This window comes from Cajanus cajan, chromosome 10 (assembly GCF_000230855.2).
Source record: "Cajanus cajan strain Asha chromosome 10, NIPB_CcT2T_4, whole genome shotgun sequence".
Taxonomy (NCBI): domain Eukaryota; kingdom Viridiplantae; phylum Streptophyta; class Magnoliopsida; order Fabales; family Fabaceae; genus Cajanus; species Cajanus cajan.
Genome location: NC_138526.1, coordinates 44777186 through 44849274, shown reverse-complemented (window position 1 = coordinate 44849274; position 72089 = coordinate 44777186). Strand labels below are relative to the sequence as shown.

General features: G+C 30.6%; 6 protein-coding genes and 1 pseudogene across 9 annotated transcripts; 3 read left to right on the top strand and 4 right to left on the bottom strand.

Annotated features, from left to right (window-relative positions):
• Nucleotides 1–17156: 17156 nt before the first annotated feature.
• Nucleotides 17157–20331, top strand: LOC109817400 (putative WRKY transcription factor 31). The gene is made up of 5 exons (XM_020382635.3): nt 17157–17705; nt 17887–17985; nt 18096–18677; nt 18769–18882; nt 19446–20331. Exons 1-5 carry the CDS (start codon nt 17286–17288, stop codon nt 20115–20117), a joined length of 1887 nt encoding a protein of 628 aa, XP_020238224.1. The 5' UTR covers nt 17157–17285; the 3' UTR covers nt 20118–20331.
• A 177-nt stretch (nt 20332–20508) lies between these two features.
• LOC109817402 (aspartic proteinase A1) lies at nt 20509–31632 on the top strand. Of its 2 annotated transcripts, none has more exons than XM_029275221.2 (14): nt 20509–20782; nt 25663–25991; nt 26107–26167; nt 26484–26578; nt 26668–26780; nt 26935–27103; nt 27202–27241; nt 27407–27471; nt 27670–27783; nt 27972–28036; nt 28136–28292; nt 28384–28503; nt 28766–28854; nt 29199–31632. In XM_029275221.2, the coding sequence occupies exons 1-14, from the start codon at nt 20674–20676 to the stop codon at nt 29281–29283; spliced, it is 1611 nt and encodes a 536-aa protein (XP_029131054.1). In that variant the 5' UTR covers nt 20509–20673; the 3' UTR covers nt 29284–31632. The 2 variants fall into 2 exon arrangements, with proteins under 2 accessions (XP_029131054.1, XP_020238228.1); XM_020382639.3 differs by lacking the exon at nt 20509–20782 and adding an exon at nt 25384–25466.
• Nucleotides 31633–38828: 7196 nt separating this feature from the next.
• LOC109817405 (mitogen-activated protein kinase kinase kinase 18) lies at nt 38829–40472 on the top strand. Its single transcript, XM_020382643.3, has one exon. It carries the CDS (start codon nt 39252–39254, stop codon nt 40440–40442), a length of 1191 nt encoding a protein of 396 aa, XP_020238232.1. The 5' UTR covers nt 38829–39251; the 3' UTR covers nt 40443–40472.
• Nucleotides 40473–42353: 1881 nt separating this feature from the next.
• LOC109817401 (uncharacterized) lies at nt 42354–44456 on the bottom strand. Its single transcript, XM_020382637.3, has 2 exons — nt 43924–44456; nt 42354–43119 (listed from the first exon to the last, which is right to left on the bottom strand). The coding sequence occupies exons 1-2, from the start codon at nt 44204–44206 to the stop codon at nt 42737–42739; spliced, it is 666 nt and encodes a 221-aa protein (XP_020238226.1). The 5' UTR covers nt 44207–44456; the 3' UTR covers nt 42354–42736.
• Nucleotides 44457–45261: 805 nt separating this feature from the next.
• On the bottom strand, nt 45262–52437 carry LOC109817394 (Helicase protein with RING/U-box domain-containing protein). Of its 2 annotated transcripts, none has more exons than XM_083066058.1 (16): nt 52139–52437; nt 51616–51762; nt 50076–51253; nt 49585–49707; nt 49408–49481; nt 48760–48820; nt 48464–48610; nt 48295–48380; nt 47952–48021; nt 47372–47497; nt 46971–47201; nt 46345–46449; nt 46120–46272; nt 45814–45902; nt 45623–45703; nt 45262–45537 (listed from the first exon to the last, which is right to left on the bottom strand). In XM_083066058.1, the coding sequence occupies exons 1-16, from the start codon at nt 52182–52184 to the stop codon at nt 45465–45467; spliced, it is 2790 nt and encodes a 929-aa protein (XP_082922184.1). In that variant the 5' UTR covers nt 52185–52437; the 3' UTR covers nt 45262–45464. The 2 variants fall into 2 exon arrangements, with proteins under 2 accessions (XP_082922184.1, XP_082922185.1); XM_083066059.1 differs by having other exon boundaries at nt 51616–51759; nt 52139–52434.
• Nucleotides 52438–59126: 6689 nt separating this feature from the next.
• Nucleotides 59127–64205, bottom strand: LOC109817393 (L-ascorbate oxidase homolog). Its single transcript, XM_020382629.3, has 8 exons — nt 63780–64205; nt 63547–63656; nt 61647–61917; nt 61308–61410; nt 60871–61216; nt 60130–60495; nt 59894–59972; nt 59127–59570 (listed from the first exon to the last, which is right to left on the bottom strand). The coding sequence occupies exons 1-8, from the start codon at nt 63903–63905 to the stop codon at nt 59373–59375; spliced, it is 1599 nt and encodes a 532-aa protein (XP_020238218.1). The 5' UTR covers nt 63906–64205; the 3' UTR covers nt 59127–59372.
• Nucleotides 64206–65859: 1654 nt separating this feature from the next.
• On the bottom strand, nt 65860–69816 carry LOC114917122 (uncharacterized; annotated as a pseudogene). Its single transcript, XR_014429965.1, has 5 exons — nt 69774–69816; nt 68704–68840; nt 68308–68408; nt 66796–66976; nt 65860–66513 (listed from the first exon to the last, which is right to left on the bottom strand). The product of XR_014429965.1 is annotated as an uncharacterized LOC114917122 (transcript).
• Nucleotides 69817–72089: the final 2273 nt, after the last annotated feature.

Genomic DNA, 72089 nt, shown 5'->3' with positions numbered 1-72089 from the left:
TGAGTGGGACTTTGAACGAGTCTATGTTCTAAAACATCATTTGCCTTGTTTTCTGCATTTTGTATTCAACTTGAACAAGATTGTTTGTAATTAACAACAAGAACCGTGCTGTGAAGAATCTCAGCTTGATCCTGGCTTTAAAGATCTTATCCCAAAGTAAGATAAAATATAGGCAAAAATCCCGCATCGACTAACAACTCTAAACATTCTATGGTGTTCCTTCTCCAAACCAAGTCTTCTTTTCAAGCCCACTCTGGAGAGCTGGATAAACTGTTTGGTTTTTCATCTGTTGCTGTATGAGACAAAATTTAAATAAGTGAATGAGGGTCAAATTTTGTAAACTCTACATCATGAGTGTAGCAACCTCGGTCGCGACGGGACGGCGAAAAATAAATTGAAAAAGAGGAGTCGCCACCAATGTTATTTTTTACGGAAAAACATTGGAAAAACCATAAAATAGAAAATAGTCTGCGAAAACCAAATTTTTGAGTTCGGGAGTCGATTACGTATGAGGAAGGTATTAGCACCTCACAACGTTCGTCCTAAGACGATTACCTTTAATTAATTAAACTAATTATTTATAATTTATAAAATATTTATCTCACTAAAATTATCAAATATATTTTATTTAACTAATTTAAATTATGCATTGAAAAAAAGGTTAAAATTATTATTATTATATAAAAAGGAGGATAATATATTTTTTATTTTTTTGGCTCGACAAGATTTAGTTCTTGCTCCTACGTATCTTCATGTGTAATGAAGAATCAGAGTCACGTAGTTCTTTTGTAAAAAATATTTGTGTGTTGATATTTTTTAATTTAATTTTATTTTTGTTAAATATAAGATTCTTGAACTGTCTCAGCTCATTCATCTTAAAAATATAAAATTAACTAAGGTGTACACCAAAGTCAATTCAATAAAATTTTAATTATAATTATTGCTAGAGATTGTTATGAGGTTTTAGACGAAATTAAAGATAAATAGAGTAAAGTATAAAGCTTAAAAGGAAATAACAGAGGATAAGAGAAAATAAGGAGGCTCGGCCTTCCATTTAAATATGATTACAATTCATAAATTAATAGGAGGCTCAGCCTTCCATTCAATCAATATTTTGGAATAAAAAAAACTTGAAATTGATTATTAAAAATGTCTTAGATATTTAAATGGAGAGTATGACAAATAGAACTGTACACAAGAGATGATGAACGTGACTTCCACCACGGATCTCCCTCCCTTTCTCTCTATTTCCTCTTTCAGCTACTAGCCTCTGGATAAACAGAAACTTCGGGCAGAACCTCCTCCTCTCTTAGGGATCGGAACTAGGGCAGAACCTCCTCTCTCTTTCTCTTTTTTTTTCTCTCTCTCTCCCTCTCCTTTCTCTTTCTTTTTTCCTTCCGCTCCCTCCTCTATTTATAGGAATTACAAAGTTACTATTCAGGTACTATTCACTCACGAAAATACTATTCATGAACAGTAAAAATACTATTCATGAACAGTAAAAATACTATTCACTCACGGAAATACTATTCACACCGAAATTACTGTTCACATTTTTTTTATTTATTTTATTTATTTTTTTTTTATTTTTATTTTTTAAAAATATACCTTTTTTGCTATATATATATATATATATATATATATATTTTTTTTTTTTTTTTAAAACAAAAATTGACATTTTCCGGACGAAATTGGGTTACTACAGTTGCCCCTCTTTACTTAATTTTACTAGATAATATAAACAAATCTTGTTTCCATATTATCGTAGTAAAATATAAGTAAAGAAAACACCAATTTCGTCCCTGAGCTTGAAACATTAAGAAACATGAGCGCGAGGAACACGAAACATTAAAAAAACATGAGCGCGAGAGCTCAAAACATTAAAAGACATGAGCGCGGGGACTCAAAACATTAAAAGAGTGAGCATGAAGGCTCGAAAATTAAAAGAATGAGCACGGGACTCAAAAGATTGATAGAGTGAGCATAGAGGTTTGAAAATTAAAAGAGTGAGCACAGCGGCTCGAAAGATTGATATGTGAGCATAGAGGCTTGAAAATTTAAAAGAGTGAGCACAGCGGCTCGAAAGATTAAAAGAGTGAGTACGGGGACCCAAAGGATTGATAGAGGCTTGAAAATTAAAAGCATGGGCACGGGGACCCGAAAGATTTATAGAGGCTTGAAAATTAAAAGAGTGAGCACAGCGGCTCGAAAGATTGATATGTGAGCATAGAGGCTTGAAAATTTAAAAGAGTGAGCACAGCGGCTCGAAAGATTAAAAGAGTGAGTACGGGGACCCAAAGGATTGATAGAGGCTTGAAAATTAAAAGCATGGGCACGGGGACCCGAAAGATTTATAGAGGCTTGAAAATTAAAAGAGTGAGCACAGCGGCTCGAAAGATTGATATGTGAGCATAGAGGCTTGAAAATTTAAAAGAGTGAGCACAGCGGCTCGAAAGATTAAAAGAGTGAGTATAGAGGCTTGAAAATTTAAAAGAGTGAGCACAGCGGCTCGAAAGATTAAAAGAGTGAGTACGGGGACCCAAGCATTGATAAAATGAGCACAGGGGCTCGAAAGATTGAGAGTGAGTGCAGGGACTCGAAATATTGATAGAGGCTTGGAACTTTAAAAGAGTGAACATAGAGGCTTAAAAAGTAAAAGAGTGAGCACGGGGACTCAGACGATTGATAGAAGCTTGAAACATTAAAAGCGTGGACATAGAGGCTTGAAAAGTAAAAAAGGTGAACATAGAGGCTTAAAAATTAAAAGAGTGAACATAGAGGCTTGAAAATTAAAAGAGTGGACATAGAGGCTTGAAAATTAATAGAGGCATGAAACATTAAAAGAGTGAGCACGGGGGCTCGAAAGATTGATAACATGGGCGCAGGGACCCGAAACATGAAAGAGTGAGCACGGGGGCTCGAATCATAAAAGAGTGAGCGTGGGGGCTCAAAACATGGGCGCGGGGACCCGAAACATTAAAGAGTGAGAATTTTGAAAGAAACAATGTTGATGCCAAGTAAAATAAACTTCAATGCATGTGTTATGCAAGTACATTACTTGATTACATGTGGATGATAAGTACCGAACTTTGGTACAAATGTTGTGGATGCTAAGCATGTATTAAACTTGAATGCATGAGTTAGGGATGGACCAAACTTTTGGTGATGCAAATGACAAGTATGCATTGGGCTTGAATGAATGTGTTAAACAAAGTATTAGACATTAATGTGAACAATGTGGATGTTGGACAAGTATTGGATTTGAATGGGTGTACCAAACTATGATGTAATGAATGTCAAACATGTGCCAAACTCAAACGTAGATGATATAGATGTTAGACTAGTGCGAGACTTTATATGCAAGTGATGAATTTGAATGCATGTATTAGGAAAATACCAAACTTTGATGCAAACAAAGTGGATGCCAAGTGATGATTGGACATGAACGAACACTTTAAACATATTAATGCAAATGATGTAATGCTTGATTCGGTGTTTGGATTCTTATGAGGTGTCATAGACACATTTCAATTTTTGTTTTTTTTTTTCTTCTTTTTTGTTTGTTTTTTTGTTTATTGACAAATTTCATTTTGTTTCTTTTTTTTTTTTTTAGAAAATCATAAAAATGAATATTTTCTTTAGAGAAAGCAAATCCATGCAAAGCCCTTTTTGTGCCTCAATTATTCACCCTTTTTTTTCATTTTTTCAAATCCATGAAATCATGTTCTTTTCTTCTTTGAAAAATGATCTCACAATTTATCTTTTCAAGCTTATCCCACCTAGAATCAAGTGAGACTCATTTGGCCTAACTTGTCAATCAAGTGATTATCACCACCTTGTCATTCCTTTTGAAACATCATTTAACCAACATGCATAACAATGACAGCTGATTTTTTTTGGAATGCTATTCAAAAAGGATATTTGAACGTGAATTTGTTTTGATGTAGAGAAAATAGAGCAAACGACCCCAAGATATGACAAAAATTGAGAACTTGATGGAAACAAGAGATTGAGCAATTGTCCCAGTTTGATGTCAAATTAAAGGAGTGAAAACTGGAAGGATTTGGACTAACTTGGACTTTGAACAAGTGAGACAAATGATTTACATCACTTTAGACTTTAGTGGATAGAATCAAACAGTGACACATATGGGAAGGATCACCCGTATTTAGAATGGTGGAATATGGATGATACAGGCATTGACTTGATTAAACTTGAGACACATGGATCATGAAAATGTGATGATAGTTGACAACTTGTCCCGGTATAAAAGGAGTACTTTGAGTTGTCCCAATTTATGAAGAAATAGGGAACAAAGTTGGACTAGACAATTATTCCAATTGAAAGTTAAGGTGATGAGATGGCAATGAGATGCTTTGCCCCAGTGTGAAGTGGTTGTCCCAATTTAGTCTTGAAAGGAAGGGGTAGAATAAGAGACAATGATGAATGTGATTGCTTTGTTTTTTGACTCAGGGAAACGACATTGATATATGAATTGATGGAGGAATCAGACATGAAACAAATGTCTCATTTAATTGGGTAGGGGGAATCAAAGGAAGGCATGAATTGTGATTTGTTCCCAATCTAATCTTTTGAATGATTCTCATAATTATTGAGCATAGTAATCAATGAACATTGATGAATAGAAGATTTTGCACTACATGTTTGTTTCTCTCCATGATGTAATGGATGTGCAAGTCTTATGAGCATTTGTATTTTTTTGTTTTTTTTTTGTTTTTTTTTTAAGCAATCGTGTTAACGATGATAGATGAGTTCAATTGTTTTGTCTTAAGACTAAACTTAAAAAAAGAAGCAACCAATTTTTGATCTGTATGGACTTTATCTGATTGTAACACTGGTCGGTGAGATGGATATGAAAGAAAAGATACAAAGGCCCAAATGTGTGTTTGGAGGTTATTCGAAACAAGGATCTTTGCTATAGTGTTGGCTTCAATGCTTTTTCGGTTTCTTTTCTTCGCCCCTCTTTTTTTTCACCCCAGCTTTTGCCTAGGTTTTTCTTTTGGAGTTTGCAGCCTACCAGGTTGCTCTAACTTTTGCCTAGGCCGCCTCTTTGAGGTTTTCAGCCTAGCGAGCTCTTGTTTCTTTTATTTATTTTCATTTTTTTTAGACCTTAACTTTTGCCTAGACTGCTCTTTTCGAGTTTTTAGCCTAGCAGGTTGCTCTAAATTTTGCCTAAGCTGCCTTTTCAGGTTTTCAGCATAGCGAGCTTTTTATTTTTGTTATTATTTTGCATAGAATTTATTGGCTGCATTAGAGTTTATTGGGTTCAATAGATCTTCCCGTCAACTTCCCTCTATAATCTTTTTGAGGTGGTAAGATCTTCAATACCACATCTCTTTCTAGAAACTCTTGCAGGCAAACCTTTTTGGCAAAAGCTCTCTTGATCCTTTTTTGATATCATTGACCATGATACAAGACATTCAATCTCTTCTCTTCAATTAGGTTCAACTGATCATAGCGAGCCTAAACTCATTATGCTTCCTCAAGTTTGCTTTCGGCCAATACTCTCAGAGAAGGTATCTCGACCTCAATAGAAAGGACTGCTTCCATACCATAAACCAGAGAATACGGAGTTGCCCCAGTAGAGGTGCGAACAAAAATGTGATATCCGTGCAGAGCAAAAAAGAGCATTTCATGCTAAATCCTGTAGGCGACCACCATCTTCTGAATAATCTCCTTTATATTCTTATTTGCCGCTTCTACTGCCCCATTCATCTTAGGATAATATGGTGAATGATTGTGATGTTGAATTTTGATGAACTTAACCACCACATTGCTTGTCACACGGATAAAACAATGGCCTTTTGATGCTTTTGGTTCATTTCTCTTCTTTTTCATTTTCATTGTTTTGATGGTATCATAAACAAGCTAAATTAAATGGGACCATTGTGTTGTTCCTGTTTTGAGGGTGAGCCTTGTTTGAGGTAATTTTTGAGGTAATTGAAGAAAATTTTCACTTTTAGGCTCAAATTTGGGTAGCAAGTGGTATATTTTTGGAGATAGAGAAACATAGTCATACATCATTTCAAATCTCAATTGCTTATTTTTAAAGGTTAATCCTAAGACAAAACTTAATGAACTCCATGTTGCTCCTTTTCTTTTTTTCTTTTTTTTTATTGTCCTAACTTTTGCTTAGATCGCCCTTTCGGGTTTTCAGTCTAACGGACTTTACATTTTTTCACTCTTTTTATTTTTTATTTTTTGCTCATAAGACTTATCACCATTAAATGTGGTAGATGGTCGGACAAATACTCATAAAATGATAAATTTGCCCCGATAAGAAATCTTCAAATTTCTATTGCCAAACTTTCTAATTGAGAATCATCCAACAGATTTGACTTTTTATGAGGACAAGCTCTTCATTTTTGGAAGAATAATGAGAAAACTATGAGATGTAATGGGACAAAGACAATTTATGACAATGAAGATAAAAACACAACTTGTTATGCAAGTTAATGAAATGAATACTTCAAAAGGTTAAAAATGGATTTAAAACCACGTCAATTGACAAGTTAAATGGTCAAAGAAGCTCATCTTCTCGATTGAGAATTAAATGTAAGTGAGAACAATAATTTCATGTTATTCCTTATTTCTTTGTTTCCTGCTTTTTTCTTTTTCTTTTGAGACATTGCATAAATTTGTTGCTTGACATTCTCTTTAAAAGAAAATAATCAAATTAGATAGTTGTTATGTTTTTTTTTTTAAAAATGACATGAATGAGCAATCAATTAGACCTTTATTTTACTATGAAATGCATGTATAAAAGAAAAATGTTGGAGTGAAGAATTTGAAATGAAAAAAAATGTTTTTTTTGTTTTTCTTTTTGTTTTTTTTTTTTGTTTTTTAGAGAAACAAATGCATTTGATTCGGGATGATGAAATGAGAATGAATGCAATTATGGAGAATGATAAGAAAAGACGATGGATATGTTGATGAATATACCTAACATGATTACTTAATATAAATAATGCTTATGCGTGAATGTCATGTGAGATTATGAAAATATTGAATGTTATGAGATACATTTTAGACTAAATGCTCAAATGGAATAATGATCTTACTTTGAATTATGCAAGAGAGAACTGTATTCATTTTTTAGAAACAAGTGTCAACACAATTGCAATCTTTTAAAGTTGTATGCATGATTTCATAAAAAAAATTTATGCAAAGATGTAAAATATATGTCATGAATGAATTATGAAATGTAGATGAATGCATGCATGCATGAATAGTTTTGTGGTGATGAATGTTATATTGAAGATGTGTGAGATATGATAAAAGTCAAAAAAATGTATGATGTGTATTATGAAATGGAATAAAATTCTCTTCTTTTTTTTTTGCGTCATTCGAACGTAAAGGTAGCATATTGCTCCTGTGATACTTAATAAGGACATCCTTAAGTTGAAAACTCTATGGACTACTAACACGTGTTCCTTTCAAAAGGGTGGGGCTATAGTTCTAAAATAGATTCCTAGAGCCAATAACCCTTCTTAGGATATTAGTCACAATAATAGGTAAACTATTAGAGGTGATAATACCCTTGAAAGGATCAAACTCTAAGTGAGGCCTTCATAATAACCAAACAAGATGTTCATCAAGAAGGTTACTACTACTCAACCTCTTACTATCCTAAGTTGCACTCAAGTCCGGGCATAGGACCCCACTCATAAACGTGTGTGAAATTGTGCAAGTGAAGTGTGTGAAGGGAGCAATCCTATACTATCCAATCTACAAAACACATCACATATGATATAGAAAATAAAATTCTTCTATCCTAAAGTTCAAATTCCACAACACATATTTATATAATTCATGCATATAAGACAAACAACAAATAAGGAACATAAACAAAAAATAAAATAAAATAAAAAGTGAGATAAACATTTAAAAAAAAATTATTAATTAGTTTAACTAATTATTATAGGCTTGACTCTCAAAAATAGTCCCCAGCGGAGTCGCCATCTGTAGCAACCTCGGTCGCGACGGGACGGCGAAAAATAAATTGAAAAAGAGGAGTCGCCACCAATGTTATTTTTTACGGAAAAACATTGGAAAAACCATAAAATAGAAAATAGTCTGCGAAAACCAAATTTTTGAGTTCGGGAGTCGATTACGTATGAGGAAGGTATTAGCACCTCACAACGTTCGTCCTAAGACGATTACCTTTAATTAATTAAACTAATTATTTATAATTTATAAAATATTTATCTCACTAAAATTATCAAATATATTTTATTTAACTAATTTAAATTATGCATTGAAAAAAATGTTAAAATTATTATTATTATATAAAAAGGAGGATAATATATTTTTTATTTTTTTGGCTCGACAAGATTTAGTTCTTGCTCCTACGTATCTTCATGTGTAATGAAGAATCAGAGTCACGTAGTTCTTTTGTAAAAAATATTTGTGTGTTGATATTTTTTAATTTAATTTTATTTTTGTTAAATATAAGATTCTTGAACTGTCTCAGCTCATTCATCTTAAAAATATAAAATTAACTAAGGTGTACACCAAAGTCAATTCAATAAAATTTTAATTATAATTATTGCTAGAGATTGTTATGAGGTTTTAGACGAAATTAAAGATAAATAGAGTAAAGTATAAAGCTTAAAAGGAAATAACAGAGGATAAGAGAAAATAAGGAGGCTCGGCCTTCCATTTAAATATGATTACAATTCATAAATTAATAGGAGGCTCAGCCTTCCATTCAATCAATATTTTGGAATAAAAAAAACTTGAAATTGATTATTAAAAATGTCTTAGATATTTAAATGGAGAGTATGACAAATAGAACTGTACACAAGAGATGATGAACGTGACTTCCACCACGGATCTCCCTCCCTTTCTCTCTATTTCCTCTTTCAGCTACTAGCCTCTGGATAAACAGAAACTTCGGGCAGAACCTCCTCCTCTCTTAGGGATCGGAACTAGGGCAGAACCTCCTCTCTCTTTCTCTTTTTTTTTCTCTCTCTCTCCCTCTCCTTTCTCTTTCTTTTTTCCTTCCGCTCCCTCCTCTATTTATAGGAATTACAAAGTTACTATTCAGGTACTATTCACTCACGAAAATACTATTCATGAACAGTAAAAATACTATTCATGAACAGTAAAAATACTATTCACTCACGGAAATACTATTCACACCGAAATTACTGTTCACATTTTTTTTATTTATTTTATTTATTTTTTTTTTATTTTTTTTTTTTTAAAAATATACCTTTTTTGCTATATATATATATATATATATATATTTTTTTTTTTTTAAAACAAAAATTGACATTTTCCGGACGAAATTGGGTTACTACAATGAGGATTGAGGGTCTTGTGTAAGAGATTTTATAGTCCAATAATACAATCAAAATACTTTATATAAGTGCGAGACAATCTTACTTGAACTAAAGGTTTGAATGAGGTCCAAGCTCAACTTCTAAGAGTTATCATTATTTTCAATATTTTGTTGTTAGTCGAGCTGCACCATCATGAATAAGAAAGGAAGAAGAGATAGCACAAATGTGTACCAAAATGTTTTAATTCAATCCACCGGATATTGTTTGATGTCTCGGGCTGCCTAGGCCTTAGAGGAGAATCTCATGATCTCGCCTAGGCCTTATAGGAGAATCTCTTGATAAGTTTTTCATTTTACAAGAAAATTTTAATATCTTAAGAATCATGTAGTCTTGGATTAGCTAATAATTTCCCATCTAGACATGGATGACCCATTACTTGGGACAAGCTAATTAAACAATTTCTTAGCTCAATTCTGATGCCATATCATATGCTGTGTGCATTCCATATAGTGGTAATAAACAAGCTTGAAGCTCTGGGAATGCTGCTTGTATCACTTTGATTGTTCTCTGAAACTTGGAGATAGCATGGGAATAATTTTGAAACAATTGTGCCTCTTCTTTAATTTTGTTAATTATTTTGCCTAGTGGTGTCGCTGTTCTTGTCACTGACTCTCTTTGTTTAGTCTCCTTTACTCTCCTACCTTTGTGTACACTAACTACATGTTTGTTTCTGCGTTTACAAAAGGTTTTACGCGCATTGATACAAAGCTCAAAGTTATAGCTTCTGCATAATTTACTGATTTTTTTTCTTTAAATTACGTTTTTTCTATTCATAATATTTAAATCTAAAATTTTGTTTAAAAGGATTAAGTCTCGTACCACTCAGAACCAACAGCTTATTAAACCTTAATTTTTATTATCCCAAGATATTTTATTATGTTAACTTTTTATATTATTAATTAATAATTCATAATCTTTTGAGCGCTTTAATTAAATTGGTTCAATTTTGCTACAACTCACAAGCTGATCAAAACTATGACCACAAAAAAGGAAAGAAAAAAAGCAGATAAAAACAGTTGTGCCCAAGTAATGTCCAAATCAGAAACACCCATTTTTCTTGTTGGATAAGGTTGTTGGAATTGAAAATTGAGAGTGAAAGGATGAAGTTTGCAAAGAATCTGTTAGAGTTCACATTGCAGAAAGGAAGGCAGAATCTCAGCCAAATTTGACCATCCAAAACTAGAAGGGTGGTATGGTAGACTCAGGAATTGGCACATTTAGTAGGTATCATTGATGGTTACATTTGTTCACGGACACGAGTGAACGCATTGCCATGGTGTGTATGGACTGAGGAGTTGACGACTTTAATAAGAAGAAGAAAAACAAAAAAGAATCATGTGACAAAATTAGAAAATAAGAATGACTTATTATAAAGTTGCTGCTCCACTTTGACCACCATTTATTTTGCATACCAAACATGAATTCAGCAATTGGACCACACATTTCTAAAAATTTATCAGTTTAAGATTCACATGCCTCACCCTTACATGTTTACTTTCCCCTTATACGAGTCTGCACATATTGCACCTAATAATATGTAGTGATGGGATATTTTGTCACCCCAGAAACTTTTCTCCATTTCAATAAAAACGGAAAATACATTAAGGATATAAATAGCTAATACTATATAGTCTGCCATTTATAAATTTCGAGAAAATCAATGATATTAAATTTCTTCTGCACTACTGCAAATTGGTGTGTGTGGATTCAAATCTCATTATGGGAAGATTTTGTTCGTAGGAAATTTGTAAATATCTGAAGGGTGCTTTAATTCTAATTGGTTTCAGCAGCTTGAATCTCTTAGAAGAAGACCGAAGAGAGGAGTCTGCGTATACAAGTCACAATAAGAATTTAAAATAATATTTAAACTCAACTTATCAATAATAAATATATACAAGAAAAAACTAAAATTATTTTTTCTAACATTATTTGATATTACTTATTATTATTTTTTTTATGAAAATGTTAATCCTTAGTATAACCAAACCGGACAAAAAAAACATACTATAAATTTTCATTTACTATTTTTATGTACTAAATTTTTTAGGGAGAGAGATGTTGCCTTGCCCCTGATTAAGGCAAAAAAAAAAAAACAAGTGGGGACTTGAACTTGCGCCCAGTCAGTTGAGAAAACTTTATTTTATTCCACCTGAGTCCAATATTAAATATTGCAAGTTTGATCATTTACATATTTTATAAAATAAAAATTATCATAAATTATTAAATGATATCAATTCATATATATTAACTTCATATATGTTTTTTTTATTTATTTGAAAGCATATTATAACTTTATTTTTTCATTAATTTTAATTGATTTTTAATCAAATGTTTGATTAAATATTTTTTTTACCATATAAATTGATCACTTAGCTGATTCGACACACTGTTTAAATTCTCATTCACAGTTTTCAGTATGCCAAAGACTTTTAAGTTTTAATGGAGGCAAAGATTAACTTTTACAATTGGAGTGATTACATGTGCGCCAACTTTACCCCAAAAGAACAAAAGAAAGTTTGAATACAAAGCAGTATTATAAGAACATGATTTAAAAGAGTTATGTTATACAGAAAGTCTTATACCCACTTATATTTGTTAATCTAGGACTAGAGTTAAATCTCTGACCTATCACATAATATTTTTGTCCAGAATGAATTTATTTGATAAGAGATAATTATATATTTTAGTTATAATATATATATATATAGATAGATAGATTTTTTGCGTTATGAATAGGGTGTGAAATAATTTTTTTATAATGATATTCGACATCGACTCCAATAATTTATGAGGTTAATGAGTGATTGTGGAAGTACAGGAAAATAGTGGATAGTGATTTAGTTTACTAAGGTGTGAACTATATATGTAGAATATTAGGAATGGTACCTTATTTAAATTTGTTTATCATATATTCAACAAAAGATTAAAGTTTGAAGTTCATTGGGGACAAAAAGAAAAAGGTTCATTTATTCAATTAATTATTAGACTTTGAATCAGTTAACTTATCTGAAGTAATTGATAAAATAGATTTGCTAGGATGAAAGGAGATTGATGAGTATTGGTTAGTTAATATAAGATTGTGTGGTATATATATATATTAAAATATTACTCTTAAGGAGAAGGCATAAGCAACAAAAAGTGAGGGGGCCCTGGGGTCTTTTATTGACTAGAAAGTTAAAAGAACTCGATGTGAAATGAATCACGTTTTTCTTCTAAAAATCTACAACTTTCCATGCAAAAATCATATTCACATCGAACATGATCACCAACTCCTTTTTTGTTTGCCAACTGTATAGACGCATCTTAATTATTTCTAAACTAGGTTTTGCATGTCTTCAACATTAATTCCATTTGCTTTTGCACCATGGTGCCAATGGATGCATGGTTCAATAGGATAAATCATTATATCATGTTCAACTGTTATGATCTCAATTAATATATAAAAATTAAATTTATTATAAATTGAAGAAAAAAAAATAGATGTGTTAAAAGTAAATTGGTCAAGATCATGATCGCATGATAATATTAAATTATATAATAATTTCTTCTCCTTGAATTGGATCCTTCTTTGTCGATCTAGTAACATCTAATTTATCTGTGCAAGCTGACTGTTGACTGCTTCAATTCTAATCATGATTTATTATTTAGCAAAAAGAAAAAATTGAAGTAATTAGTTAACACATAAGTCATGCATGCATTATAATTGTAAACATTGGTGACAAAAAGCTGTTGACAAGCAGCTACTTCATAGTTAAAAGTTCATTTGACAATTTTTCTCTTGTACGCACAAGAGTTTAAAATACACGAGGTCTAATGTACATGATGCAATGCATGTTTAATTTAGCTTATTCTAAAAAACAATAAATTATTATATATATATATATATATATATATGTGTGTTAAAATGCACCGGATCTTAATCACCTGAACTATAATATTGTATAATTTGAAATTTCTATATATAGTTGTGTTTTTTGTAATTAACTGACATTGCCATACAACAAAGAACACCTAATAACCACATATTATTTAAACTTACTAAGTCATTTTAGTGTATACACTAGCTTGATAAAGGTTGTATATTCTTAAAATGTTTGATAAAAATTAATATTAATAAGTGTGGAATAATTATTTATTATAGAATTTAATTAGAATAGATTTACACTTTAAAGCTTTTTTATATACTGTTACTCAAATTGTTATATAACTAAAAAAATTAATTAAGTTGTTCTATAAAAATTAATTAAGTTCAAAATATATCTAAAGTATTTTTAATTTATTGACAATGTAAAAAAAATTTGATAGTGTATAAAAAATAAACTATTTTTTAGTTTTAATGTAACAAAATAATACTTTTTTCTCTTTTAAATAATAAGACAAATATCCCAAAATAATAAAAACAAAGCTTAAATTATACATTTTGTCCTTTATCTTATTTTTTAGATTCATTTTGATCTTTTACTTGTTAAAATGTTCATTTTAATATTTTATCTTTTATATTTTGATCAATTTATACTTTTAAGAAAATTATAATTTTCAATTTAATTTGTGACACGATTTTGAATTAATTTTTTTTATTGATTCAAGATGTGAAACTAATCACATTTATTCACTTACATGAAAACTATAAAATTCAATTGGTATTCAAATCTAAAGGAAATATAATCATAACAAAAATCACATGAAAAATATATCAGGTGAGCAATTAGAAAATAACATAAAATTAGAGTTTTTAAAATTTTCAATTGCTTTTTAGACTTATAATTGAGCGATTCTCACCATATTTATGAAACTTTTTGTTTGAATTTTAGTTACGTTCAATTATTTGCATGTAAATGAATTTAATAAGACAAGTTTCAAATCTTAAATTAGTAAAAAAAAATTAAAATCATGTTTCAAAATTAAAAAATAATCATTATTTGAAAAGGGTCAAATCGATCCAAATTTAAGAAATAAAAACTAAAATAAACATTTTAAAAAATAAAAAATTAAAATAAATCTTAAAAATAAGATAAATAACTAAAAGTATAATTTAACCAAAAATAAAATAAAATTTAGTTGATTAAATTCTAACATTTCTAGCAAGGTCACACATAACAATATTTCTTTTTATTTTTTAGAGTTTAATTTTTCCGCATCGTAAATTAGTAAAAAAATTTAATCAACTAGAAATTATCTTAAATGTAGCTTTTGAATTAATATATATATATATATATATATATATTAAAAAAAATAAAAAAACTTAATTTAATTTTATGTAAAAGGTTTCAAATAGTTTTTTAACTTTACAAAAATTTGTAAACTTGATCCTCACTAAGAATATTTAATTTAACTTTGGATCCTTGAAATTTATTGTATATCATGAATTATTAAGTGAAATAACTTTGTTAAGAATTATTTATTCATATATATATATAATGAAATATATTTTTAAAATATATTAAAATATGAATAATTTTATTACCTTCCTATTATTATTTAAATTTAACAAAATTTGACATATATTTTTAAGATAATGTAAAATTATAATTTAATAGTTAGATGGACCAAATTTATTATTAATATAAAAATTAATAATAAAGTACTAGTTGATAAAAATTAGAGGAGATATCTATCAACAAAACTAATCACAATTATTATCACTGTGATTATTATTATCAAACCATTATTATGGTCACTACTATCATTATTATCATCACATTTATTTATACAAAAGTTTAAATATAATATAACAAACATATATTTATATATAATTTATTATAAATTTTAATTTTATATAATAAATAGTTAACATTTGTAATACACAAATTAAAATGCTGAATAATGTTTAAATCGTTCCAATTCAATAGCCATACATCTCTCGAGCCCATGGATAGAGATAAATTATTATCTTTAACGTCAATTTTCTTAACTAATTTAGAGAAATTGAGGGCAAATTGTTTAAGCAAGTAAGAATTTAGAAGGGTAGGTTTAGAAAATCAAAGAATTTTGATACGTAACTGCATTTATTAATTGAATTTTCACCAGCTACACAACTTTTTAAATTCTTTGTTATTCAATTTAATCAAAATACAAAATTAAAATCTTCATTAATCCTTAATTTTTGAATCTTAATTAAACCTTTGTTAATTAGTGTGGCAATAATTTTGTTATCGTTGTTACAACCTATGACTATGAATTCGAAGCTTTCTACGGATGTCGATGAGATAATAACAAATTTTCCTTGTTAGTCTATTTTAGTTATTCCTTGTTTTTCAACAGTACTTAATTTGGTTATATCATACAAATTAAACACGTTTGACTCATCTAGGTTTTGAATGTTTCAAGGATTGTAATACAATATTTTGACCATTTATTTATAAAAAAAATCATAAAATAAAACATAAGTAATTAATAATGTTCAGAATTTCTTTTATAAAAACGTTGCAAATCTTTCGCTGTTTGAAATTTAATTTTTTAGGGTGTTGAAAAAGTTTCAGTGTGATGGAAGAAGGGAGAAAATGATAACATGAAAAAGTGTGTGTGAGTGTGTATAAATAGTAAAAAGTAAATAGTTAAATAGAAGAATTACAGCAACTTAACAAATATGAACTAATAAAGCATGAAAGAGATCCACTTCACAAGGGTCGACTGGGTCAACTCGTCCCTCTTGATCCGAAATAAAGTATGGACGTGGGAGGATCCCACCTGTGAACTCAGTCAAACTCGTTGACTCTCTTTGCACTTTTTTATCAGACTAAGGCCCCAGCCCAATAGTGCCAATGCATTTTTGGTAGCTCCTATTTTTTAAACTGCTTTATTTACTTTACATGCAACATTTATTTAACCCATTATATTCAATATTTCATTTATAGATATTGAATTTTATATAATATGCATTTTTATATATTTTAAACGCAGTATTTTTATATATTAATATGTAGTTATATGTTATCAAATTCATAAATGTTTTGGGGTCTTACTAAAAGTTCCATTTAGAAAATACTTCTGAGTGACGCACAAGTACGCGCTTTCTGAGCGGCGCACGAAACCGTCTCATATGTTAAATTAAAACAAAAAAAAAATAAAATTTACATTTACATTTACTGCGTAAATCGAATTTAAGTTTATAAAATTATGTGAATATAAATATGTTAGAAATAAAGCTCCACAAAATGTATTGTATATTTATATAAGGTTCTTAAAGTAACAGTGATGCTGCTATTATTTTTCATAATTATTAACAAAGCTCAAAGTAATGTATAGCTATATATACTCATGAATTGTGGTGGGTATTGGTTTATTTGATGCATTACGAGGTTTATTATCTAAGATTTGTTTTCACATGGTGCTATATTTCAGGAATATTTTCTACTAAATAACAGCTGCATCGGCATTCTCTTATTTGTTAACAAAAAATAAATAACACACGCAAAGAGTATTTGACAAACATCACGGACTAATTCGTAGTCAGTTTCTGAGATAGTGTTTCATGAGAATCGGTATTTATTTTTTCTCTTAGAGTCCTTTTGTTATATTTTAATTTTAAATTAAAAAATTAAGAACGTGCAAACTGCACCCGGGCACCAGTCAGAACTGAACTCAGACCAAGCAAATTAAAGTTAGTGTGATTAATGGCATTTCCATTTTATAAAATGAAAAGAAGATATAAAAAGTATTGATTGATGATTGAGGATTCATAATAAACTGCATAATGTATAGTATTTATGTATGTATCTGCATTAAAAAGGGAAATGAAATGGTAGATAGAAGATTATTCAAAGGAAATATAAAGGACACTTTTGGTCTTGTTGTGAAGGCTCAACTCCCCTCTTTTATTGCCGAGTCCAATTGCATCATTTACTATGACTTGTATCTCTCTCTCTCTGCCTCCCTAGTCTCCATCTCTTTCTCTCTCTCTTCATTTCATTGAAATTGATGGCAAGAGGGGGTGGACTCTCCATTGATTCAGATCCAATTGGGAGCTTCTTCCCCCACAAGCCAGTAGTTCTCAACTCTTTCCCTGAAGACAACATCATCACCCCCCAACCAAAGTGGAAACTTGGTCCCAACATGGATGACACAGTTACCACAAACAAGTCTCCATCATCCCCTCCCAACACCACCACCACCACCACCACCACCATCCCCTTCCAAGTCAACCTTGCCTCCGATCAGAAAAGGCCCCACATCGGAGAAATGGATTTCTTTCCTAACAAGACCAACAATGAAAACAACAACAACAACAACAACAACAATTTTGCCTCTGCCTCCACCTCTGCACCTCCCTCACTTGACCACCTTCATCACACACATGATCATTCCTCCACTTCTTCTATCTTGGAATTGAAAGTAAACGTGAGTCATCATCACTCACCCTTAATCCTACTACAACACATGTCTTATCTTCCATGGTTTATTATTATTCTACACAACAAAGCATTTTCATTCATGTTATATTAGTGAAATGAAATCACCGTATATTATGACTTTTTTATGATCTTGATAAGTGCTAATGAATCTGTGATTCTCTTAATAGACCGGTTTGAATCTTCTTACCACCAACACCAGCAGTGATCAATCCATGGTCGAAGATGAGATATCTCCTAATTCAGAAGACAGAAGAGCCAAGAGTGAGGTAAATAAATGTGTATGCAACTTTTGTTTTCTCTCAATATAATTGGAAATCAATCCACGTGTCGTGTGTTTGATTAATATGTGGCATGATGGCATCTAATTATTTTTCAGATGGTTCTTCTTCAAGCTGAGCTTGAGAGAATGAAGGTGGAGAATCATCGGCTGAGGAACATGCTTGATCAGGTTAACAACAATTACAATGCCTTGCAGATGCATGTGGTGAGTTTGATGCAGGAGCAGAAGGGCGAGGAGGAGGATGAGGAACACCAACAAAAACAAGTGTTTGATGGAAAACTAGAAGAGGAGAAACAAATTGGAAATGGTGGAGCCTTGGTGCCAAGGCAGTTCATGGATCTTGGATTGGCTACGAATGCTGATACTGCTGAACCTTCGCTTTCTTCGTCCGTGGGAAGAAGTCAGGATCGGTCAAAGTCACCAACAAATAATATGGAGGTGGCATCCAAAGAATTTGGCACTTGTAGGAAGAATGGGAGTGCTAGTGATGAAGGACCAGTGTTTGAAGACAAGAAGGAACTTAGTAGGGGTATTGAGAGAGAGGATAGTCCCTCAGATCAAGGGGTGCCTGCTAATAACAATGTTCCAAAGTTCAGTCCTCCAAGAAATGCTGATCAAGCTGAGGCCACCATGAGGAAGGCTAGAGTTTCTGTGAGAGCTCGATCAGAGGCACCCATGGTAAGTTTTTTCAATTTGCCAAGGCCTAATTATTTTTTTATGCTATCTTTCATTTATTCTTTTTACTTGACAAAATTGTTTTTTGTTTCAGATCACTGATGGGTGTCAATGGCGAAAGTATGGGCAGAAAATGGCCAAAGGAAACCCATGTCCTCGTGCATACTATAGATGTACCATGGCAGCAGGTTGCCCAGTGAGAAAACAGGTATGTCATGCCCATTCTCAACCTTATTTCTTGCTAATTAAGTTGTGTTGAGCTGGATAGTCACACATATATGTATTTTTACAATAGTAAGATATTATCTATTTTAAGTATAAGTTTTTATAAATTTACTTTTAGTTATCTGTCAAATAAGCTTTTGAGATTGTGTGAGAATATAAACTCATATTCGTTCTTTTGTTGAAATAACGTGAAACTTTGATTGTCTCACAACACACATCTCAACCAAAGTTAGAAGGAACTAGTCTCTCACAGCTTGCTAAAGTAAGGTTTAAATCTTTATTGAGAGAGGTGTTCACATTTTGTAACCGATAATGTCCGAAACAAAATTGCCTTCGAGAAAAGGATAAAATTTGCACTTCTCAAGTTCTTGTACTAAACATTATGATAAGTTTGAGAGAAATTTAACAAGAGTGATAAGTTATAACTAAGCAATAAAATTGAATTAGGGCTCATTTTTCATTTTTCAACACTTAAACAATATTAGGACAAAGTTGGCAAGTGGTTTGCATTGCTTGATATTTGTAACTAAACATATGTGTAATCAGGTGCAAAGGTGTGCTGAAGACCGAGCAATACTAATCACAACATATGAAGGGAATCACAACCACCCTTTGCCTCCAGCGGCTATGGCAATGGCACAAACCACTTCCTCAGCTGCAAGAATGCTTCTCTCAGGGTCAATGTCAAGTGCTGATGGCCTAATGAATGCAAACTTCCTCACAAGAACACTCCTTCCTTGCTCATCTAGCATGGCCACTATCTCAGCATCAGCTCCATTTCCCACTGTTACATTGGACTTGACTCAGTCCCCAAACCCATTACAGTTCCCAAAGCCCCCAAGCCAATTCCAAATCCCCTTCCCCGGTGTGCCTCAGAACTTTGCCAATTCACCAGCCTCATTGCTGCCTCAGATATTTGGTCAGGCACTGTATAACCAATCCAAGTTTTCTGGCCTCCAAATGTCTCAAGATATTGCAGACACTTCCCAATTGAGTAATCAATCTCAACGACCACCACCACACCTTGCAGACACAGTTAGTGCTGCCACTGCTGCCATTGCAGCTGACCCCAACTTCACTGCAGCTTTGGCAGCAGCCATCACTTCCATTATTGGGGGTGCACAGCCAAACAACAACACAAGTACTAATAATAATAATAATGGCTCCACATCGACCAACAACAGCAATGGCAATATTAAACCGAGCAACAACAAATAAAACCAACAATTCCAATTTCTCGGGGAATTGAACTAGTTATAGTTTATAGTTCACATATTCCTTTTTTCCTTTCATTTTTTAGATTAATTTAATTTTTTTCCCCTGTCAACTGGGCTCAAATTAATTTAAGTTGAGCTGAATACTGTTTTTTTGTCTTTTACATTTGTTCGACTCAGGATATATTATTATAAGATGGATAGTTGATATTCCTTTTTTTTTTTTTTTGTATGTGTCTTAGTAATGTGGTCAAAGTTGTATGTCAAAAAGTTGGAAATAATATTACATTTTTACATGCAAAAGAAAGAAGACTAGTTTCCCAAATTTTGTAGGGGTATGGAAATGAATGAAAAAGGTTGTATTGTCTTGTATCTTTTATTAATGATGTTGATGGCCTTTGTACTTTTGTTGGCTATGGAAGAGGCACAATCCCTGAGAGAAAAGAACAAGGAAGAAGATAAAAGAAGGGAGGCAGTAGCTGTTTCGAGCACCAAATGGCACTAGCTCGTAGGGAAGCAAAAAGGGGTCAAGAAAACCGTCTGAGAGTGGTTGAAAGAGGATGTCATTCCTGAGACACGTGAAGAAGAAATTAAGATTGTATGAGGAAAAGATAAGAGACAAGGGGACATCTTCAAGTTGTCTTTTGCCATTCATAGCCCACCTGGCAGGTACCTTAATACACCAAATGCATGATCTCATTCTCCATCTCCATTTTACTTCTTTTTTCTATGTCTAGATTAATACAATAAAGTGATATTAACTTTTATTTTCTTATTATTTAAAAGTTTAATACATCATTTTTATATGATTCTTAAAAATAATTAATTAATTAAAAATATAATTAAATTATTCATCTTTTTATATTTTTGCAATTTAGTCTCAAAATAAAAACTCATTTACAATTCATACAACTTAAGATAATGTTCTTTATATTTTTATATCTTAATAATTATATTAGATTATTATATCATGTTATTGTAATATTCGAATTTAATTTCTACTCATTAGAATTTATTACTAATCCATAATTCTTATGATAAGAAAGATTAAAAAAGATTTCATGTTAGGAATTAAAACTCGGTTCACATAAATGATAAATGATGACATGGAATAATAATTTAATATTTTTATCCATATATGAGAATATAAGAAATATATAAAGATTATAAACAAATATTTAATCTAGAGCCTAAATTAAAAAAATACATTAAAAAAAATAGAGATATTACAAGTTTTTTTTTTTTTTTAATTTAAAGGCCTAATTTGAGTAAATATTATTTAGTTTCATTTTTTACTTTTGCAAATAATTACTCTCTACATAAATCAAAATAATTTTCTACTCTGAAAATATTTCACTCTTCTCGGTTCTTACTCTCTCAAATTCATTATTATTTAAATACTCTTCTTTCATGAAGAGGTGAACTTCATAGTCCTAATATACACATGACAAATATACACGGGACAATGTCTCTTATATTTTTTATATTAAATAAATATCTATTTGTTAGCAAGCAGTAATCAAATATTAAAATATATTTTTATTTTTAAAATTCAAATATTACCCTTCTATATCATTTTTTATATTTAATTTACTATTGTTTTAACCTCTATCTATTTGAATGTATCATTATAATATTTGTTTCAATATTTTTCTTGAAAAAGATTAACAATAGTAAAAAAGAATTGTATCAAAATATAAATTATGTATTATAAGTTTGAAATTAATTTCTGTAAATTAAATACGAATGATTATTTTTATGAGTTATTTTATTAATAGGAATATTTTTATGAACCTTTTATTTAATTCAATTTTTTTCATTTATCATATGAATTAAATTAACTTTCAACTTCTATATATAAAAGACAAATAACTATTGCGCAAAAATATTTTAAGGGGTTATTTGACGAGAATATTTTTATAAATTCTTTTAATTTTTTATTTAATTTATTTTTTTTATTTATCAACTCCTACATATTAAATATGAATGAATATCTTGCATAAAAATATTTTTAAGAGTTATTTTTTGACAAAATTATTTTTAAAAAAAATTTAAATTTTTATCTAATTTAATTTTTTATTTTTCATATTTATTTATGAAGTAAATCAACTTCTATATATTAAAGAAAAATGACCGTTTTACATAAAAGTATTTTTAGAGATTATTCTTTGACAAGAGTGTTTGTAGGTATTCTTTGAAATTCTTATTTAATTCAATTTTTTTATTTATCATATTTATTTATGAATTAACTTTAATATTTTAAAATAAATAATAAATAATTAAAAATAATCTTGTGTTACAATATAAATTATTTATCTTAAATCTAAAATATAATTTATATGTTTAAATATCTACTTATACAAATTTTAAATACAATTTATATATTCAAATATAATTTTAGTTGTAAATACAATTTATTATAAATTTATTTATATATAATAAATATTTAGTTTGTGAAATACAAAAGCTAAAATACTAGTATAATTTATATGTTCAAAATTATTTATTTATAACAAATTTAACAATGACACGGTATATATAATAAAAATATTTATTTATTATAAATCTTAATCATATAAAATAATTAATTATCAAATGCCTTACACATGTAAAATGCTAGTTGCACATTTGTGTTGTATTTTCATTTTCTTAAAAAAAAAAAAAAAAGTTGCATAAGATAGTTAAAACAGCAAATTTGACTAACAAATCATTAGTCTAAGTGGTGTCGAATTTTGTTCTCTTAAGCAAGATCATTCATTAAAGGTGGCTAACCAAGTTCCTCATACTCTATCTGTATTAATAACATGGTTTTAAAAAAATAGTAAAATTCTATTTTAAATATTTTATCATGGGAGCGATCCACTTGCTCAACTTAATAACTCATATTCTACATCAAATTTTAATAATATAACTATTGAATTGAAAGTTTTTAATGTCTAAGTAGTCTACAATTTTTTTAAAATTTTGAAAATCATACGATACTTTATGTTATATATATATATATATATATATATATATATATATATATGTATGTATGTATATATATGTGTATATATATATATATATATTCAAATTAATATATAAAATATTTTATCATTATTTTAATTTAAATTAATAAAATAAAATATCAAAAATTTTAAATTTTTTTAAAAATTTGTAAACTTGATTTATAGATTAAAAATTTTTAATTTTATAATTAAATCATTAAAATTTGATGTAGAACATGAACTATTAAGTAAAGTAAGTTTAACAAGACTTACTCTTAGAATAAGTAGATCTCTCATCATTTTATCAACTAATTTTGAAAATAAAAAATTAAATAAAATGATATTTTTAAATTATTTATAAAAAATTTAAAAAATATATTTCTCTTTCTTATCGGTATTTTTTTCTCCATTAACATCATTCATGCAATGTTTCAAGGCTACCACCAATGACTAATATGTTGTTATTTGAATAAAGGGGGTAAGTTTAATAAATTTTTAGTAGTAAATTTGATTCTCTCTTTAAAAACAAAATTTCTAAGATCGTTTAAATTATTGTCAGAACAAAATGAAACGAAGAGGAATCAAATACAACATATTTAAATGTATAGTTTGACTTACAAAATAAATATGGAATATAATCAAGCCTCAAACTTTTAGCAATGGAATTGGTCCAATTAGGTACCGAAATTCCGGTTACGTACGCAATCATATAAATCGGAATCGTTAAATAAAAAAAAATATTGTATGTAAGTGTGCTTTATTAATATTAAAAATGTGTTTCTTTTAGAGTGTTTTATCGATAATAAAATCTAAATCGTCAGATCTAAATATAATATAATCATTGTGTATCGTCTATCCATCGAGTCAAATATGGGTATTCAATAACTATGAATATGATGGTCTTGTGCTTCATAGATGATCCCTCACAGCAACAAGAAAAACTTAGGAATACATAACAAAATTTGTAAGTTTGAAATGATAGATTATACTTTTGAATGTTTTCAACTTAAATAACTGTTAGAGTTTTTTCAGATGATCATTTTATTTTATTTGCCATTTTTCTTCTTTTCAGCCCTTCCAAATTAACAGGTATGTGATGGGCCATGCATTTTTTCTTTTGTTTAATATAAGTAATGTTATTTATATATACAACAAAAATTTACGATTTATGCACACTAGATAAAGATAAATGATAAGAAAAAGAAATAAAATAAAATTATTGATAATGATATAACGAAACAAAAGTAAATACATAAATATTTTAATGAAAATTATTAATACCTCAAAACATTCTTAAGGTTTACGGTTTATTTGAATAAATTTCTTTAGAAACATTTTTAATAAAGTAAAATAGAAAGAAAAATAAAATAAATTTTTTCATAAGTTAAAATTAACTTATGAATATACTATTTTGTAGAAGTTTCCTTCTATTAATTTCTCTTAAATTTTATTTTTAACTTATGTATAAGTTAGTTTTAATTTATAAAGAAGTTTATTTTGATTTTTTTTCATATTTTTCTCTCTTATAAATGATTTTAGAGAAACTTATCCAAATAGGTCCATAGTAGTAGAATCTATTTTAGGTTGTTAATATACTCTCTTTGGTTTCTCCCCAACCTTACTACTCCTCACTCTTCTCTTGTCAATGCATCTTCTCTGTTAATACTATAAATTTCCGTTCAAATTAGTAGCGTGGAATTAGAAAAGTGGCGCTTCATGCAGTTGCCATGATGGTGGATAGGGGCAAAGCTCCATATATAATTCATCATCCTTTGATTAAAAGTTATGTAATTTAATTATGTTGGAATGTTTTTATTGTTATTTCAGGTGCACAAAGTGTCATTATTTTTCCTATAAAAAAATGTCTCATATTATTTGGTTTTGGCTTTGTATCACGTTTATTGTAATTTTGAACATGCATTGATAAGTATTTCCTATTTCCAGTGCTTTTGAAGCGTTGTTTGTAACTGAAAGGTTGTGGGGTTCATGATTTATGTTTTTTGCATGCCTTCACTGGCAATGTGAAAGGTGAAGTAAGTAGAAGCCACTAGGCTATGAATATGATTCATCAACTTCACTATGACTCATATTGCTCTGCCTCTACCAAATTCCGTGTAATCATCACCATACATTATAATTCTCTGCTGCTGCTGTACATGAGACATGGAGGGCCCAGTTTCAGTTACGGCCAAGATTTGGGCTTAAGTTGGGTAAAAGGAAAAGCCCAAATGATGACTGAATGGTAGCTGGGCCTGTAATTCCACATGAGAATTTGAATGGCAGTTGATAGTGGGAAGAAACGTATTTAGTAGTTGTACTTGTATTTATGAATCTCACATTACTTTCCAGATTACTCTCGCCGCTCAGCTGAGTCACCCAACTTCTTCTTCGCTTCTTTCTTTCATTTTATTCTAATTATTGTATCACCTAAGCATTACGTCCATTAAAGTGGTTTTTAAGCTCCAAAATTTTGGAAAAATGGAAACTTGAAATACATTATGTTCAGCTAAGTATGTGAGAATATTTTTGTTTATTATCTGACTATTGCATGCATTTTCACAGTACACAAAATGAGTTCCAAATATAGTTTGGTTGCGCTTCTCTTGTTACTTCTCCACCCTATGGTTCTCTCGGGACCTTCTAATGGGATAATTAGAGTTGGATTGAAAAGGAACAAAATTGATTCAAAGGAAGGAGCAACATTGAGAGATGTTAGGCCTCTTGGTGGCTATGAAAATTCTGATGACACAAGTGATATTCAGCTAAAGAACTACATGAATGCTCAATATTTTGGTGAGATTGGTATTGGTACTCCTCCTCAAAAATTTACTGTCATATTTGACACTGGAAGTTCCAATCTTTGGGTGCCTTCCGCTAAGTGTTACTTTTCAGTAAGTCTTCATAATTTCTCTCGTTGTTTATATTTGGTGAAAGCTTTCCACAAAATTTAGTTTTTTATTCAGTAGGGTGGAAAGAAGTAAAATTGTGATTCCATGTTGTGTGCAGGTTGCTTGCTATTTGCACTCAAGATACAAGTCAAGCCAATCTAGCACTTACAATAAAAATGGTACAATCTCTCATTCTTGGTTGTTGGTCCATGGAACTTTCTTCTCTGAGATTTCCACTTCAAAATTAACCTTGTGCTTTTTTCTCGCATCACCTTTGTTAATTATATGTAAGTACTAAATAGAAGTTGAAGGCTATCTAATGGATTACCAAATTTTAATTTATGGTCTTCTCAAATGTGCTTAGTTCAGGCTTCATTAATAGTAATAATCATGTTTGACAAGCTCAACAAATTCTTAGACCAGTTTATTGTTTTGCTTACTTCACGTGTCCGTATGATGTTTTGAAATATTTCTTCCTTTGATTTTTTTATGCAGGATCATCAGCTGAGATCCATTATGGAACTGGGCAAATTTCAGGTTTCTTTAGCCAGGATCATGTCAAGGTTGGAGATTTGGTTGTTTATGAACAGGTAAATTTTGCTAACTAGGCACTTTTTTATTCTTTAATCCAATATTGTTCTATGTGTCTGTCTTTATTTAACAATCTATTTGGCTTTAGGATTTTATTGAGGCAACTAGAGAGCCTAGCATCACATTTTTGGCAGCCAAATTTGATGGCATTTTAGGGCTAGGATTTCAAGAGATATCTGTCGGCAATGTTGCTCCTATCTGGTAAGTTTATGGATGCTTGTAGTTATGTAATGGAGAATTTGAATGAAATTTTCAAGTATCATATTAACAACTCAGTTGCAACACTTATCATATTTTCATCTATTTCTCTCAAAATTGAAAATTTTGCTTTATTTGTGATTGATGCTTGTAATAGGTACAATATGCTCAATCAGCAGCTTATATCACAACCAGTTTTTTCATTCTGGTTAAACCGCAATACTGATGAGGAACAAGGCGGTGAGATTGTATTTGGTGGAGTTGATTCTGATCATTACAAGGGTGAGCACACATATGTTCCAATTACTCATAAAGGCTATTGGCAGGTAATCCATGATGAAACTTTAATAATATTTTGCAATAGCATGTTATTACAACTCATTGTTTTTATTCTATCCCTAACTATTTTTCCTTTCAAATGTAGATTGAAATGGGAGACGTACTAATTGATGACAAAACAACTGGTATCCATGATTGCATGACATGAACATACATAGTTGATAATATTCTCGAAATGGGGACATTTCAATTATACTATAGTTTTTCATTGAGAATGGAAACTATTCATTTATACTAGTTTAGCCTAAATTATTGATAAATCTTATAAGATCCATACTATCATTTTTCAGGATTTTGTGCTACCAAGTGCTCTGCAATTGTTGATTCTGGAACCTCTTTATTAGCTGGCCCAACGGTATGAAAAGGAATTCCTTTTAATGTGATAATTATTTATTTCAACAACATACTATAATAGTATTTTGTTGAAATAAATAGTTATCTCATTGATCAGTTTCTGATCAATACATCAATTGCTATATATATATATATATATATTAGCCACTAGTGTGTAATGTGATGAAATTGATTCAACGTTAAACTATTGTTTGTTTAGGCTGTCATCGCTCAAATCAATCATGCAATTGGAGCTGCTGGTGCTGTGAGCCAAGAATGCAAGGCAGTGGTTGCTCAATATGGAAAAACCATACTGGATAAGCTGATAAATGAGGTATTATTATTAATATGCGTTTATTTTCCAGTTTACGGTTTACTTTCTTGTCTCTAATTATTTTTTTGATACATTTCTTATCTCTAATGATTAATACATATCACGAGACTTAAAAATCCTACATTCATGTGTTCCACCCATATATTTCCCTCTTTTAATCAACTTCTGAATTTCCTATTATTTCATAGGCCTTGCCACAACAAATTTGCTCTCAAATTGGTTTATGTACTTTTGATGGCACACAAGGTTTAAGGTATGATCTGATCAACCTATTGTGTTCTGATGAATGTATTTAGACGATCAATTGCGTTTCATTAAAGGGAAATAGTCACAAATTCTCCTATAATTTTAGTATGGGCATCCAAAGTGTGGTTGACGAAAACATAGAGAAGACATCTTATAGTTGGAAAGATGCTGGATGCACAGCTTGTGAGATGGCTGTGGTATGGATAAAAAATCAGCTAAGATTAAATGAGACAGAAGATCAGATCTTAGATTATGCCAATGAGGTAAAACATTCTCCATATTCATGTTTCTGGAAAATAAAAATATTTTGTTTTATCAAGAATCCATACTTTGTAATCTCTATTGCATTTACAGCTCTGTGATCGGCTTCCGAGTCCAAATGGAGAATCAGTTGTTGAATGCAGTACTTTATCTGAACTGCCTAATGTTTCATTCACCATAGGGGGCAAAGTGTTTGATCTTTCCCCAGAGGAGGTATAATCATTTCCAATGTGTAGCATTTGACATCTAATTCAAAATTTCTTTCTTGGTTCCCCTTAGTATCTCAATTAGTTTTATCAAGATGCAAGTAGCTTGCTAAAAAGGCATGTTGTATTTTTTAAGAAATAATCTCCTTAGCCTCCCAAAATCTCACCCTCAAAATTCAAGTTTTCTCTGGCTTGTCCGATCTTCTAGTTGTAAGCCTCACTTATTTAGCACAATTTTTTGTTTAATGAAAGCTTGTTACATGAATCAGTATATTCTTAAAGTGGGAAAAGGAGCCACAGCACAATGTATTAGCGGATTTATAGCTTTAGACATTGCTCCTCCTCGTGGACCTTTATGGTATGTATCCTCTCTTTGTTCTCCTTGTAATATCTTCTAGCTAGTAGCTACTTTGATATAATCATTTGTTTCATTTTTCCCTCCCTCAATTAGTTTGTCCTCTTAATAACAATTTGAAGAATCTCGTCATTTAATCTCAAAACATTCATTGAAGGAACACCAAAAACATGGATGTCTCTAATTAGTATACATGTTTCACACACACTGAAAAGGGCCAAATTTTTTGTAGTAGTTTTGAGAAGAAAAAAAAGGTCCTTATGGAATATACCATGTTTTCTTCAAATTTTAGAAATATTATGCATATATTAACCTTACACTTCATGAATGTTTCTTCTGAAATACAGGATTTTGGGAGACATTTTCATGGGTCGCTATCATACAGTATTCGATTATGGCAATATGAAAGTTGGATTTGCTGAATCAGCGTAAGACACTGCTAACAAAGTTGATAATATGTATTTTAATTTAATTGCTTGCTTGGGAAGAAACTACTGCTAATTTATTTCCCTGGAATATGATTAGTAAGAAAGTTGAGGTAATATATATCGTACAATACTGTCTTGTCCAATCATTGTGCCTTATCCAGACACTACTATAACAAACTCTAAGCTTGTGATAAATGTATGTAAATACTCTTCTGTGATACTATTGTCATATATAAATTAGCAGTAACATTAACACAAATTGCAACTTGAATATAATCAAGTTAATAATTAAACTTGGACAACAAATAATGCTTCTCATGCCTCATAGTTTATTTTTTTTCGTGGAGATTTTTCATTTTGTCACACTAAGTGACCGAATATTTTACGAGGCTCAAGAACAACGATATTTGGTTGAATGCGCAAAATTCATTAAACTTTTGAAAACGTAGAGAAAACATGTAACCAGAGATCGAATATAATTGGCTTTTTATTTATTCATAAAAATTATAATAATGGCAATATAATTTGAACATAAAACTCTATGAATATTATCTAGACTTGCTCGCATCACTAAATTGATCCAAATAATTCTGAATATAATCAACTGATCATGTTTGGAGATCAAATAACTTATGGGTGATTAGGATAATTTTCTATGTTGGATCCAAAAAGATGTTAAATTATTGGGAAAATAAATACATGTCTTACCAAAGAAAATAGTTGAGATGTGCGGAATAGCTAGCACAATAAGAGTAATTATAGACTCTCGCACATTAATTTATATTGCACTTAATTAAGATATGTTTTGCTTGTATAATATTATTTTTATAAATAAAAAAATTATAAATTATTTTTTTATTCATCAAAATTATAATTACAACACCAAAATTTAAGTCTAAAATTTTGTATAGTTTACTCTAACTTTTGTTAGTATACTGACCTTAGTAGTTCTTAAACCACTTGTTTACACAAATGTTTGAGAGACTCAATTTTGATTAGTTGAGCTTGAGCCCATATCTATTAAACGAGTTAATGCCAGAAATAAAAATGATGTGTGTAACTTATCAAGAAAACTTGTGAAGGAGGGTTTCCAAGCTTTGCCAGAAAACTTGTGAATGATGATGGGTTAATGTGAGACTTTGGATGAAGGGAGGAATGTTGTGCCCAAAGTGTGTGAGTATCCTCCAAAGTCCCACATTGGGTAGTTTTGAAGGGAGGAATGTTGTGCCCAAAGTGTGTGGGTATCCTCCAAAGTCCCACATCATGAAGTTTGAAGAAGGGAGTGGTAGACTACTACTAAAAATAAGAGGTGATAGTTAGTGTCTACTCACCACAACAACATAGGTTCCAATGGGTGTATTGGGGACTTGGGTAGTTGTGTGTCATGAGAGGGTTTTCAAGTTTTTCCAGAAAACTTGTGTATGAAGGTTTCCAAGTTTTTCCAGAAAACTTGTGAGTGAGAGGGTTTGCAATTTTGTCCTTGTAAAAATTGTAAGTAGAGAGAAATAAAATGAGTTTGTTTTTGTTTCTCTATTTTTGTGTGTATGCTTCCGCTGTCGCTGTTTGAAGGCTGCTTCTTTTCCCAACAGTGGTATCAGAGCTGATGGTTTGATCGGGTGACTAGCTCGATGGTGGAGCAGTGTACCAGGGAGGAAGAGAAGCAGTGTACCGAGGAGTTCATATGAAGAGATGGGTTTCCAAGTTTCGCCAGAAAACTTGTGGGAAGGGGTTTTCAAGTTTCGCCAGAAAAACTTGTGAAGAAGGGTTTTCAAGTTTTGCCAGAAAAACTTGTGAAGAGAGGGTTTCCAAGTTTTGCCAGAAAAACTTGTGAGAATGGGTTTCCAAGTTTTGCCAGAAAACTTGTGGGAAAGGGTTTTCAAGTTTCGCCAGGAAAACTTGTGAAGGAGGGTTTCCAAGCTTTGCCAGAAAACTTGTGAATGATGATGGGTTAATGTGAGACTTTGGATGAAGGGAGGAATGTTGTGCCCAAAGAGTGGGTATCCTCCAAAGTCCCACATTGGAGAGTCTTGAAGGGAGGAATGTTGTGCCCAAAGTGTGTGGGTATCCTCCAAAGTCCCACATCATGTAGTTTGAAGAAGGGAGTGGTAGACTACTACTATAAATAAGAGGTGATAGTTAGTGTCTACTCACCACAACAACATAGGTTCCAATGGGTGTATTGGGGACTTGGGTAGTTGTGTGTCATGAGAGGGTTTTCAAGTTTTTCCAGAAAACTTGTGTATGAAGGTTTCCAAGTTTTTCCAGAAAACTTGTGAGTGAGAGGGTTTGCAATTTTGTCCTTGTAAAAATTGTAAGTAGAGAGAAATAAAATGAGTTTGTTTTTGTTTCTCTATTTTTGTGTGTATGCTTCCGCTGTCGCTGTTTGAAGGCTGCTTCTTTTCCCAACAACTTAAACATCCATGCCTTTAAGGGTAAAGTACACCATTTCTTGCCTCTGCAGACTACAAAAAATAAAAGCAAAAGCTCATAAAGAATAGAGAATGAAAAGTAAATGAAGAGGAAGTACAGAACAAAAGTGACGCTTGAGGGAGGTAAAGAGAGTGTTCCTTGAAAGAAATGATCAATAGTAACAAAAAATCATTTTTAACAATATTATAATTGATCAATTTTAAATTTAAAATATTTAATAAAAATTAATTTATCAAATTAATGTATGTAACCTTCATGTGATTAAGATTTAACTTGGGCCCTCTCCAGCTAAATAGTAATAACATGACTATACCATGTTATTGAGAGAGAAAACGAATAAATAAAACATGTATAAGTAACTGAATGTCCTACTATAATTGATTACTAGAGAGTAATCACTCTTTATTTTTATTTTTTTATAAAAGCACTAAAACTTGAACTATTTATTAATTTTTCTTTCTGAAATAAAGTATTCAATTATTACAATTTTAAGTAATTTTACTAAAAATATTATAAAAACTAAATAAAATTATTCCTTTTCTTTTAAGTATACAAAATGATATTGATCCAACCAATTAACTCAAAAGTTCTTCGTATGGCATTAGAGTTCCTATGACAATATTTAAAACTAAAATGATGAAGCAAGTTTTGCAAAACTTAATTAAGGAGACAAAAGAAAAATACGACTAAAATGGAATAAAGACTGCACCAAAATGGGTAATTTTTCTACAAGTTGATAAAGATTTGATTCCAACATGAAGTCAACATGAAAAATCCAAATTAACAAGACCTTTAACATTCATGAACTAGAGTGTATGGAGTAACTAGTTTTTTTCTTTGGTGAAATGAATAAAGTTCATTATCTTGTTTTAAATGTAATTGTTTTTTTCTTATTGTGTTTAAATTAGTTTCGGTGACTTTTCAGCTTTTCTAGGATAGATTTTAGTGTTTCCTAAGCCATTGTGATGGTTAATGGGAACTTAATACTGGTGAGAATTTAATGCATAATGAAAATGTCTGTGAAAATTTACTTTTTAGTAGGACTATAGGGAAGCTTAAATATAAATAAAGATTATGTTGTAGTTTTGAAGTAAGTTGAATTGGAATGAAATTTGAGTTTTCTCCTTTTGTGAGAGTTTTTCTTGATTTTTGGGCAAAGAACTCAATCTAAATTTATAAGACAACTTGTGACAATCAATTCTTTGACTTGTCACTCACATTCTCACATTTTTCTTGAGTATAGCATCAATATCATTTTCTAAAGAAAAACTAAAATTAATTTCTAAATTTGAATTCTTCAAAGCAGTAATTCATTTCATTTCATGTTCTTATAACAAAACTAATTCATTGACTCTAGGATTTTCATAGTCCTCATGAGAGAAGAGTGACGTGCTAACATACTTGTAGCAAGTGACAAGATGTTTGAGGTGCTACCTAGTTTGCTAAGCTTCATTTAGGGTAGTTTAAATAAACTTTTCCATAAATCTTTCTAAGAGAAAAAAAAATAGGGAGAAAAAATTTATTAAAAAAAACAAAAGTTAATTTATAGAAGTTTTCTTATATTAACTTATCTAAAAGCTTATTTTATAACTTATGCAAAGTTAGTTTTAACTTATAAAAAAGTATGTTTTATTTTTCCTTCTTATTTTTCTCTCCTTGAAATGTCAATAGAAAAGTTTATCCAAATGGACTTTATCATTTTGGGTTTGTTTAGATAAATGTCTTAAAAAAATACTTATAAAAACACTACAAAAAATATATTGTTTTGTAGTGACATACATCTTATAATAACACAATATTTGTCATCAAAAATTACTTTTACCTATAATTATAGTATCATAATTGTTAAAAGAGTAATATTATACGTATAACAAAAATTGTATAACAACTTGTGCAACAACACTTTTATGTCTATCTCTCTACCTTTAATAATATCTCTCTTCATAATAAATGAAGTGATATAGAAAAATAGATACAAAAGTGATATTGTTCAGGTTGTACAAATTTTGTTATCCATGTAACATTACTCTTGTTAGAAAAATGTAAAAACTATAATAACATATAATATATGATGTTGAATCTCGTTCGAATCAACACTAAAATTTCGTTTGAATATATGTTAAATAGATTTATACATATACATATATTGTGTTTACAATATCATTTTTTTTTGCATGTTACCATCATTTCTCATAGTGAAGAAAAAAACAAAAAAAAAGTTTTTTTTTCATAAACTATAATGTAAAAAAGAAATTCTCCAAATTAACTCATACATTAATTAATTTTAACTTGTAAAGAAATAAATTTATTTATATTTGTTCTCTTTTAAATAAATTATCCAAACATACTTTTTCTTTTTGTATTTAAAAAGGAATAGAGAGAAAGCAATGACGGCAGAGCAAAGGTGATACATTGGTAGTCATTTGAATGATTGGACTTTACTTTGTGAGAAAGAGAGAGAAAGAAGGTCCATGGCCATTGAGAAAGGGCCAAAACAAAAGGATAAATTAATTTATTTTGTTTTGGTTTGGATGTTGTTTAATAAGAGAGAGCACTTGGCACCACCATAGCATAGCATAGCATAACCTAACGTCAAAGCAAACACATGAAGTGTCATTCTATTCGATTCTTCTACTACACATTTTTATTTGTTGCCTAACCAAGTCCATCATTGGAGGACACTAAAGTAGCATACTTTCTTTTTCATCTTCTTCTTTTTGGCCTTTTCTTGAGTCTCACAAACAAAGCAACGTTGTTTAAACTTCAAATCAAAACAATGTCATTATTCTTTTATTTTCTATATTCTAATTTTTCTTTTCTTTTCTTTTTTGCCGGTTAGACTTGTGTAATGTGATTTTGGTGAAAATAAATTCTTTTAATAGGGTCTTTTATTTGGAGAGAGTTTTTCTCTTTTCGGTGAATTTGGTAAAAAAAATTAACATTCTTGGAAAAAGAAAAGTCACATGGAAATAAAAGATTTCTCATTTTTGATAGAAGAAAAAAAAAACTTTTTCAATTAAAAAAATCATAAGCATATTAATTTGTAAATAAATAAGAATAAAATTTTCTCATTTCATATGTAAGAGTAACACTTTTTTTAAAATAATTAAATGCGAAGATATTATTGGATCATGTTTATATATATATATATATAATGTAAAGTTATTAAACTTTTCTATAACAACAATAGATTGTAAATATACAGCTCTTATAAAAAGTTTAATAGCAATTAATATTTTAAAAAAAATCAAGTGATTTTATTCACAACTAATTAGTAATCCCATGAAAGTGATTTAGTTTAAAATGAATGATTATTTGTATCAAAACATTAATTTAAATTAGTTTACTCCCATAAAAGTGATTTAATTTAAAATGAATGATTATTTGTATAAATCATCAATTTAAATTAGTTTACTCAAGTTGACTAAAATTAATTAAGGAGGTGTATATGACCCGGCCTTTATTACTTAGGCTTGAAATAATTTAAGTTAGGACTTTTATATTATTTAATTTAAAATTAAACATTAAAATATTTAAAATTTCTTTTATATCTAACAAGTCAGCCTATTTAAGTAAATATGAATAATTTTATTTTGTTAGTATTATATTTATATTAAATTGGTGATAAAATATTAAAATTTTGTATCAGGTATAATTAGAGAGGCTATAAGTTTCCATTTATTTTTTATTCTTTGTTTTTCTTTTTAAAGTGAAATATAACTTTAAATTCATTTTTTATTGAATCTTCTTAATCAGTTTTTTTTTAAAAAAATATTTAAATGATTGAAAAATAAAAAGATTTGTGTAATTTGGAAAGTAAAAAAGGAGTATTAGGAGAGTAGATAATGGTTTATGCAATGCAGCAAAGACATGGAAGCTTCGTGTGGTGATGTCATGTATAAAACGTGTTGTTTTTGTGCACACGTGTTCTGAAGAATGAAGAAAATAGGAACACGTGACTTGCGTGTGATGTACTCTTTCCTTTCCTCACTTCACTACCTTCCAACTTACGTTACGTCATTCGCATTTCCGCTTCGTTCTTCTTTTCCTATTCATCATCATTTTTCAACAAACTTCCCTCATCTCAATTAATACTTCTTAACGTCTTCATAAATATTTCAATCCATTCTTCCAATTTTTTTCATTAGAGTAGGACCATATACATATCACCTGTAAAAATAGTTTTTATATAAAGTCTTTTAAAAATTGCTTATTCAACAATAAAATATTTTTTTATTATTCTCATTTAGTTGTAGAGTTTACATTAAAGTAAATTAGGAACTCAAGTTAAGTTCTTTAATAAGAACAAAATTTATGAATTTTTAAAAATCTTAAGTGACATTAATTAAGAAACTTACAAAAAGTGGGTTAAAGGTTTTTGTGACATTAATTCATACCCTATTTTATTTATGGTACAATTGTTTTTTTATATTTTTATTGAAAACAGTTAAACGTAGTAAATAGTGAATTTAAGGAAGTTGCAGTGCTCCAACTAAGTGATGTTATTTGAGGTATGGTTAGTTATTAGGCAACTGTAGAGAATTGAATTGGCTCTATGCTTTTGGTTGCTGCGTAATTAAGTAACGCATAAATCCATACTTGTCACTCCAAACTTCCTTCTTTTTTTTTTTTTTTTTTAGTTCGTCCCTGGAGTATCTACCTACGATAGCGCTACGTTTGAGGCACTTCAAAGGGTGAGATAGCTGGCCCCAAGATTTAACGCGGCTGCATACACAAGGCAGGATTCGAACCTCTGACCTTGCTTAAGCGTGGATCAACCTCTACCGCTGAACCACACGCTTAGGGTTCTTTTTCTTCTTTGATTTGCATTTTCAACCTCTAAGCACTTTTTAACAAGTACTTCTTCCTCCTTTACCTTCTATTTCACACCACCTAAACCCCAACTTTAATAATACATACATGCTTAATTAAATAAATACCTCTTAATTTCTTGTTTTACATGTCATGCATGCTGTGAGAGTCAACCTTTATTTCACACCTACGTTTCCACACGTCACTTTCCAAACCATAAAAAGTTCATTCACGTCAAAAATACAAAATGTTAATGGCATTTTTTTGTTTGATGATATTCACGTAAGACTGCCACTCTATGTAAGACTGGTTATCTTTGTGTGTTTGGTCTTCTATTTAATAATATTCATTTATTATATTATTTAATAAGAGTTGCATGAATCTTATCTAAGTTACATTAAAAAGAATGGAGTAAATTAATAAATATACTATTAACATCGCTCGCAATGAACTTTGAGAAATTAAAAGAAGGTTATGAATGTCAAATCCACACCAAACTTGCAATGATTTTTGATTGTTTATGAAATGACACTTTTTGACCATAATTGATTAGTAAAGGGAAATCAGATACATTCATCCAATTCTCTCATGCCACATGATAACTCAAGCTTCAAAACTAAAAAAATAAAATAAAAATTAAGTTATCTAGTGAAAAAATAATAATATTTAGACACCTCATTTTTTTCAAACGTCTCATCAACTACTCTTATTACACTCTATGTATTCTTATCACTTATTAGACTTTTTTTTTCCTTTCCCTTATTAGATGTTAAATAGGATTTTTTTTATATTGTATATTTTAAATAGTTAAGTAACACGATATTTTATTTTATTTTATTATCTTTTTTACTTATCATATTGCATCATCAATCATGTTAATCATTTATTTCTTCTCTTTTTATCTCTCTCAAAGAATTACATTGAGGTGTTTAAATTTTTTTTTTGTTAAATAACATATTTGATTTCTAAAATTATTTAAAAAATATATTTCTAAAATTCAAAGAATTACATTGAGATATTTAAATATATCTCTTTTCATAGTCGTTTTGTCAATTTTTTTTTCATTGTCACTTTGCTAAAATTAATGACTTATTAATTTTATTTTTTATTTTTATCCTTGATAATTAATGTATATTTATTGAACAATGTGTCTATTTATTTTTTAATATATCTATTTCTTTTTTAACCACCTAAAGAATATAATAGAAAAATATATAATAAATACTTTAAACAACTAAAATATTAATTATTATCTTAATTTTTGTGCATTAAGTTTAAAGACAATTAAAAAAAATGGAGAAAGTACTTCATTTTTATGTATGTCACTCTAAAATTATGATGATTGCTTTACTTGGGAGATAATAACCACCCATTACAAGAGTTTGTTTATGGATTAACTAATTCATTCTAGAAGTAAGCGTGGAGTAAAGTGACAGTTGGTACTTTGGAGTTAAATTTTCTAGGCACTACCAATAAAGCTTGATAATTCATAAAGTTTCAACAACTTATTAAAGTACGTTGCACTTTTTTCATGAACAAATTATCATGACAAATGATTGAAATGCCAGTGGTGTGTGTGTTGTTCATTAAAAAAAATGTAGGAAATGGTATTAATTTCACAACATATTGGCCAATCCAAATTCTTCAAGTACCCAACTTTCAATGAGTTTCATACGTGTTGAAACCATATCATTTTTTGAAAGCTGCAAAATATCCACTTCCCAAATCAAAATATCTTCCCCAATCCAACGTCAATGGATTTGCACTTATTACCAATCACATTACGTTGCAGAACAATGTTGTGAAGCTTCTTCATTATACATTTTCAAGTTAGGACTAAAACTAAAAACATTTATAGATAGAGATTAATTTATTCCTGTTGTCAAAATTATCACCTACTCTCTAACTAATTTATAATTGATCGATTTCTGTTATTGGGAAATCAACAAAAAAATATATGAAATTGTAACTCTAAATAGGCGAAATCTCAACAAAAGACTATTGTTACTTGTTTAAGGAAAAAATTGCAACAAAACTCCTAAGGCAAGCAGACCAAAAACATATTTGACATCGAACAGGGTAAAATGAGGAATCTTTATCTGATTTTTGACTTCCAAAAAAAAAACCACACGTATTGACTAATACTATTTCGTCAGTCTATATAATTGTAATTTGTTTGTCAACCTTATATGTTCACACCACTATTATAAAAATAAGGCACCTTCCAAAATACCTATCCAAAAAAAGATAAACTAAATATCAACTACATTGGTGGTTGAACCCACCCCATTCACCTTACCCCTAAAACCTCCCTTGCTCAAATTTTCAAAGTCTAGCTTAAGTATGATCCAAAACAATGAATCCCCTCTAGATTGCCCCTTTGATCTACCTAACTCAAACCCTTAACCTCTCTACTATTTCCCTTACACCAAAATAAATCCAAATCTAAGTATTAATTCAGAACTTGCACACTCAAAGACTTCATGCTAAAACTTGTCCAAGTGCCACAAAAACCACAACCACCCAAATTTGGCCACGTCTATAAACTTCCGTTGAAGGGATACTCACTCTATAAGAGAGAGAGAAAAAAGGGGTTCAACCAATTAAGTAAACCAACCAATAAAATAAACCCTTTAACTCAAACTTAAAAGTGTGTCCATATTTATTATATAAAGGCCGCAATTACAAACCAAAGACTCTGCACTCTGAGACAGAGCCTTCACACAAAACATGGAGATGGAGTGGACTAGAGGCTTCATCATAGGGCGTGGCTCATCAGCCACCGTCTACACTGCCACCTCCTCCTACTCCTCCACTGTCGCCGCCGTCAAGTCGGCAGAGCTATCACCAGCAAACTCAGAACAACTTCAGAGAGAACAGAGGATCCTGTCTTCTCTGTTCTCTCCCCACATAGTTACCTACAAAGGGTGTAACATTACAAGAGAAAACAACAACCTATGGTTCAACCTCTTCATGGAGTACATGCCCTTTGGTACCCTCATGCAGGAAAGTCGCCGGCACGGTGGCCGGCTCACTGAGTCAGCAATCGTGCGGTACACACGACAGGTCCTGCAGGGGCTAGAGTACTTGCACGACAAAGGTGTTGTGCATTGCGATATCAAAGGTAGCAACATTTTGATTGGTAACGATGGGGCCAAGATTGGAGACTTTGGATGTGCCAAGTTTGCAAATGAGTCTCCGGTGGCGATCGGCGGCACACCGATGTTCATGGCACCAGAGGTGGCGCGTGGGGAGGAGCAGGGGTACCCTGCTGATGTGTGGGCACTTGGGTGCACTGTGGTTGAAATGGCCACTGGGTTTGCACCTTGGCCTAATGTGGAAGACCCTGTCACAGTGTTGTACCGTATTGCATATTCCGATGAGTTACCTAACATTCCTTGTTTTCTGTCTGAGGAAGCAAAGGATTTCTTGGGGAAGTGTTTTAAGAGGAATCCTAACGAGAGATGGAGTTGTAGTCAGCTTCTGAAGCATCCGTTTCTTGGGGAATTCAGTTCCAATGATAAGGAAATTCAGGAACCAAATTCATGTTCTCCAACAAGTATTCTTGAGCAGGGCTTTTGGAATTCTATGGAAGAGGCAGAGTCAGAGGTAGAGTGTGTATCTTGCCATTTGGTTCATAAAAATTTTGAGGATTCTCCAAATGGTAGGATCGAAAGGTTAGCTTTGTGTTCAGGGGATCCTCACATTTGGGAATCGGATGGTGAGAATTGGATCACAACTAGGGGCAGTGAAGTAGGGACATTAACTAGTAATGGATTGGATTTGGATGTTAATAATAGAATTAGTGGTTACTTTTGTGATGATCATAAATGTAGGGATGTAAGTGTTGTAGTTGACAGTCTCAATTTTGAGAGAGGCATTTCCAAGATGTTTCTCCCTTCAACATTGGATTTTTTATGATTCAATTATAAGTGAACTTTTTTCCCCACAGTGTTGCATTATATGCCAGCGTTTGCAGTTATTGTCCAATTTTCTTTCACGGCCAAAGACCTAACTCGATTTATGTTTTGTGGACACGTTTGGTTTAATTGTGGAAGCCTTTGCAAAATTGAACTTTCTTAATTTGGTGAAATTTCAATTGTAAAAAAATAAATAAATAAATAAAGCCAGAGAAATAGAACATGCAAGGCAAGGCAGGGCAGGTCCCAAGTTGTGTTGGTTGAAAGAGTTTTAATTCCCAATCTCTCTGATCTTTATTAGTTCTGGTTGAATGAGTGCAATGGAAACGAAACATTGGGAACCAGAGTTAGTGACTGTGCTCTCTTTCTCTCTATCTATTGGTGTTGGTGGCTATGCCAACTGTTTATCTGTCAATGGTGTTTGGTAGGTCCAGAAATAAAATTCCAAAACCCTCACAATTAGTTAGAGGGTTAAACTACCGATCAAATTCCACTCTCCTGTACCAAACCTATATAATATAACAGGTCATAGTTTTAAAAGCAAAACGAATATACTACAAATATTACGTTAGGTGGGTGTGTTAATGTCAAATCCAGTACATCATGATAAATACTAAATTACTAATGCATCAAATACTAATAACACACATGACAAGTTGAAATAGTTTGGAATCACGAAATTTGGTCAATGCCCTCTGCTAGGTTGATTTATCTTGTATGAATATTCAGAGCCCAGAGCCTAGTGCCTCAAATATAAATCATACTTTAATCTTTTATCGTTAGAGAATAGATACAGTAGTAGGTCCCTCCCTAAATTGTAAAATAACTTTGGTCAATTGGTTTCGTTCAAAATTCCAATTCATTAGTATATTACCAAAAAAAAGTTGCACTGCTGTCATAGCCCTATCCACAATTTCCCCTTAAGGGTTCTAATAACATTATTGTGATGCCCTCCTTCCTAAGCATTTATACTTCTTAGGCCTCAAGAGTTCAGAATTATGATTTTTCTGTGCCTCTTTTAAGCCCATCCGCACAAATCATCTCAAGCTTAATTATTTTTTGAACTCGCTTTAGCATTGGTTCTCAAATACTCCAATATGGTTAATTTGATATGGGTATGGGAATTATAGGTCTAGGTGCCCGGTATTGCTAGGTTCTTGAAAGGTTACGCAATATAAAAAGTATAAGAAAAGGGAACGACTTTGAACCACTAGTAGAAAGAGATGGGGAAGAATGAGGTAGAATACGATTTAAGTATTGTCGAACATTGTAGGTTTCTAGCCATAAAAAATACTAACCGTGTATGACAGTAAATAGTTTATTAAAGAAAAGAGTCTATGATTAAGTCTCGTGTATTATATATTTGCATAAAAAAATTAATATTGTGACGGAAATTACATTGAATTGGGTTGGCGTGTCTAGTTGATATGTTTGCATGTAAACAAAACAACTCGCCAAGATGAAGTCTAAGTTTGTTTCCAATTCGGCCCAGTTAGTGAGCTGACAGAAACTAGCATATTTTGGGTCCAAATATTCACCTCAATCAAATACAGTTGTCACTGAACCAATGAAACAACTAGATTATCTCTTATTCATAGGATCTCTACCATTATTTAAAGATAATATCCCTTTTGATAGTTCACTCAATTGCATCCATTAATTTGTTCGCACATCTAAGCATGAACGTTAACCCTTGTGTTCCAAGTTCACTGATTAAGGTGCATGCAACTACGAAAGAAACCTCAAATCCATCTTAAGCTGTGTAAGCTCATTCTTTCTAATGTGTTACTTTGTATAACTCATGTTTTCTGGTCCATGAATGACCCATCCCATCCCCAAAACAAAAAATAAAAGCACACCAATCAGAATTCAAGTTGTATGCTTTACTCAGATTAGCTGTTGTGAAAGAATATAGAGGAGAAAATCCATCTGACATTTATTTTTCACTTTTTTTTCTTGTACATAAGAGGATAACTTTATAAATCATATATTTGTATACACAATCAGTCTATTCATTATATAACACCAAACATTTGATAATATATTTTTTACACTATTATCCCAACCTATTATCTTATCCTCATCATAAGCTCCAAACATGGCCTTAATACTCGTATATATCTATATCAGGTGCTTTAAGTATAATAATCAACTCACTCAATCCGCATAACATCTCTCTCCTCTTATTACACGTACAGTATATCCAATTGTGACCTAGTTGTCTTATGCAAACAGGCACCACTCAGGCAGAAAAAGCTGAATAAAAGAAGAAAATTGCTTTGCATATTTGAACCTTCACGTGCTCTTTTTGTTAAGAGAATGGGAAGAGTTATGATCAATAGCCTGCAACTGACTCCGAAGATTCTGATTATCCGCCAAGAGACGATCATATTCCATAAGGAAACCCTCAGATTGCTTTCTAAGAGCCTCAACCTCAGCTTCCAAGGCCATAGCCTTGCTTGCTTTCACCTCACACTCGGATTCCAAATTCTTAATTTTGGGCTTCAACGTGGCGATTTCTTCCATCAATGCCTTTTGTTCCGCTGCACTGACACTTTTACCGTCCTCAAAACTTCGACTCTGTTTCTTAGCAGCCTCCATGGCCTTTCTCAATAACCGAAGCTCTCTGATGTAATGGTGCAATCTATCTATCATCAGAAACAGGAACAGCACAAACCCTGCCCACATGTGTCAAAAATCAAATTCCTCAACTATTATACAAGACAATGTATTACGAATGAAACAGAAATTACAGCCCAAAAAAAAAACACCCTTCACATCAAATAATTTGGCTCATATGACAAATATTTAATGTGCATTTGGATCAATTTATTTTAGATAAATAATTATATTTTCCTTATAAAAATTGAAGAACTTAACTAAAATAGTAAACTACATTGACAGAGTCATATAATCAAGGATCACCATGGTATATTTGTTGACTTTCATAAATTTTTGTAATAAATATTTTTAAAAAATTCAAAGATGATTTCTTATTAATTTACAAAGATAGTGCAAGATAATTAAACTAAAAAATGAATACATGCTAATGGTAGTTTGTTGATTGAATGAAACAATTTTTATTCTGAGTTTAGTTTTTATGCACGGTTAGTAGACTAAATTTTAGCGTTTAATCGATAAAAAAAAAAAAAAAAAACATTATTATTACGAATTCTAAAATAATTATTATAGTAAAAAAACTTATTATAAAAAATAGATTATTATTGTATGATATATGTGTAAAAACTCTTGACACTATCATATTTTTAATGTTTTCTAAAAATAGAAAGACAGAAAAAAGTCTATTTAGGTAAAAGGAATTTTGATTGTATTTTGTACTAAAAAGTAATAAATAAGCAAATAATCAGAAATTGTAAAATGACGAGGCTAGCCCTAGGGCTAGGGTAGGGTAGGGCAACACAGAAGGATGAATTAATTTTTCCGATGCAATTAAACTGCATTGCATAGATTTGATAGATTACCGAGAAGAGAAGCTTCGAGCATGTGCTTGGAGACGAGGACTTGGTCGGTGGGGTTAACGAGGGCACCTTCGAGGGCACGACGGTGGATCTTGGAAATGCTGTAGAGGGAGGAAGCCAGCAGCACGACCAAGGTGGCGCCGAGGGTCTTAACGACGAGGGGGCCGCGACCTCGCTTGAGGCGATCCAACGTGATGATGACCAGCTTTCTCACCGGAGTTTTGAAGAGGAAGCTGAGGATGACAAACATTTGGCCAAAAATGAGGGCGTAGAGAAGCTGCAACATTTTGGAACGAAAACCCTAGAATGGAGTGGCTGCTATTAAAGTGTGAGATTTGAGCGCGTGGCTTCAGTGTGTGACGGAGAGTCGACATAATGCCGGTAGAGGTGGGTATGGATCAGATGAAGAGGGTATACTCGTCAATTCACCATGCGTTTTTCCTTTTTTCCCTCCCTTTATTGCCTAACGGTCAACATGCAACTTCCTACCTGCCTCTGCCTCTTTCTCTTTCTTCACCCATTTACATTTGCTTCATAAATCATCCACTTTTATTTATTTATTTATTTATTATATATGCATCAATTTGTATCCATTATAAAATTAAGCATCGTTGAATTTTCAACTTAAATTAACGCCATTGAAACATAGATAAGCCAAAGTGAACATGAATATGATAACCAGCTTTTATTTTAAATAAAATAAAATAAAACGCCATAGTACTTTAACACTTTTCCCCAATATTCTGGTTAAATCTCATGTAAGAACTATTAATTTGAAAATAAAATTGACCACATATAAATACATTTTACCCAAACAAACAAATAATAACCGAAATTAACCTATAAAATAACAAAGCAGTATTTAATATAATATTACTATTTAAAATTTTCAAAAATATATAAAATTATACAAATCTCATCCATGGTTTGGTAAAAGTTCTTAAAACATTAACGACTAATTAAGAGCGTCACCTAATGTAATTAGGCAGAATTGAAGATTGTTGCAATTTAAAACGAGGACATCTAAATAAATTCACTCTTAGGCAGCAAGAACGAATCATTTACGAGTCTCAATAAGCTTATATTCATCAACATCTTTATATGGAATGAAGTTTTCTTCAAATTATATCCAAGAAACCATTCGACATCCAACGATTGAAATAGAAAACCCGAAGCGTCAAAATCCCACAAAATTCAACGGTGCAGTGCCGAGTTTGTAGTGCCAATATCCCGACTATTTGCGGTTAATGCATATACTGTTTGCCCCCAACATTAATCAGGGAATGCCACAATAAATAAACCATCAATTTAATCCTAAATCAAATTACCAAGCAGTGAAAATTCATCAATTTAGTCCCAAGGTTGTATATTTAACGAATGTTTGAATGGCTTACTAATATTTGAAACTACTTGACATGATTTCCTTATTCATCACAAAATACATTGCTCTCTCGTTCTCTCGCTATATATATATTTATAAAATAGTTCTGCAAAATGGATGACCGAAGGCATCCAGAAATTTTCTGGTCTAGACAACAACTTGCTTAGGTAACAAATAAAAATCTCAAGTCTGACTCAGTCAATTTCCCCAGAGCATCAGAAGAGCCACCTATAGTCCTGTTAAGTGAAAGGATTAAAAAGTCAATATAGCAATATGTGCAGCATTTTTCAAGTTTCAACCCTATTTATACATCACACTTACCCTTCAAACACTAATTCCTTCTTCTCTTGCAGCTTCAGAATTCTCTCCTCGATTGTGTTCTCAATGACAAACCTCACAATCCTGTGCATGAAAGTGTCAGACAATTAAGAAAAGACCAACCAGCAAGTTTTTACTCTTTTCCATTTTTTTTTTGTTCTAATTTGAAGGTGCTAGAGAACAAGAACCATAACCTTATAGGTTTATATTGCCCTATTCGGTGAATTCTGTCTTGAGCCTGACGCTCCACAGCAGGGTTCCACCAAGGGTCCATAAGGAAGACCTGATCAAGACCCAAAAACAATGCCACAAATATAAAAACCTTAACCTCTAATGAAAAGCTGTGCTCTAATGAACATTGGAGGACAATAACTCGTTAGGAAATAGAAAAACCTTAACCTCTTAAACATTCAGAGATGAAAATTACCAGCATATTTTTCAACGATTTAAAATATAAAACAGCATAATACTATGCGATTGACACAAATTTGATTGCTTACATGTGAAGCTACAGTCAAATTGAGTGCAACACCTCCAGCCTTCAAACTCATGAGAAAAATTTTGCAGTCTGGATCATCAGTGAATCTCCGAATGGCAGCATCCCGAGCAGCCAATGACATGCTTCCATTCAACTGAACACAAGATACTCCAGACTGCAACCAACACATTATATTATCATCCTGATGCCTTTTAGATGTGTAATCAAAAAGTTAACAATTTATTACCTTGTGTAAAGAGTAATTTATAAGATCCAAGAATGATGTGAATTGGCTAAAAACAATCCCTTTGGCAGAACCATCCCTTTCAACCATGATCCTTATTTCTTCTCTCTACACTCATTCAGGTAGAAGTCAAAAGCAAGTTAGTAAAAGGTAAGCATAGCACAAAAGATACTAAAGTAAAGAACAACTAATCATAGCATTATTTTTCTTTGCAGCAATGCTATAAACATTCTTTCAGCTTTCTATTTAGCCAAATGCCAATGTTTTCACAACCTTCCCTTTACTTCCCAAGCAACAACCAAATTTTCAATAACCATTTCCTTTCGATTGCACGATCATTCAGCAAATATGCTATATGAGAATTTTTAAGCTAAAACGCATTTTTACCAACAATTTTTTTCCTTCCAAAAATCCACTAAATTCATCAACATTTTTTAATATTTTGTTATCCAACAATTTGGCATGCCTGTATAATCTTCATCCATCATAATATTCCCATTATCATATCTAGAACTCAAGCTTTAGAAAACTAAAGGAAAAGCATTGACCAAAGAAACAAAAATCTAGAAGTACTCATTATTTAGGCCCAAAAAAGAAAATTTATCATGCAACTACTTTGTGATACCTACCAAAGCCTCTATTTTAGTACTTGTCTGAAAGTTCTCAAGTCGAATTCTATTCAAAATGCTTGAGGATCTGAATCCCTTAATTGTTGTTTTGTAAGCCTGATCCCCAACATCCTTGTTGGACGTTAAATCAACAGTAAGTAATTTAGAGCACGTAGGGCATGATGCTTGCCCCAAGGAAGCAGAGAAGTCTATCAAGCATGCCTTGCAAAATACATGCTCACAAGAGGTAACCTGAAACAATAATGAGAAGTAAATTTGATTAAGGAGAAACTTATAACTAGGTAGAATAAGGAGAAAATGAAATGAAAAACTTATAATTAGGTAGATTAAGGAGAAAATGAAATGAAACAATGAAAATAGAAAACATGTGAAAATTTAAAAAAAAAAAAAAAGAAACTTACTACAACATCTTCTACTGGCTCATGGCAAATGCCGCAAACCTGTTCAACAGTAGCATTACTTTCCATAACTCCATTTCTTGATGCTGCACTTTGAGAATATACCACAAGGTATGGATGATCAACGGCCTGTACATTTTTGCAAGAGTAAAATACAAATCTGCAATGTTTTAGCAAATAAGGGAAACTTCCAAATTCTTACTTCAAGACAAGGTTTGAATTATACCCCATTAAATAAAATTAAAGTCTATCACTATTCCACAACTATACCATCCAGATTATTTAGCTTATCACTATGACATGCAAAAAAAATACTAACAGCGGATAAAAGTGTTTTTATAAGAATTTAACACTGACTGCTTTTGAAATGAATAGGAATTTGAAAAATGATTAGAGATAAGGTCAAGGTTAAAATATTAGGACTTAAGAACTTCAAATTCCATGTATGTATGACCACATATTTCAACACATCCATGATCGTAAAGAAGATCTTCAACATTTATTCAAACTTGAAAGAGAAAAGATGCATTGCAGAGGGAAAAGGCAGAACAAAAAGTTTATTTACAACAGAAAAATTATCCACCTGTCGCAGACGGGTGAGGAGGTCAAATATATGGGCATAATTATTCATCAGAGTATTTGCTTCAACATATCTGTAAATAAGGAAACATATCAATGAAACCAAGCAAGGTATGATAAACCATGCTAAAAAAAAATCTTAGCACACTGTGGCCTAAGAGGTTTCTTTTATCTCATCAAACCACCCTTGTTGACAAAAAAGTATGGCTACATGTTAGTTTTACTTTCATGGTAATTCCATGAATAAAATTATTAACTCCTGCCCATTTACCTATCAATAGCTTTTGTCTATGAAGAAGAATATGCTCTATATTGTTTTCTTTGTAAGAAAAAATAATGTGACATACGTATTAAATTGTGCCTGACTTTCATTATATAACGATTCATAATAGTCTTGCTCTTTAATATCCAGACAGTCCTTTCTCAATGAAACCTGCAAGAAGAAATGTAAATAACATAAGCAAACACTCTTTCAATATTTGAAATTGGAGACAGGCCACAAAGGAAATAACTTACAATTCTAGGCGGAAGCGCAAGATCAGCAGCCCTCCCAATTTTAGTGCGCCTTAATACTATGTTCTTCAAAACTTTATGTTTAAGCAATATCATAGCTCTTCTACCAGAATCACCATTTCCAAAAGATTGAATTGGTGTGGCAACATACTAATCAAGATTAAAAAAATAGTAAAAATTGTGTAACCATATCATCTGAAACACTTTCCACAAAATTTCAGTTTGCAGAGTTGATTTTTCTTTGTATGTCCCTTTAACATGCTGAACACAAAACAGGACTAAGAGACTACAGAACTTACCTTATTCCACCAACAGAAATGCCTCACAGAACTGTGAATGCAGCCTGAACATTCTTTAGAGCTGTAGAAAGGCATCAGCATTATAAACACATAATTAACAATTCTAAGAACACGTCATTTTGAAAATGTATAACAGTATGAGCATGTATGTTATTGCACTGATCACTCCTACACTATATAATAGAGCAACTAACCACTAATTTATCAAGAGAAATTAAAAAGAAATGAGCATATCAAAAACTACACCTTACCTTCCCCCTATAAAGACAAACAACACATTAACATGATGAGAACATTTGAAATCAGTCAACAGAAGAATCCAATGTTATGGAAATCACAAAACCGCTTCAGTGTAAATACATATTCTCCTCAAGAAAATAGCAATTGCTCAATTTCACATTAGAGGCAATCACTAGAGAATAAGCTCTGCATGAATTCGTTGAAACAGTTTACTAATTGACATGAAATAACATGACAAAAGAAGTTGAAATTATGTAATTCCAGAGCAAGTCAAGATGGGTAACATAATGAAAAAAATTAATGACAGAGCCCTGGGTGATAAGTTTAAACATCAACTATCAAGTCCATATGCATGACTAGTTCAAGCTAAAAATTCACACAGCATATTGATATAATGAATTATTATACCTATGATCAAGAATCTTGCAATCACAGTCCTTGCACAAGTAATAGGAATAAGGAATTATTTGCAGGAACCGTATCTGCATACAAGAAGTAGCAATAAAAGTATTTTAAAAGACAAACTGATAAATTAAAAATTTACAGGAAAAAATAACCTAAAGAAAAAAAAAACTGCAAACTTACCAGAGAATACAGCTCTCCAACTCGGTTCTGAAGGGGAGTGCCACTTAACGCCCATTTGTAGGTAGACTCTAAAGCAAGAACTGCTTTAGCGGTGTTACAATGCCTAGATTTTATATAGTGCGCCTAAAATTTCATATATAAAGAAAAATTGGTCAATAAAGAAGAAGAGTTGAGCCTGACCAAATTTAAATTTCAATAAATTACACATGTACAATCATTAAGCCATAATTCAATACCTGGAATAAAATAATAACAAGACATGAAAAAAATAAGTCAAAAGACCTAGTTTGAGAAATAATTCATCCTTTTGTTTATTTATCTTGATTAACAAAGAAAACTCATGTTTATTCAAATACGGAAAGTAGCACTGATAAAAACAATTGAAAGACATAAAATGCTTCTTTTACTTGCTTATTCAGAAATTAAATTCATAAAAAGTTCAAGTATACATGTAGCAAAAGTTCCCACCATAGTCTATTATCACCACTGACCTCATCCAATATAATTCGCTGCCATTTTACAGCATGCAGAAGTGACTTATCTGCACGTACAGGGACAGCCTCTGTATCCTCCATAATCATGTCCGTTTCTTCTTCCTTTTTCTTTTTAGAACCCTTTGACATCTTGTTACCGTCACATACCTTGGTCTTCCCTTTAGTAACTAAACTACACTTTTTCTTAGCTTGCTTTGATTGTTTTTCTGTTCTAATAGCATCAGGTCCACAAAAATAGTTTTGATGATATCTCAACTTACTTGGCAAAAATAATTTTCCACAATATGGGCACCTCTCTTTAGGAGGCATCATATGCTTCCTGTACTCATTCTCAACGACAGAGTATGTAGTGATCACAAAATCATAATCTGCAAACCGATCCCCACTCTTCCATCTATTAGCCCCATGATAAATTAGCACCTTGGTGCTCCCTTTTAAAGTAAAGCGATCAATCTCACTAACCCACTGAGTGACAGCAACCACAGGACATATGACAAGTGTTCCTTTGATCACAGGTAACAATCTGGATGAACTTGGTATGGATTGATCTGGTTCAGAACTCCTTTCTTCAAATTCACGTTTGGCTAGGACAAGGGCAATTGCTTGAATAGTTTTCCCCATTCCCATTTCATCTGCAAGTATTCCGCCTCTACTCTCAGAACTTTCCTGTTTCAAAGCCCAGGCTAACCATTCCTTTTGGTATCTAAGTAAAGGCATAGTCAGATCAGAGGGCGCCTCAGCAGTTTCATTCATTACTTCACCATGATTATCTAAGTCAGCATCTTCTGATATATTCTTATCAATCCATCTTTCTTGTTCCTCTTCCCACGCATTCCACAACAACACTGGCCGAGAATCTCCTTTTTTGCCTCTTCTTGTATATTTCCTCTTCTTAGTTTCCCTCGAAGCAGAGGGAACTGATCGCTGCTGAACCATAGAGTATTCATCATCATCACCATCTTTGTGTTCCACCACTTCAACCACATCACTTGGTTCTCCAATTTCTGGGTTGGGACCTGTTCTTCTCCGTTTGCACCCCCACACATTCTCCCTTTTGGACAAAGGCTTGCCACCATCAGACGAATCAGAAGCATAATCTTCTAAATCATAAACACTAATGCTTGAATATGGTTCTTCATTCAAGTCAGGTAGAACGCACCCACCCAATTCTTCATCTGTGAGGAAATTTATTTAATTTTCAGACACATTGCCGGGACAAAATTCATAGATAAAATCAGCAGTACAATTAAATCTCCAAGTTCTTCCAAAGATGAGAGCAAAGATGATCAATGAGTAATTTTACTCTACTTTCTTCTCACTTGTAGTCCAATAACAATGATTAAACTAAAATCATACATAGCGACACACTAGCTCTTAATTTCTCATCAAGTTAAGTATTCAAATATTTCATGAACACCCATTTTCTTCAATATACAGGAATCAAGAAGCATAAATCCAAAATCTTGCAGCCAAGCCACATTCAACATCATAAAATGAAGATATTCAGAGTTTAAGACCAGAGAGTCCAACAATTTACCTTCGAAGTCAGAACCTGAATCAGGATCAGAAACTATATCCGAATCTGAAGATACAACAGAAACACCTTTATCTTTATTGTTACCGCACCCGCCATTAGTTTCATCTTTCACAACAGCATCATCCTCAGGCTGCTCCTCCTTCCCTGCTTTCCAATTCACACATGAAAATGTTAACACCTTGTTTGGTAAAAAAAAAAAAAAAAAAAGAATCGAAACGTGACCAATAAACCACAACAGTCTGTTGCTTTTACAACACACTAAACCGTTAACACATGGCCTCACTCTTCTTGTTTTCAAAACTTTAACCGCTCAAAAACTCGAAATCGCATTTCGCGTAAACACAAAAATAAAAACTGCAAAGCCGAAACAGTTTCAAGTAACAAACAAGAAAATGACATAAAACAAAATAAAATCGGTCATGAAAAGGCCTGCATCCAAAGCAGAAAGTAAAGAAAATAAAGCATAAAGTTCCGAAACCGTGAAAAAGGAAGTAAAAGAGAAAATCGGAAAGATTAAGACTACCAGAAACTGTAGTATTGGAAAGGCGCCGACGAGAACGAAGCTCCATGGACGCACGTTAACTTAGGTTAGGGTTTCGGATCGAAGCGCGGTTTCAAAGAATCGAGAAAACAGTGTTGTCGCTCACTCTCTTTCTTTCTCTCTCTGTGAAGAAGAAAATGGATTGTGATTTGTGATACGGTTGGGTTTTGTGACTGAAACGGCGGGAATTAAAGCCCTTTTGCACACAGTAGTGAAGCGCCACGCACAAAGTTCAACGTCAGCGGCTGTAATCCTCTGTGCTACTCATCATAACAAGAACCAATGGATACCCACGTTGCCAATTGGGATGAAACAAAGTATATATAATCAACGGTCTACATGTCTCAGCTTATTGTGATGTACATGTACCTTGATATCAACGATGGGGTTGCTCTCGTAACTTTTCTATCGTGACGCGCCGTTTTGGGTACATTAGCGTTTTTTTCTCCACACCAACTCTTTCCTGATTGAAATTTGAATACCGGCATTCAAATAGCGTGACTTGTCCTGTATTCAGTAATCACTGTATTTTACTATTTTCTTCTTTCTCTCCATAGTAAAGTGCTATGCAAGTTTCACTTTTAAAATTAATTCACTAGAAAAAAAATAATTAATATGGAGACAGGATTTCCGAAAAATAAATAATAGTAATAATTATTTTTAAAATTGTAGCAAAGTGAATTAGTAATAAAAAATTAAAGTAATATACAAAAAATCATGTATTTAGACATTATTGTCATCATAATTTTTACTAATAAAAAAAATTAATCAAGTGAAATTCTTTTTTATTTTTATAAAAATTACTTATCATAAAGTTAATATCCCAAACTTGTGGTTATCCTAAACACGGACCGCTAAGACCTCATTGTTGAAAGGGGATAAAAAAATTATATTTAGTCTATATATAATATAAAAAAATTATATAATTAAATTATTTGTGAAAATTTTATCAAAAGAATAAAATTATTTATGAACAATTAATTAATAATTATTTTTCCTAATTATCAATAAAAATCTATTTATAATTTTAAGAAAATAAACAAGTAAAATTATATATAAAGAAGAAAATATAATATTTTTTTTTCTCTCAATGACAACTTTCATTAATGTTAATGTAAAATTATAAATAAAATTTTACTTAACTTTCTCTTTTCTCCAATTATCTTTATTTTCTTTAATTATTTTTCTATTTTTTTAATAACAACTTATTTATTTTGCTAAAATTTCAAAATCTAATAGTGAACATCCACCTTCCTACAATCAACTTGTTTGTGTTGTATTATTATTATTGATGAATTTTTTTTAATGTGTAGTGACTTTAAGATAACTTATAGTTTAGTATAAATGTACTATATATTTAATCATTTTGTTTAACAACTACATTTTTAATTATTCGAATGTTTTATGATTTTGGATTTTGAAACTAAAATCATAAATAGTAGTCAAATAATTATAAATAAAAAAAACATATTTTTCCACCTTGATCAAGAAAAAAAAATTCGAGTTCAATCCACGCCAAAAATAATCTTTTATTATACTAAATTGATTAAACAAAATTTTAAAATTAGTTTGTTTTATCTAAGACTTAAATAAGAATATCACTGATTTTAAAATTAGTTTGTTTTATAATATTTTGAGCATTTATTTATATTAATAAAAAATTTATATTGATGAAATTAAATTTGATCTTTTTAAATAATGTTTTGTATTGAAGTTTTATAAATAAAAAATAATAATTAAAAGAAAAATCAACTAAAATCAGCGAATATTTTATACCAATAATATAATTACTCAAAAATATTATTATTTTAATAATTTAATCTAAAAAATAGTAGGAATGAAATAGGTATTAAATATTTAAATGAAGAAAATATATTACATTTGTCCATCTTTATTGAAAAACCAATTAATAAATAATTTCATAAAAAATAGTTTTATTATTTCAACATAAACGTTTATTGAAAATTAATATTAAATTTTTTTATATTAATTTTTAATTTCAGTAAAAGAATAAATTATTATTTTGTGAATATAATAATTCATTGATTTTTCAAAAAAATAACAAAATTCTCCTTTGACTATATCTCCATTTAAAGTACCTTGAAAAATATTTAATGACAGTATAAGTTAACAGAAAAATGCAAAACATTTATGATAATAAAAAAAACTCCCACTGGAGCTATTTATAAGTAATTAGAGGGGTCAAGAGTCCATGTATCCAACACTTATATAGATAAAATATTAGATGATTGTGATTAATTATTTATAAAGGATGCGGTAAGTTATTTTTTTAATATATAAAAGGTATAATGGTCCATTAAAATATGAAGGCAAAAAATAAATACATATCCTTATGTCCCCTTTATAATAGGTAAATAGATAAAAAAAATGTTTAGATTTTTGGGACTAAAATATAAATAAATATCAATGAAATCAATGATATTTAATGCTCTAATTAAATAAAAAATATTCCTAATACAATAAATGGAGGTACTATCTATTATGTGTGTAGTTAGTTAAAGATATTTTAATAATTTTATTGTATATTTTATGTGAAATAGTAAAAATTAAATATATTTAATTAACTTTGTTAATGTGTATGAAATTATTCTTTTTTGTTTATATATAGGTCAAAAGGGAGTATTATGATAGTCAAATTTTTATGGTATCCCTCAAATTAGAGGTCTAAGTAGTTGTTCTTCACAAAATTTCGCTCATCTTTTTATTAGTCAACATGATCGATCACAACCATGTAGGAGTAGCTTTTCCAAGATATCCCACCACTTTTAGGTTTAATGAATCACTTAACAAATTAATATAAGACTTTTGAACGTGTTTTATTTTCACTTACATACTTTTCAAAAAACTTACAAAAAGATCACTTTGTTTCTAAATTGTTTCAAGTCAAAGACATTTAATTATGAGATATTTAAGTTATAAACTATATAAAAAAAATATATGCATCTTGTTAGTATATATAGTACTAATTAATTATTTTAAATCATCTTTAATTATCTATGAAACCTATATTGATCCCCATATCTTGATAGTAAAATAATAGTAATAATAAATATTACACTTTACATGAAAAGTTAAAAATAAATTTAATAGAAAAAGTTGAAATAAATATTATAATTTTAAGTAAATTAGTAAAATTGTTATAATAGTATAAATAGTGATAATAAAATATTTTTTTAGGTGATCATTGTTAAACAAAGTATCTATTATTAAAATCAATGACTATTTTTTTTAAGGATTGTTATTATATATAAAATGAATATTTTTTTTAATATAATTTATTTCATATATAAGGTTAGAATTTAAATCCTAGATAATTTGATTAGGGAACACAAGTCACTATAACTTATGTGAATTAATGTTAATATAAAATAAATGAAAGTATATAATAATCATAACAATATAATATATATAAAATGATAATAAAATAAATTGTAGTATATAATAATGACAATAAAATTTTCCTTTGATTATGTCTCTATTTAAAGTACTTTTAATTTTTCTCTTTAAGTAAGTTATCACAATTATTATTAACTAATGGAAAAAAATACTTCATGAATCGATTAAGAAAAAGATAGAATTACAAATCACTTTCAGTAGTTTAAACGATTATTAAAGATTATGTGGAGTTACTAGAGGTAAAATGATAAAAAGATAGAAGTGAACATCAAATGAAATTAGGGATGACAAAAATACCCGTACTTGTGGGTATCTGCGGATAAAATCCGCTGCGGATAAAATCCGCTACGGATAATAAATGGATAGACTAATTGGGTACCCGCGGATAATGGGGACGGATAATTTTTTACCCGTTTATAAATGGGGCGGGGCGGGTATGATGATATCCATACCCGCGGGTACTAGTTTAATAATATTTTTTAAATATCATAATTATCCTTGTATCACATAACCCTAAAACTACACTCTCTCATCTTATTTTCTTACAAAAGTGAGGTTGATGAATAAGTTACCAACATATGTTAAACATATTATAGAATTATGTTGGATGTAATTTGATTAATTTTCTAACTTTAATTGAACCAATAAGATTTATGTATTTTAAGTTGTTTACTTTCGTTTGTAATTATGAGATTGAATTATTGTAACTTTGTTATGAGACTTTAACTTACTTATGAGATTGATGTATTTTAAGTTATTGATTATCTTGCATTTTTATTATTATTTCAATAAAATTAACGTTAAATACAAGTTCAAAATTAATATTAAATTTTTATTTTTAATATTTTAATGACATTAAATATAAACTTAAAATTATTTGTAATATAATTTTTTTAATTTCTTAAAAAATTTATAAATATCCATGGATATCCGTGGGTATTCAAGAAATTCATGCATACCCGCTTAATGGATACCCGCGCGGATATGGGGTGGATATGAGACCAATTTTCATATAGTGGGGCGGGGGCAAATTTACTATTACCCGTCTCCACGGGGCCTCATTGTCATCCCTAAATGAAATCATCACCTTTATTATTAGTATAAATATCATTTTTACATTTTAAATATTAACCTTTTTTATTTAACATAATATTATTTTTGTAATTAAAAATAATAATTTTATTAAACCAATATAAGGGTGTGTTTTGAAGAATCGTTAAAATTACATTATTTCAATGATCAATTATTTTTGCAGTCAATTATAACCTAAATCAATTTTTGTTTGAGTAAATATGATGAAAAACAGTTTTAAGATATTTAATTTCGTTTGTGTACAATAAAAAAAAATAGCTTTTATATAATAAATTAATTTCAAATAAAGAAAACTGTTAAAAAATAATCATAAGTTTCAAACTTTCATATTTATAAAATAACTTATTATTTAGGGAAAAAATTATTTATAAAATTAAGTTGATGTTCTAAATAATTAGTTTATATAAAAAATCGTTAACCGATCCAATGATTCTGCAATTATACTTTCTAACTAAGAAAAATTGTTAAAAAAATTTGCTCACAAGATAATCATATTTTATATATAGGAGTTGATAGTTTAAATTGAATGTAATTTTTTTAATTTGATATGAGCTTAACGTGCAAAAATACATTAAACAACCTAAAAATAAAGTTTTCACCTTTTGCCGAATTTAGATTTAATTATTTTATCCATAATTTTTTTTAATAATAATAACAAAATTTGAGCCATATTACTCTAATCCTCCATCACTAAGCCCATCACAATGATTTAAAATTTTAGTATAAACTAGTTGTAACTTTCTTTTATTTAATAATAAAGACATATAATTTCTTCCCATAACCTATATATATTGTTCCAATTTTCAAAATATATTTTATCATTGGAGCACTCAACTCTCTGTCTCTTTCTGTGTGTGTGTGTGCAGTAGTCTTAAGGAAAGGAAAAAACACCAAATGACACTTATCGGTTGACCTTTGAGGTTGATGTTTTACTTGGTTGGTTGCCTAGGTTTTGGATCCCATGGTCAATAAGAGACTTATGAGAGCACCCACCCCCTCAATCTCGAGCCTAAAAAACAAAGAGACTAAAATATGAACAATTTACTCAATTTGTGGATATCATTATTGATTTGATACTAGTTAATGCTTGAATATAGGTTGGAAAAAAACAACACGAAAAATATTGAGGGATGGACATGTGTTGGTTTGAACCCTATGAGGGTAATCGATCAAGGACAAACCTATGAGTTTACAAAAATATAAATGTAAATTTTTGAATTCGACATGAACTTAAAAAAAAATTCAACTCAAACAACTTAAGAAATTGGAGATTTTACCCAATTTAAATTTTATTTTAGAAACTCAAATTAAATTTAAATCTTTTAACTTAATATTTTTTTGTACATATGAGAGAAAGGAAAAAGAAAAAAAGAAAAAAAAAACCTAAACTACCTTCATTGATAATTAACTCTCAACGAACCACTTAGAAACAAATGCTCAATATACATTGGTAATACTTGCATGATTACTAGGTCCCATATTTTAAATCTATAATATAATATAAATATTTTTTATTTATCAATAATTTTTTAATAACATTAAGATTCAACTTAAAATTAAATATAAAAAATAAATTTTAAAATAAGTAAAAAGTTGTGAAGATTCTGTGAACAAATTTTGATTTTGATTCCTATAATTTTTTTTTTATTTCTCTAAAACCTAAAGTTACTATTTTAATTCTTAATGTTCATAGATGAATAATATTTATTTTAAATATTTATAAAAAAAATTTAAAAGTATCGCATGTAACATAATATCAAATGCAATTATAGGTATATTATTACTAGAAAATTTATTTTTAGATAACTATAGTATTAATACGAAATATTTATCCCAAGAAATGACTAATATTCATGGAGACATAAACGTACAAAAGATGAATATTCTTCTACCAACATAATCTATTCCATACTCAAGATTAGGGTTAGAATATTAGACAATTAGTTAAGAGATACTAATAGTTATCACTTGTATCATTATGTGTTGGTAGGGTATTATTAAAGATGATCACTTAACTATATAATAAACACAACCGTTAAAAAGGATTACATAATATTAGGAACTAAAAATAACAATTTTAATTTTAGATGGATAAAAAATAAAAAAATAAATTTGAGAGACCAAAATCAAAACAAAATAAAAATAAGCTCGTTATAAGATATTAAAAACATACTTAAATTTTATTTCCAAGACATAAATTCATATTATTTTAAATTGGTAATATATAATCTTAATAATTTTGAATGTTTTTTCTTTTACTTACATTAAGATTCTATTCAAATCAAAAGTGTATAATTTTTTTAGAAACTTCAAACATAACTTTTTCTTATTAAATATTTTATCTGAATTCAATTTTAAAAGAGCTGCATAATGGACATATCCTGATGTTATACAGTAAAAAGGCATTAGCTAGAATTATAACAATAATATTACACATGCAAAACATAAATGTATTAACGAGTAATAACAAGAGTAAAAGAAATCCATCAACAATATTTTAACATCGTTGTTTCATTTTGCCTTGCGACAAATTCAAAGTGGTTGCTTTGAATGGTAAAACAATAAAACACATTACTCATACCTATAAGTACATATTCTATACTATTATAACGTGCAAATGAAATTGGCTCCAGTTAAGCCATGCATGGAAATGAATGACTCTTGTTGAGCAAAAAACTCATTCTTGGTGGCTTTATGAAAATCAAGTTCAATGGCCTATGGCTTGGCCACACAACAAAGCATTACTTGGTATTGGGTACTCATCTCTCCATGAATTGGCAGGGGAATAAACACGAAGATAAAATTGTTGCCCTAAATACTGACGAGCCCAGTATTCTGATCTCACATTCCACATTCCCACATTGTCCAAAGGCATGTACACTGCAGTCCATGACTTGGGATACACCTGTGTAGGTTTAGTATACATCAAAACACAAGACAATGCATATGATTTTTTTTAATGATAAATATTACATTCAGTACCATAGATGTTATCTAGTACCGGTGTTGTTTCCCAATCAAAATAGAGTTTTACTTCGATAATATATGTGATAAATGATTCTATTAGATGTTAACATGTATTACAGGGATAAAATTCTAATTAGGATAGAAGAACAACACTAAGAATATTATTACGTACTTTGTATAAGTTGTCTATTTTTTATGTCTCAATTTCACTACATGGCAAACTTAAGTTCCTACACCAAAACAATTTATCAACATGGGTACCTGAACTGTGCAACGAGATATTGTGTCTCTCAAATTATAATTTGACCTGCTTGCAACTGACCATTGGCCTCCATCCATTCTGCATATATTACATATCATAAAAATGTTACATTATTATATAGGGGAAAATAAGGTGACAAAACTCTTCATTAGCATCACACATGCTAATATAACATTTTACTGTGAAGAGAAAATCAATGAATTCTATATTTACCTATGGAGTTAGGGGAGCTTACCCAACAACATAGAAATTGTGGCCATCAATGTGCCATGATTGCAGATTGTCTTCAGGGTTCTCAAACACAATCTCAGCGTAGCCTCGGAAATCGGCAGCCACGACAGAAGTCTGGAGGTAACCGCCACTGCCAGTAGGGTTGTCCGGGATACTTCCGAGGCTGAACACTCCTGGGATCTTGAAGTAATCAGCCAGTTTAAGTGGCGTATCAGTAGGGATGAAGGAAACACTATTGACAGCATATCTCTGCTTGCCATTGATAATTGGTGCAGAATTTTGAAGTCTAATTGTTCGGGTTGTGTTTATCAAACCATAATGGTAGGATCCTTGTGGATTAGGCCTCGGTCCACTTGCTGTCAGATTCCGCCTGGTTTAATTTATTACATGTTATAGTAAGTATGAGAGATTAGAAGTTTGTTAAATACAGTGACAGTGTAGATGTTTCTTAAACTGATATTCAATCCTAAATTGCCATGTAATATTGTTGACTTTTATGATCTGTATGATGTAATTGTCACCGGTTGACCATGTAAAATTCTTTACAGTTAATTCATAACAAATAAATTATGCAACACAACCACATTATCTTGTTGTCTTGATATAATGTTCCCCATGGAATTAGATAATTTAGATTTCAAATACAATATCAATGTGATTTGGTGGTGAAGCTAGAGAGAGTTCACAGAGAAGGTTAAAATGTGTATGAAGGAATTTTATGTGAAATGAATAGAAGTAATAATACCTGAGAGAGCGAGCTTGTTCAAGAGACCAATCAATTTGAGTAGTTGGTCCTCCTGGGGGAGGACCAGAAACACTTGTAGCTGAGTTACTGTAATGAAGAATGGAGGTAGCAGTCAACACTTGGGAGGTGAATCGTGTTGAGACCACAATGTAGTAGTCTTGGGGGGGTTGATCAGCAGTTACCAACACAGAGTAACTCTGCCCCAAATGAATGTCAAGGGAATCATATGTGTTTTGGAGAGTATGGATTCCTTCCACCTCAACTAGCAGCATCTTATGCCCTTGGACTCTGAAATTGATGGAAGTTGTGAGCCCAACGTTTGATATCCGGAATCTGTAAGTCTTGCCTGCCAAACAAGCAAGTGCATTGTGATTGACCTTTCCCATTATAGCTTCAGCTTTCAAGTAAACAAAATGCTTGTAGTTGTTGTAGTATACCTTGATCAACCGTGAATGTGTAAGCATTGGAACCACGACCATTGATGATAAGGCCATCAGGGAAAGGAAGGTCACTTCCGCTGTCTAGAATGGCTCTCAGATCCTGCAAGAATCAATACAAATATACTTACTAAATAACATGAGGTTTTGTTACAAATGCAAATGATTCACGAGGGTTGGCCTAGAGACTAGAGCTAAGGATTCCAGATAGTTTACATGAAGTCTTCTTAGGTTCAAATCTTGTTATCACCATTTTGCACAAAAACAGTAGTAACCTTGTTACAACTTACAAAACAAGCCAAAAAAAAAAAAAGAAATTATGCAAAGCAAGGTACTCACAGTGTGGTTTCTGTTGTACCAGTCTCCAGCCAATATGGTGAAATCTGCTGCTGGAGGAGGAAAAGGTACAGGAATCACAGAGCGGCTAGCAATTTTGAATCCACCATAACCCCCTGCCGCCTTGTGGAATGCAAGGGAAGGAAAGTAGAAGTAGCTACCAATCTGATCCTTCACTTGAAGAACATAAGTGAAGTTCTTCCCTGGTGGGATAGGACAGTTAGTACCATACACTCCATCCTGCCATGAATTCCTCCTCTGCTGCACCCCATTCCTGTAAACAATGACATTATCTCAATGTTGGTTTAACATTAAATTCAGGGCTCACTACTAATAGTAATAGATTTTATATGCAAATTGTATGATACAAGATCAGATCATATTCATCATTTTTATATTTCAATCAGGTACAAGATTGCTTCTGATGTTTCTAAGAATTATTTAATCACAACAGAATCTAACATTGTAAATCAGAAATATCAAATATGCCTGTCTAGATTCGCCACCCTGGTTCACATGATCACATCAATCATGACACTGTTTCTGCATTGTCCTTGTCAAACCGTCATGAAGGTACATTAACCATACAAATGTCTCATAAAGTAACCAATAAATATAGAAGAAGGATTTGTTTATTTTAAAAATAAGTCTATTAAAGTTTATTTTGTTTAATAGCTCATATTTTACATCAAATTTTAACGATCCAACCGTTGAATTTAAAGTTTTTAATGCATAAATAAATTAATAAATTTTTTAACAAAATTTAAAGACCATTTGATACTTCATTTCATTGATTCAAATCAACATATGAAATAATTTTATGATTATTTGTCAATTTGAATTAATGAAACGAAGTATATTTTCAATTTTTTTAAAATTTCAGACTTAATTTATGTATTAAGATAAACTTACTCCCACAAAATAAACAAATCCCTTTTCATATATATATATATATATATATATATATATATATATATAATCGTTAAAATAAGAAAACAAATAAAAGTTTATAAAACACACATATACTTATTAGTTAGAGGCCTTTTAAGTGATGACCTAAAACAAAATTGTGAAGAGTTTAATCTTAAAGGGAACAATATCTATACTAATGTGGAGATGTGTGTGAAAATACTCAACAAACAATAAATAAGATATAACATTTTGAGTAATAATCAAAAGTAAAATTATGAGGATTTAAGTATAAAGTATATAATATTTTATCACAATAAAAATAACAAGATATAACTTTCCTTTTGATAAATATATCCCCATCAAACAAATTGACAATGTTAAATGATATTGGTGCAACTTTTATCAATGTTTCACCACTCAATAACTTTCAATTAAATGTCAATTTTTCAAAATTTATCATTAAATTTAAAGTTTTTTACTTTTAAATCATATATACAAAATTTTATATTAATTTAAGACGATTTAATTTTTTATTCTTATACAACAAAATTAATATAATATATTTATTTTAAAATATATTAAAATATGAATATTTTGATTATTTTAAAATTATTATTTAATTTTAACAAAATTTGATATAAATATATAATATAATATGAAATTATAATTCAAAGGTTAGATTAACAAAAGTTATATTTAATTAAAAATTATTAAATAATGTAATAATTGATAAAAGCTATACTAATATCTTTATATATATATATATATATATATATATATATATATATATATATATATATATATATATATATATATATATATATATATATATATCAGTAAGTGAGAATTTTCTCACACAGGTAGAGAGATGTCAAGTATGAAGATGAAGTTTACAATAATATTTTGACCATGCTTGATGTGAAATCTCATATACCACTAATATTCTATAGAACTAAAGAAGAAAGTCATCTAGCTGAGAGAAAAAACTAACCAAGATATAAGGAAAGGTTGATCCAAGCTATTGAAAACATTAATGATCAAGTTATCATTGGTGACGGATTCAATCTGAGGTCCTGGGAACTGCCCGTTTATCAATATTCCCTGTCATTTCACTCACCAAATTTTCATTAATCATTGCATTCATTTAGAAAACAAAGTTAAAGGAAGAACAAGGACAAATCATTAGAAGAATACACAGAGACAGAGGAAAAGAAAAGAAAGCACCTGTTGTTTAATCCCAAGAGGGTAGATGTCTCCATAGGAGACATTCCAAGTGTAGAACCTATAAGGGTCCTCCCCACTTGCGCATGTCACCAATAGCAATGCTAACAATAGAGATTTCACTACCATTCTCCAATCTCTCTCTTAACTCTAAGCCTAGATAATGACCCTCCCTAGCTTTCAGTTTCAGTTTCACCTTCTCTAAGTATTAATATTTGATAAGAAACTAAAGAAGTTTTGGCAACTTCTTCTCCTTTGTTTGAATAACCAGGACGTACCTTTTTTTGTTTGTGCAATTAAAGCGGTAAGTTGCTAACACGGCTACACTTGGTGTTGGAGTTTTGTGTGTTGTGTCGGTGCGGGGAGAGAGACAATGAGAGGAATTCTTCGTCACAAAGAAAACATCAGTCTACTTCTTTTCATGGATGTTTGTGAGATGCATGAGCTGTATCCTTAAAAACACTGTCACTCAGCACTATCAAATTATTGACACGTACTTTGATGGATTTTTCTAAAATAAATAATAATTGAAATAAAAATTTGTTCTCCACCAACATAACACAAGGGTCTATTCTGGGTTTAGTCCAAGAGAACATATTCTCTAACACTTTTTTCTCACACTTTTTATTATTTAATAAGATTTATCAATATAAATTTTGATAAGCTTCACTACTAAATTAAAAAAATTATTATTAAAATATAAACTTTATGATTTTTAATAAATTTTAATTAATAACAAAATTATAAAAAAATAATGTTAGAAATAATAAGTGACATTCGTCTAACCTAAATTTATAAAACAAAGATGATAGCCAAGATAAACTTATGCATTGTTCGGTAGCAACTGAGAATGTGTGATTTAAGAGAAATTGAGAAAATAAAAAAGAGAAAGTAAAATAATTTTTATTATTGCAATCGATTGACAACTTTTAAAATTGACTGTGGGATCTCTAAAAGTTAAAAAAATATTAAATTGTATCTCGACTTATAAATGACATCAAATTTGATTCTAAACTGAACGAATAATTTTTAAGAAAAATTATTAAAAGTTATATACAGTTTACATTAATTACATGATACAAATATATTAACAAATTTAATTTTTAGTTAATTTTAAAAATAATTAAACATCTCAAAAAGAAATGAGAGATTTTGACTAATGCAAAATTCTAATCAAACAAAAAATTGTGTGAAATATTATTATATAAATTATCGTGGAATCGTTATATATATCGACAAATTTAAAGAATGTTAGGACATGTTATTTGTAACTAAGACAAATTTAAAGAGTGTTATAAATTGATGTTATTTGTAATTAAGAGACAGAGTAATATCTTTTTAATTTTTAAAAAAACTCGACATCCCAAAAACGAAGAGCATCATGGAATTTCGAAAAATTAGAATAGATAGAGTGTAATTTACTTTATACTTTATTTGGTTTTTAATATATATTAAAAATATAAAAATCATGTCTAGTCCTATTACACGTCCAATCAATTTAACTTGAATTCACGTTAGCGTCAATCAGTTTAAATTTAAATATTTCCTAAAGTTCATCCAACCCCACCAAATCTGCTCCTAATAATACCGTCTGATAATCATGAAATATTCACATATAATCCGCCATGCAATGCAACGACATAGACAAACATAAAATATGTATACAGGAAGACATTTTGATGCGTTTAAGAAGAATCACTTTTTGATAAGCTGGTGCATGATTACAAGTTACAATAGAATTGGGTTCTGCTTGAAAGTTCAGAAACTCAATTAGCGTCCATACCATTTGGGAATATCCCGAATTTGTTGAATGTGGAGACAAGCTAGTTGCAATAATTGCAACCTAAGGCTAGTTATGGCTTACGAGGATCAACAATTCGCTTCAGAATTTTGCAGCTTTAAATTAATGTTCTAAAATCAACATGGGTTGTATACTGAGTTAGGTCCAATATCGTGATTAATTGTCTGGTGATTGAAATGACATGACTTGTGTGTCTTTGGACATAAATGGAAATGTAGATAAGGTTCTTATTAGTAACAATCTGTATAAATTCATGCATGTTTGAAGTGAAAAAGGCAGAAATGACATGACTCATAATACTATATTAAAACTCAAGCAAGAAATACAACGCTCAGCACACTTTCTCACAGTACCTTAATAACCTCTCATTACAAACACATAAACTTCAATTATTACATTTTTCTGCAGCTAAAACTCATCAGTACTAATTACTTGATGGAATGCAAAAAAGATAGGAAACGAGTATGTTTGGATACATATTATAAGTACTTTTTTAGAGTTTCTTTACTGTAATTTTTTTTTTATTTTCAGTAAAAAAAATTCTAAAAATACTTATAAACTTATATCCAACCATATTTTAAAAGATAAGTAATGATTAAAAAGTGACAATTTTTGAAGTTGCAAAGGGGAACTCTCTTCAGCACTCAGGACCTCACTGAAACTCATTTATAGGAAGCAGCAACAAATCACTTGATGGTTTGAGATCTTGTCCTGGACAAGAGGGTGCACTAATTTGATAATGACAATCATCTTTGGTGAGCCTTAATAAAATCCATCAATGAGGTCTGTGCTGTCAAAGTAAAATACGATGGCAGCACCGTATTATATCTGTGAAAATAACAGTTTTGTGCAGTGTGCACAAGGATGCTCCTTCCCTGCCATGACCACACTATCCATCAGCTTCATAACTTGTTTAGCATAAGATAATGACTCAGCCTGTGTATATCACAAAATTGTCAAATAAAGTGAGATTAGTTAATTAGTTGTTAGTTGAATTATATTGTATATCTTAAATATCTTAAATGAAATTGTACATAACAGAAGATGAATAACCAGAAAACTAAAAGCTGATAATATACAGTTTGAGTTTGTTTGGGTAGGACTCAGAAACACTTTTAATTTCTCTATTAAAAATAAAAAGTTTCTTTTAGTAGAAAAATTCATCAAAGTTTGTAACAGACTCTTAGTTCATGCACACCACACCAACCAGTTATTTACCTGGAAGAAGCAATGCCAAGAAGCATAAAAAATGAAGCACTGGTTGATAATTGCATTATATGCAGCTCCATAGTTTTGACCATCAGCAACATGCATCTTCACACGCAGCTTAGCGTGTTCTTTGTGAGTGGCAGGCTCCTCATCATTGAGATACATGGTGCTTTGTGGATCTTTAAGTTGACTGAAATGTATAGTATATGGACAGCATTCAATTTTAAAAATTTTGTTAGCGAGCAAACTACAGAAGAACATATATATCATGGCTTGCCGGAAGTGCCACTGCCAATAGTCATATATATGTAATTTAATTGTAAGTTGTAACAATTATAGAACTTCTGAAAAAGTTTATTCACAGTTTATTTTTTAATCCACATTTACATTTGTTATTTGAACTTATATTATGATATAAGTTCCTGTGTAATTTTTTAAGAGAACTTGTGAAAATAGTTTGTGATCTGTTCATACTTCATAAGTTATTTTTCAAAATAACTTATGAAATCAGTTTAGAGCATATGTGAAAATAGTCTTAACATTTTTTGCACAGCCTAAATGGCTGAATCTCAATATCAAGAACGATAAAGGGTTTTGTATTAAACTACTAGTGGCTCAGTACCTGTGTTTGGGCCCAAAGCCCATCATGATGGCATTTCCGTTTCCTAAACCAGATTTAAATTCCTACTCCAAATAATTGATAAATGGTATTAACATCGGTTTCCTTAAGTCCTTCTCTGAAGCATTAATAAATTATGCCATTGCAACCATTCTCTACTTTAAGAAGCACACATCCCTTTCATAGTTGAAAATATTCCAAAGTATGTACTATTTATAATTCTCACCGATAAGGTACATGCTTGGCTGCTAGATTAAATAAAAGACCAATAATCAGAGGTAACGTGTCTCTGCCAATAAGGCTGCCAGCATTAGAAAATGTGAAGATTCACGTATAACTAGTGTATATTATAATATAGCACTTGGCACTTGGCACCAATTAATTGGAGAGGCTTTGTCAGTTTCCATCTACTGAAGTTGAGGGTTTCTATTTTCAACTTGTTATATTCAGTTTACATTGGCTAATTAATTTTAAGATAATAAATCAGTCTTAGAGACTTTGAACCAGAAAAAAACATTAGTCAATCGCATTTCCGTACACAAAATCTACACCCAATATGCATTTGATTCTTGATAGATCTGTTAATTAAATACAGTACCATTTATTTATTCATGGGACCATCTCGGTTTATTTACTGCTTTGTTTCATTAATTCCAACATATAGCTAGATCATAATAAATAAATTACCGAAATTCTTTAAAGGAGTCACCTGGTGTATGATTTTGAACCAAAAAAAAAAAAACAAACTGAAAAATGTTTTCCAATCTTCTTATTAATTGCACCAATTATCTTTACTTAGGTCAATTTAAACACTCTTTAATATATCACATAATCCAATTAGATGGATTTAGCATATGAAGAAGAATATTCGTAGAATCACACAAAAAGCAGCATAAAAGTACCTGAAAGCAACGGATATTAGGTTGTCTAGTTTGCAATGACTTGAGATCAAAATCAACCTTGGAGGGGTACACCACAAACTATTGATAATGGCCACAAGAACCTATCCAAAAGATCAATCAAGACCTCTTCCATCAAAAGCAATATCTAAACCACACCCATCAATACCAACAAATAAAAGTTTGTATCTTTGAAGTCCTAATATAAGTGTTGTGGAGAAAAGATCTGTCATTTTTTTCTCCAGCTATGAATAGAAAGCAGAAAGCAGCATAACATATATTTCAGTTCCAACCCAAACTTAATTAGCTTACCAAAAAAGGAAAGTTCCTTTAGTTTAAAGATGAGCTAGCACATGAATCATAGGGTATAGAAGAATGAAGAAGAAGAGAGAAACATACCAATGAAGTGTAATTAAGGGTAAGAAGAAGAGAGGCACACACAGGGAAGTTTATGAGCAGATCAGAAATAAAGGGGTTGTTGGCACTTGTCCCATCGGGATCTATTGCATTGTTTCCCTCACTTACATTAAAAGAGACTTAGGTCTTAAATAATCATAATGTCGGAAAATGAAAAAAATGAAAAGAAAAGAAAAAGGTGTTACGTGGATTGAACCTGGACGCATACATGGGAATATTAGAAGCAGTAAAAAAGTTTGGTATATGCACGCCGCATCTTTCTAATGTTTTCAGGAACAGAACAAAGCAAAAAGTATACACTATAGAGCATCACCATCATTCACGCTGCATCTTTAGTAATGTTTCCTTTTTCTTTTTTCTTTTTTTTTTCCTTTCTTTTTTTCCCCTTGTGTGAAAAGAACACTAAGTAACAAAATACTATTGAAAATTGCATATATTAAAATTATGGGAGAGTGAACTTTTTTTTCTTCTATAAATTATTTATTTATTTTTTATTCTTGAACCTATGTCCTTAAATCATTAGTTAACATTTTTTAGCTATAATAATTGTGATATTAGTTAGCATTTTGCAATAATAATTGTTATATTTGTCGATATCCTTTAGATGGCCATACCTTTTTGTCTTCTTATTCTTTGGGTGACACCAAGGGTTCAAGTAATAAAGTATATTTTAGGGGCTCCATAAAGAGGTGGGAATATTTGTAAAAACATTGTGAGAATATTTCAAGGGTAAATCAATAGTGTTATGCGCTGCTAGGGCGACATGTACATGGATTTTTTATAGTACGAATGATTCCCCCATAAACATGTAAAATAAATAAATAACGTATATTTACTTTTCCTTATTTTTTTATTTATTTATAAGTGTTTATTTGACTCTAAATTAAATGTCAGTTGTGAATAAATGTTCACTTTCATCTATTTGAAAATAGGACAGATTGGTGGTGGTTTTGTGATTGATTTGATTGTACGAAATAAGGCTTGATTTTCAAGTGCATATAATCTTTAAAATATCATAGTGGGTATAGACATTCAAATTTATTTTGATTAACCTCTAGTGGTTGTCCCCTGATTCTCCCCATCAAATTTTAACATTTTCTGTGAAGCAAGCGACAGAATATCCTGTCCTTGACCTACTTTATTCCTTATAAAATTATGTACTTTACAACAAAATAGCAGATAAATAAGAGGAATGGATACATCGTGATGAAATATGGTTGATGTTAATGCCAAAAATGAAATATGCTTGATGCATCTAGACATACCTATAATGCATAGACATCATCAATTAGTTTTTCTCACAGACGACCATTTTTATTTATCATTATTATATAGTGACAACTCTTCCTACCCTTGGCACCTTGAAACTGAATTGTGATGGTGGGATCAGTCAAGGGTCTGCTTCATGTGGTGGTATTGTTTGAGATAGCTATAGAGATTTTGTTGTGGCTTTTTCTCAGTAATTTGGTGGATACCGATGCTGTTTTGGTAGTGAATTTTCTGAATAATAGGTGTTACAAACATCATTCTTGTTATTCTCTTGTGAAGAAGGTGGTTGAGTATATATGTTGGGGATGATCATGAAATACGTGCAAATATTTTTTTTTGGAGAAATTAACCAAGTTGTTGATTTTTTATGTAAGTACAGATATATTTTACTTGAGAGTATATATATATATATATATATATATATATATGTTTTCTTTTTTTTTTTTTAGAGGTTTTTAGCTCTCAATTTTACAAAAAAAATGGAATGAATATGATTGACAAAAATTTTCTCTCAAATTTTTAACACAAACATATTTAAGACTTGTATTCGAGATTATTAATTAAGTTACAATAATTTCATACCAATTGATTTTCACATTTAGTGGTCAAGGACAACTAATTTAGAGTTTATTTATAGGAAACATTTATGGAAGAAGAAGGGAGGATCCACTACATTTGTAATTTCTCATTTTCACCGGGTAAATGTGATAAATCATGTATTGGCCAAATAAAAGTATTCAAGCATAGAAGTGAAGTCACATTTTCTACAACACTTTATTATTTAGGTTAAAAACCTCTTTTCGTCCCTTATAATATTTAATAGTTTCAATTTAGTCTCACTTTAATTTTTAGTTTCAATTTAGTCTCCAATAATTAAAATCGTTCCAATTTGGAACTTCTGTCTAAATGATTTAAACGGTGTTAACTCCCGCTGACGTAGTGGCCACTTGGATGCAGACGTGGATTAACCATGGACACTGGGATGCCTACGTGGATTGACCATTGCCACATGGAAAAATTAAAAAAGTGATAATTTCATTTAATTGAAACGTTAATTTCCCACGTGCCTCGAAGAAGGTATTTTGGTTTAGGGTTTCGCGAGAGAGAAGAGAGAAGAGAGAACTCAATTGGTTCACAGGAGCGTAAGGTATTCGAAGAAGAAGAATGCGCATGCATTAGCGATTGATTTGAAGAAGAAGAAGCTCTAATCGGGTAAGTATTTAGTTTAGGGTTTTTTGTTTTATTTGTTTAACGTTTGGGTTTTTTTTGGGGTTCACAGGAGCGTAAGGGTCTTTTTGGGGTTTAGTGTTTGAGTGGTCCCAAACAATGGGTTCGTGGCAACTTGTGGTGTATTTTGGTTATTGTATGAAAGAAATGTTATCCCATTGGTTTTATGCTGTTCTGTGGTCCCGAAAAATGTGGTTGGGTGTTGTGCATATTGAATAGAGGTTGCGTTTTGTGTGGTCCTAAACAATGGGTTCGTGGCAATAATGAAAAAATGTTATCCCATTGGTTTTATGTTGTTGTGTGGCCCCAAAAAATGTTGTTGTGTGTTGTGCGTCCCACTAAGTTGTAGATTATTGACCCACGTACAGATGGGCCAGTGATACACTATTCCTAATTTATTTGCATATGTTGGCCAATAATGTTCCTTTTTTGACTATGTTGGGCCACAAAAGTGTTGGTTGTTATGTATGCATATTGATGTTATGAAATTTAAATGTTTGTATTAATGAAATATGTTTGTATTATTTTTTAAATAAGTAATTTTATATAATTGCAAATATGTATTACAATAGGTTAATATGAAAATGTGTGTGTTTTGAATTTTTATAGGAGTTGGCTGATATGGATGAGTATTTTGAAGTAGTTGTCCATCATGGGGGGAAGTTTGTAAATAAAGGGAAGTTAGAGTATGTGGGTCATGATTCGACATGGTCTTGTGACACTGATAGATGGTCTTACTTTGAAATATTGGGTATTTTAAAGGAAATGGGATATATTATAGTGGATAAGCTGTGGTATTTTGTGGGAGGGGCAGATTTTGAGAATGGGCTGAAATTGTTGTCTGATGATAATGGAGCCATTGAAATGATCAG

Coding starts and splice junctions, on each gene's coding strand:
- LOC109817400 (XM_020382635.3), top strand. CDS start 17,286: ATGGCAAGAGGGGGTGGACTCTCCATTGATTCAGATCCAATTGGGAGC. Junction 17,986..18,095: donor ACAGAAGAGCCAAGAGTGAG/GTAAATAAATGT, acceptor ATTATTTTTCAG/ATGGTTCTTCTTCAAGCTGA. Junction 18,883..19,445: donor GTTGCCCAGTGAGAAAACAG/GTATGTCATGCC, acceptor ATGTGTAATCAG/GTGCAAAGGTGTGCTGAAGA.
- LOC109817402 (XM_029275221.2), top strand. CDS start 20,674: ATGTCATTCCTGAGACACGTGAAGAAGAAATTAAGATTGTATGAGGAA. Junction 26,168..26,483: donor TAGCACTTACAATAAAAATG/GTACAATCTCTC, acceptor TTTTTTATGCAG/GATCATCAGCTGAGATCCAT. Junction 26,781..26,934: donor GGCAATGTTGCTCCTATCTG/GTAAGTTTATGG, acceptor TGCTTGTAATAG/GTACAATATGCTCAATCAGC.
- LOC109817405 (XM_020382643.3), top strand. CDS start 39,252: ATGGAGATGGAGTGGACTAGAGGCTTCATCATAGGGCGTGGCTCATCA.
- LOC109817401 (XM_020382637.3), bottom strand. CDS start 44,206: ATGTTGCAGCTTCTCTACGCCCTCATTTTTGGCCAAATGTTTGTCATC. Junction 43,120..43,923: donor GCTCGAAGCTTCTCTTCTCG/GTAATCTATCAA, acceptor ACATGTGGGCAG/GGTTTGTGCTGTTCCTGTTT.
- LOC109817394 (XM_083066058.1), bottom strand. CDS start 52,184: ATGGAGCTTCGTTCTCGTCGGCGCCTTTCCAATACTACAGTTTCTG. Junction 49,708..50,075: donor AGCGAATTATATTGGATGAG/GTCAGTGGTGAT, acceptor ATGAAATTTTAG/GCGCACTATATAAAATCTAG. Junction 48,022..48,294: donor AGTCAGGCACAATTTAATAC/GTATGTCACATT, acceptor CCTTATTTACAG/ATATGTTGAAGCAAATACTC.
- LOC109817393 (XM_020382629.3), bottom strand. CDS start 63,905: ATGGTAGTGAAATCTCTATTGTTAGCATTGCTATTGGTGACATGCGCA. Junction 60,496..60,870: donor GAACAAGCTCGCTCTCTCAG/GTATTATTACTT, acceptor AAATTAAACCAG/GCGGAATCTGACAGCAAGTG. Junction 59,973..60,129: donor CACAATTTCTATGTTGTTGG/GTAAGCTCCCCT, acceptor TAATATATGCAG/AATGGATGGAGGCCAATGGT.